The 64,611-nt window shown below is 39.9% G+C and overlaps 2 protein-coding genes across 12 annotated transcripts; both read left to right on the forward strand.

The window, feature by feature from the left end:
* Positions 1-36,103: 36,103 nt before the first annotated feature.
* On the forward strand, positions 36,104-40,198 carry LOC109171562 (enoyl-CoA delta isomerase 1, peroxisomal-like). Of its 11 annotated transcripts, XM_019320611.1 has the most exons (3): positions 36,104-36,908; positions 39,204-39,210; positions 40,017-40,198. In XM_019320611.1, the coding sequence occupies exon 1, from the start codon at positions 36,177-36,179 to the stop codon at positions 36,906-36,908; it is 732 nt and encodes a 243-aa protein (XP_019176156.1). In that variant the 5' UTR covers positions 36,104-36,176; the 3' UTR covers positions 39,204-39,210; positions 40,017-40,198. The 11 variants fall into 11 exon arrangements, with proteins under 11 accessions (XP_019176156.1, XP_019176151.1, XP_019176154.1 ...); XM_019320606.1 differs by lacking the exon at positions 39,204-39,210 and having other exon boundaries at positions 36,104-36,918; positions 40,016-40,198; XM_019320609.1 differs by lacking the exon at positions 39,204-39,210 and having other exon boundaries at positions 36,104-36,918; positions 40,020-40,198.
* A 2,269-nt stretch (positions 40,199-42,467) lies between these two features.
* On the forward strand, positions 42,468-43,262 carry LOC109171561 (enoyl-CoA delta isomerase 1, peroxisomal-like). Its single transcript, XM_019320604.1, has one exon. The coding sequence runs from the start codon at positions 42,497-42,499 to the stop codon at positions 43,199-43,201; it is 705 nt and encodes a 234-aa protein (XP_019176149.1). The 5' UTR covers positions 42,468-42,496; the 3' UTR covers positions 43,202-43,262.
* The last annotated feature ends 21,349 nt before the right edge of the window (positions 43,263-64,611 follow it).

Raw genomic sequence — 64,611 nt, forward strand, 5'->3', positions numbered from 1 at the left:
GGGGGAAGCGAGGCGAAGCTTGGGTGGGATGCGGCGCCGCTCGGGTAGGAGCAGCGGTAGTCGGCCGCTGGGTGCTCTCTGGGCGGTGGGCGAGGTCGGCTGGGACGCGGCGCGCGGATTGTTGTGGCGCTTAACGGTGGCGTCGGCGGCGACGGTGTGTTGCGTCGTCGGTTCTGCTGGGGGGGCGGCGAGGTGTGTGAGGTGGTGGGAAGCGGAAGAGGGGGAGAAGAAGGGAGCGAGAGAGAAGAAGGGTTCTTAGGTTGGGTTTTGGGGTTTTGTGGGTTTTAGGGACTTGGAGAGATTTAACAAGGGGTTATCCCTTAAGGTTTTAAGAAACACTCATGGCTTAGTGGTTGGGACTTGGGCTTGTAAATGTGAAGTCTAGAGTTCAATTCTTAATGGTAACATTAGGCATTTCTTGGTGGTGTGGTCTTCTTTGTTTTTTTCCTTATTTTGTCCTTTAGTGGGGGAAGGGTTGGGTTGATGATACAACTTGTGCTTTATCTTCGTAGTGGAAATTGAAGTTTGACCGAAGATCCTTATTCATAATACTTTCGAAGTAGCTAAGCTAGATAGACATAATGTTTTCGAAGTATTTAAGCTAAATAGGTGGTCCATACGATACAAGGGTGGTTACAAGGGGTGTGATGGTTTATCCTAGACAGAATTCGTTTTCTGGGTTTTCCTCGGTGGGATCCGTATGGTCCTCGTCTTCCGGATTGGGTTTTCCCCTTCTAGGTCTTCTTCGTTTCCGAGTTTGGCTTGCGTGTGACTCATAACGAATACTTTTCCGGGAGCGCGTAACCCCCTTGGTGACTGGTGCCCCCGTGTTGACCACGGTGGCGGGGCGTGGTCTTTGGGTCGAGTGCACTGGAAGCCTTGTGCCCCTCCTCTCCGCAGTTGAAGCATCGCCAGGGGTTACCCGCGCAATCCTTGCCTCTGTGGCTTTTGTTACACCTCGGGCAAGGGAAGCTTCTTGGATTAGCTTCATTGTTTCCCAGGGGTGGCCTTGGGTTGGTCGGGTTGTTCGGCCTCGTGCCGGTGTCGTTCCTCGTTCTTTTCACTGGCGGTGCCCCACTTCCGGTGTTTCTTCTTCGTATTTGTTCCTGAACCCGCGTTGGAGTAGTTGGATTCGATAGAGGTTCGCGGCACTGGAATAAGCCTCGTTGAGGGTCCGGGGTCTGCTTACCACTAGCGCTTTCCGAGCTTCAAAGTTGAGGCCTGACACGAACCTCTCTATCTTGGTTACCGAGGTGGGACTAGCTTTGGTGCGAAGCGCGCCAGTTCGAGGAATCGTCTATGGTATTCTATGACGGTGGTCGTTCCTTGTTTTAGATGAAGGAACTCTTCGTACATGGATGCTTTTACGTGGGTTGGATAGAACCTCTCTCGTAGTCGTGTCTTGAGGTTCTCCCAATTGAACCCCGGTTCTTGTTGATAGGTGGGTCCCTCGTGGATCCACCAGAGATCAGCCTCGTGCCCGAAGTAGAACGAGGCTATCTCTACGCGGCGTTCCTCTGGGCATTCCACTACTCCAAAAATCTTATCAAGCGTCCGGATCCATTCTTCTAGGACCGCGGATCCTCTTCTCCGAAAACTTGGGTGGTCGGTGATTTGAGACTTGTCGGGCGACGTCCGAGTTTGCGTTTGATGGAGGCGGTGGGGCCTATTTTGCGAAGGGCTGCGTCACTTAGTGCCTGTGCGACTTGTGTTAGTTGCTGCAGGGTTTGGGTCAAGGGTGCTGTTGTGGCGGGCTCTGGAGTTCTTGATTGCCTTCTGTTCGGTGCCATGCTATCGTCTTTCTGGTCAGTGTTTATAAGAACGTTAAATTAGAGTCTGACGCACTTCTTATGAAGTGATAAGTGGGGAAGGGTTTTTTAATGAGGAAGGGTAAAGTGTAGGGAAGTTATGTGTAGGTTTCACAATCTCAACGCGCGTCCTAAGATTCCTGAGTCCTATGTTCCTAGGTACTTAGAGTTCAAGCCTAACGTCCTAAAGTCCGGTCTTAAGAGTCTTTTCCTATGGTCAAACTTAGGCTCTGATACCAACTGTAACACCCCAGATTTTCAAGACATTTTAAGCTTATATAATAAAGGTAATATCTCATTACATCCCAAAGTATATCATAAGTGTACAGGGTGCTATGCCACACCTGGGCTAGAGAACCCAGGTGCACAGGCTGTCTAACTAATATCCATTGAAACACAATGCATAATATGGCACGCAGGCCGAAAGGGAAACTACTCTACTTCTATGCTCCAGTTCTAGCGCGCTCCAGTGCTCTAGTCCTCTGTGCCTGAAAGCCAAATATATCTGTTCAGCGAGAGATGCTGGTAACCCACTCCAACGCGTTGAAATACAATACATATAGAGATATATATAGATATACGAAAACCATTTTGAGCATGAAGATATATCCTACGAACACTAGCTTTAAAACCGGGAATGACTCGACAGATAAGGCTAGACACAAGCACAGTTATAACGAGCATATGCAGTTCACAACAGATAAGGCAGATAAGGCAAAGCATAAACAATGATCATAACCCATCATGGACAATCCCTGATATAAATCCCATAGTCACATCCCCAAGACACTCGTAATCACAACTCGTCCATGTCACAACACGTAACACACTTTGTTGGCGCCACAGGACCAATCGCATGCCCATACATGAGGGTCAGCGCATATAGCTCTGACACGGCCCGCAGCACCCTGCCCCGTATCGCAACACGGAGGGGTCGATCGCAACCGACGATGAACCGCAGCTCATCATAGTGTTTGATCGCAACCAAACAGTGGACCGCAGCCCAAGAGAATGTCATCTGACCGCAGCCAGGAAAGAGGACGAACCGCAGCTCGTATAGAAACGTTTGATCGCAACCAAACGGTGGACCGCAGCCCAAGAGTATCAATCTGACCGCAGCCAGCTTCTGAACCGCAGCTCAGGATAACCAATCCGATCGCAACCGAATTGGGGTAACACACACATAACACATAGCAAGCACAGGCAACCCACATTACACATTAGGAAGGGGGAGAAAACGTATAACAAAACCTATGCGTGATCCATCACTTACTAAGAATAGTCCTAAGGGTTCATACTTCTTCCAGCTAGGCCAACGGGATACCAATTCAACTAGCATGCAATATAATAGACTCATAAACCTACGAACGGTACCCGAAACATCAAACTAGACATAGGTACGATAAACGGAGTCCGTTGGGACACCACGGGAACGGGGAACATCAAACGGGGAAGCCGGGTCCCGAAGGGGGATGATTTTCCAGCGGGTAGCCGGTGGGTGGGGCTACCCGCCGGCTCCCGCCGGTTTCACTGTTCCGGCCGTGGCTAGGTGGCGGGTCCCCTACCCCCCACTGGCTCTTATCACACAATTACACCCCGGAACCATTGTGGAACCCGAAACCATGCTTAGACACTTTACAACGCAAGTAATAACAACACGTAGACAATTAACGGATCAAATACGAGAAACGAACGGCACATAACCTATCATGCTTTTCTAATATAATCAACACCCAAACATGCGATTTCCCCACCGATAATCCAAGAATAAGATCATGCGATACAACTAGGGTTCTAATCACTTTTATATCAACAAGTATACGGTTCGTCTTCTAATTGCAAGATTCGGTAAGAATAACACATGAACATCAAGAGCATCACACAATTATCAAGAACAACACATAATCATCAAGAATTCGTAATCATCAAGAATCTCCCAATATCAGATTATCAAGATTCCTCATGGAATCATTATATCAATCATTAATAATAATCATCACCAATCATTAATACACAATAATATGGGGAAACCCTAAGGGGGAATCATAGCTATGAAAATAGGTTTTGTTGAGACATGGGTTACCTCTTAGCCTTAATTAATTCCTTGGCTATGAAGGATCTTTCTTTAAGCTTCCTTGCTTTCTTGATTTCTCCTAAGGGGATTCTTGGAGCTTTTTGGGGTGGTGGGGCGTTATTTTTGTGGGAAGTTCTAGGTGCCTCCTAAGTCCCCTATTTATATATTTAGGAGTCCTAATTAGGAACTAATATTATAGGCTCGCTAATTCTATTCCTTTTGGAACTAAGGATTGGGTTTAGGGGTTGGGTTTATATATGAGGGCCCATGGACTATGGTGGGCCTTTTCCCTAATTAATCATTATGATTTATCCTTTCTCTTGGGCTATTGATTAATTAATTAAATGGTTTTAGGGGCCGTAACACGGGGTGTTACACTCTCCCCCCTTACAAGGGGCTTCGTCCCCGAAGCCAGTGTTATAGTCCATCCTTTCACCCCTAGACACCTCGTAGCTCGGCCTCCTGATTAGGGTTGCGGCCTTACGTTTGTCTTGGCTTGGGGTAGGCTGAACTTTTGATGGTGTTGTGATAGAGAATTTTTCGGTTGTACCTCGGTTTCCTGCGCTGGAACTGGATGCACCGCGAGTGCCAAGGCGGCCTCGATCGCTGCTACCCTTTGATCGAGTGCGCGTGTGGTGCGAATCAAGGATGAGAACCCTTCTTCCATGATTTGATTCTGCGGTCGAGCTGAGCGAGTATGCGTTCGTTGACCGAACCCTCATTTTGTCCCCTCGGTTCCTTCCTGGCTGAGGGTGCACTGACGGGTTAGGCCCGTCTTCCTCCTCTTGTCCCTCATTTCCCTCCGTACCTCCGCAATCTTGCATGGCTCGCTTGAGCTTTTTGTTGGAGATGTCCAATCGATCAACCAACTCCCTACATTCCTCCTCGGGTTTTTGGCAAATTTCTTCGAGGGTGTGATAGTGTCCTCCCTCGGTGTAGTAGATGTCGTTGCGGCGGAGGTTTTGGGCATTGAAAACCATGCCGTTGGCGGTTTTGACCTCGGTGTGGCTTAGGTCCACCCCTTTTTCTCCATGATCCAACTTAGGATCATCCCGTAGGGTAGGCTAAGCGGTTGTTTGTTTTGCAGAACTCTATGTGCTTTAGTATGAGTGCCGGCAGGTTGAACTTGATTTTATGTTTTAGGAGATACGCAAAGGTGCACTCCAGTCTCCCACATCCTTGCTCTTGTTATTGGTGGGCAAGAGGCTATCGGTTACAATCATAACCAATATCTTTTGCTCTGCCGATAGCCACTTTCGGTTTGGTCGAGTGGCCGAGGTGAACCCGTCCTCTTTCCCGAGTAAGTACCCAAGATAGTCCTTGTATCCCGTGGTTTGGGTATCAATCCACCCCTTTCGGTCATAGTCAGACACACCCGTGGTGGTCAATTTCAAGAGCTTGGCCAACCGACCCTCGGAAAGCACAATTTCCTTGCCACGGACCTTGGTGGTAATTTCTACTTTGTCACCTCCTTGTAGCCACCAAACACCTTGTAGCCACCAAACGAGGTGACAAAGTAGAAATTACCACCAAGGTCCGTCGCAAGGAAATTGTGCTTTCCGAGGGCCGAGAAGTCGTCTCCGGCAGCGGGCAATCGGCGGGCGCAGCTGCCCGCCGGCGACCGCTGCCCGGAACAGTAAAACCGGCGGGCAGCCGGCGGGTGGCCCCACCCACCGGCTACCCGCTGGAAAATCATCCCCCTTCGGGACCCCGGCTTCCCCGTTTGATGTTCCCCGTTCCCCGTGGTGACCCAACGGACTCCGTTTATCGTGCCTATGTCTAGTTTGATATTTCGGGTACCGTTCGTAGGTTTATGAGTCTATTATATTGCATGCTAGTTGAATTGGTATCCCGTTGGCCTAGGTGGAAGAAGTATGAACCCTTAGGACTATTCCTAGTAAGTGATGGATCACGCATAGGTTTTGTTATACGTTTCCTCCCCCTTCCTAATGTGTAATGTGGGTTGCCTATGCTTGCTATGTGTTATGTGTGTGTTACCCCAATTCGGTTGCGATCGGATTGGTTATCCTGAGCTGTGGTTCAGAAGCTGGCTGCGGTCAGATTGATACTCTTGGGCTGCGGTCCACCGTTTGGTTGCGATCAAACGTTTCTATACGAGCTGCGGTTCGTCCTTTTTCCTGGCTGCGGTCAGATGACATTCTCTTGGGCTGCGGTCCACTGTTTGGTTGCGATCAAACACTATGATGAGCTGCGGTTCATCGGTCGGTTGCGATCGACCCCTCCGTGTTGCGATACGGGGCAGGGTGCTGCGGGGCCGTGTCAGAGCTATATGCGCTGACCCTCATGTATGGGCATGCGATTGGTCCTGTGGCGCCAACAAAGTGTGTTATGTGTTGTGACAGGGACGAGTTGTGATTACGAGTATCTTGGGGGATGCGACTATGGGATTTATGTTGGGGATTATCCATGTTGGGTTATGATCATTGTTTATGCCTTGCCTTATCTGCCTTATCTGTTGTGAACTGCATATGCTCGTTATAACTGTTTCTTGTGTCTGGCCTTATCTGTCGAGTCATTCCCAGTTTTAAAGCTAGAGTTCGTAGGACATATCTTCATGCTCAAAATGGTTTTCATATACCTATATATATCCTATATGTATTGTATTTCAACGCATTGGAGTGGGTTACCAGCATCTCTCTCGCTGTACAGATATATTTGGCTTTCAGGCACAGAGGACTAGAGCACTGGAGCGCGCTAGAACTGGAGCGTAGAAGTAGAGTAGTTTCCCTTTCGGCCTGCGTGCCATATTATGCATTGTGTTTCAATGGATATTAGTTAGACAGCCTGTGCACCTGGGTTCTCTAGCCCAGGTGTGGCGTAGCACCCCGTACACTTATGATATACTTTGGGATGTAATGAGATTACCTTTATTATATAAGCTTAAAATGTCTTGAAAATCTGGGGTGTTACAATTTTAATCTATAGTTTTTCAAAAAACAATTATCTAAATATTTGTTATAGTTGGTATGGTATTAGGTAGTAAATACAATTGTACATACATATACTACATTGTAAATTTATAGTACTAAAAAAAAAAAGTAATAGATACAATAGAAGCATTTGCGCCATCTCAACTAAAAGCCTAAATTGTAGTTTGATTGCATATTTATGTTTATATACTACATGCTCAACATATACTACTTTTGGTTGGAATTTCTCTAAGTTTTGTTAATTCGCTTTTGGATAGGTTTGTCATTGTCTTCGTGTTCATTGCTTGTCCGCTCCTTTTTTGTTGATAGTGTCTTATGTACAATTGGGTTACTAGTGCTAGTTTGTCAAAAAAAAAAAAAAACAAAACAAAACAAAACAAATTGGTCTAATTAGCTTTTTTACATTAAAGAAATATGAAAAATATTACATGCACTCCCATTTCTTACTCCCAATTTGTACTTCCTCTCACAAATTCTTGATGTAGACACATTCCCTGGGACCCCATGATGAAAATAGTCAATCTTTGTTTGTCATGTCATGGAGTACAAGTGATGGAGTAGAATTTGGGAGTACATGTAGTAGAACTCAAGAAATATATGCATGGAATCTCTAAGTCGATTCCTATATACTAATATTTATAAAATTAATCCTGTCATTTTTTAGCCATCAATCATATATATATATATATATATATATATATATATATATATATATATATATATATATATATCGAGGATCAAGTGCGAAGGACCCTAGGTGAAAAATGAGCAAATTTCAGCCATTAAATTTATCCAAATGTACTGCTCTTTTAAAAAAATTACACTTCAAATTAACAAAAACTGTACACTTGAAAGCCACAAAAACATGCACTTAAAGGTACAGAAATGTACACTTGAAGGCCAAAATTTTGCATTCGAAGACACAAAGATGTGCAATTGAAGCAATTTATGGTACCAAAAAGGTAAGTTATTTTATCTAAGTGTTATTAAAGCAATTGTCCATACAAACCGTTTGTAAAACTCACAAATTCCATTAAAAAGTTAGTTATAGATTATTGAAAAGAAGACAAAACATATAATAAACACTTGTTCATAATTACGCATTTGAAGACACAAAAATATGCACTTGATGACATAAATGTGCACTTGAAGAGCAAAAATTCTGTACTCGAAGGCATAAATATTTTCAATTGAAGCAATTAATGGTATCGAAAAGAAAAGTTATTCAACATAAGTGTTTTTGAAGCAATTGCTCATACAAATTATTTGTAAATCTTACAAATTTCATTAGAAATTTAGTTATAAATTATTAAAAAAAATATCAAACATATAATAAAAATTAGCTCATAAATATGCACATGAATGCACAAAAATGTGCACTTAAAGGTCAAATTTTTGCACTTAAAGTTATAAAGATTTGCACTCAAAGAAAAAGTTAAGTACCGAGACAAAACATATGCACTCGAAGAAGGAAAAATATGCACTCAAGGAAGGAAAATGTGCACTTGAAGAAGGAAAAATATGCACTAGAAGAAAAAAACATCTAAACTTACCTACTCAAAATTACAACAATGCTACCGCATGTTTTTTTAATTCTTCTTCATTTTGGGTTATTCTTCTTCGGAATCAAAACCACGTTGGACTCGTTCGAACCTGTCGGCATTCTACAGTTGTGGATACAATCTCGTACAAACCTGCACAAATCCCATCCAACAATGGTCCAGAAGTGTTGGTAAAACGACGAAGACATACCATCTGGGCCCGGAGCCATGGAAAGTAAAGCTTCTTTGACTTCTTCATCCGCTATAGGCCTCATTAATTGCTCGTTCATAACTTCAGTTACCCGACTCAGAACCCTGTCCATCTTCTCGTCATCACAAGGTGACGACGTGAATATGTCGTCATAATAGCGTAGGATGTCCGCATGCATGTCTTCCCTTCGATGAAATCTCCTGTTGGGTTCCGAATGCGTACGAGGTTGTTCCGCTTGCGACGACTGGACGCCATTTTATGGAAGAATTTGGTATTGCGGTCGCCCTCACGAAGCCATAGTTGTTTAGACCTTTGACGCCAATACACCTCTTCTTGAACCAGGAGTCTGCGTAATTCATCTTCCGCACCCCAGTACGCAACTACATCTCTATCTAGCCTGCTTCCTCTCAAATTCTCGAGTCTGACTTTCAACCCTTGTATCCTCTTTCCGAACTTGCGGAAATATTCTCCACCCACCGCCACAGATCTTTGCCACAACGTTCTATTCGTTGTTGGAAAGCAAGTTCTCGTGAGAAGCCCCACGAATGTTCCACCACCTTCCCGCATTCCCCGTCTTGTAACCAAGCGGCTTCGAACCTGAACTTTCTGATACTCCTGCGTTCTAGCCTATCCTCCAAAGACAGTAGAATGGCACTATGGTCAAAATTAATTGTTAACAGATTCCGCACCACAGCTTCTAAATGCACATCGCACCAGGTATATGATGCTACCGCCCGGTCGAGACGTTCCTCAACCAATGCTCCGTACCCCGCCCCTTAACCCATGTGAATTCATAGCCTGACATGCCCAAGTCCGACAAATCACAATCCTACAATGCTTCATTGAAACCCCTCACCAATCTGTCGAGGTGTGGGTTTGATCCTTTCTTCTCAGCGTGACTAGCTAGGTCATTAAAGTCTCCGATCACAAGCCAAGGTAGATTGGATCGAGTACTCAATTCCCTTAAGAGATCCCAAGATTGGGGGCTCTTCGACTGATCCGGATGTCCGTAGAAGCCAGTAAGACGCCACAAAGGTGCCCCTGGTAATGACACCTCCACATCTATATGGTTCCCAGAATAACTTAAGAGTGTTGCCATCTCTTTGTCGCGCCATAACAGTGCCAAACCGCCTCCCATCCCTACTCTATCAACACACAACAATCCATCAAATCCCATCCGCACTCTAACACGCTCCAACTGTTCTGCACAAGATTTAGTTTCCATCAAAAAAACCAAACTGGGTTGTTTTTTGGACACGAGGTCCAACAATTCACGAACTGTCTTGTGGCCACCCAATCCCGACAGTTCCAGCTCAAAACACTCATTGTGTAGGGCGAGTCTGAGCTAGCAGACCCGTCGGAGATGAGCTTTTTGGGTTCTCAGACATAACCACATCATGCTCTTCCATGTTTCCTTCCCTACGTCTTTTCAAATCGCCTTGTAAGCCACTGCTTTCTTCGATCTCTATCACGTCTCGTGGCTTCTCCCTCGAGCTGGATTTTGCGTGACTATCAGAACCTGTGGGAGTTCGGCCAAGAGCCATTTCGCCCCGACCGGACGAGCCTGTCGTCGAGCCCCTGCCCGCATCGACCCCGTAGGGGTATTCTTCTGGAGTAACGCCCTCCTCATACACTTTTTTACAGAACTTTTCTGAGTGCCCAGCACCCCGCAACAGAAGCAAAAAGTGCCTAACCTTTCATATTTGAAACTTATCCACTGGACCGTGCCCTTCCGACACATCTTCATACGTCGCTTCAAGGGGGTCTGCACCTCCAGTCGCACTCTGATACGGAAGAAGCTGCGCCAGGATCCCCCAAAATTGTGGGGGTCAGCTTGTAACACCCCAGATTTTTAAGACTTTCTAAAGCTGATAATAAAGGTAGAATCTTATTAAATCCCAGAATATAATACAGTGTTCGGGGTGCTATGCCACACCTAGGCTAGAGAACCCAGATGCGCAGGCTAACTAACTAATATCCTCAAAAGCATAAATGTATAAACATGGCATGCAGGCCGAAAGGGAAACTATCTATTTCTACACTCTGAGTTCTAGCGCGCTCCAGTGACTTAATCTTCTGTGCCTGAAAGCCAAATATATCTATTCAGCGAGAGATGCTGGTAACCCACTCCAACGCGTTGAAATACAGTACATATAGAGCTATATATAGATATACGAAAACCATTTTGAGCATGAAGATATATCCTACGAACTCTAGCTTTAAAAACGGGAATGACTCGACAGATAAGGCTAGACACAATCAACAGTTATAACAAGTATATGTAGTTCACAACAGATAAGGCAGATAAGGCAAGGCATAAACAATAATCATAACTCAACATAAACAATCCCCAACATAAACCCCATAGTCGCATCCCCCAAGACACTCATAATCACCACTCATCCACGTCACACACATAGCACACTTTGTTGGCGCCACAAGACCAATCGCATGCCCATACATGAGGGTCAGCGCATATAGCTCTGACACGGCCCGCAGCACCCTGCCCGTATCGCAACACGGAGGGGTCGATCGCAACCGACCGATGAACCGCAGCTCATCATAGTGTTTGATCGCAACCAAACAGTGGACTGCAGCCCAAGAGAATGTCAACTGACCGCAGCCAGGAAAAGGATAAACCGCAACTCAGATAGAAACGTTTGATCGCAACCAAACGGTGGACCGCAGCCCAAGAGTATCAATCTGAACGCAGCCAGCTTCTGAACCGCAGCTCAGGATAACCAATCCGATCGCAACCAAATTGGGGTAACACACACACATAACACATAGCAAGCACATGCAACCCACATTGCACATCGGGAAGGGGGAGAAAACGTATAACAAAACCTATGCGTGATCCATCACATACTAAGAATAGTCCTAAGGGGTTCATGCTTCTTCCACCTAGGTCAACGGATACCAATTCAACTAGCATGCCAATATAATAGACTCATAAACCTACGAACGGTACCCGAAATATCAAACTAGACATAGGCACGATTAGACGGAGTCCGTTGGGACACCACGGGGGACGGGGAAAACATCAAACGGGAAGCCGAGATCCCGAGGGGGATAATTTCCAGCGGGTAGCCGGTGGTGGGGGGCCACCCGCCGGCTGCCCGCCGGAATGTACTGTTCCGGGCAGCGGGTCGCCGGCGGGCAGCTTCCCGCCCGCCAGCTACCCGCTGCCGGGCGGTGTTTCACGGCCGTGGGTAGGTGGCAGGGTCCCCTACCCCCCACTGACTCTTTTCATACACTTTTGCGCCCCGGGAACCATTGTGGAACCCGAAACCATGCTTAGACACTTACAACGCAATTAACGACAACACGTAGACAATTAACGGATCAAATACGAGAAACGAACGACACATAACTATCATGCTTTTCTAGATATAATCCCAAACATGCGATTTCCCCACCCACAATCCAAGAATCATAACATACGATTACAACCTAGGGTTCTAATCACTTTTATGTCAACAAGAATACAATTCGCCTTCTAATTGCAAGATTCGGTAAGGATAACACATAAGCATCAAGAACATCACACAATTATCAAGAACAACACATAATCATCAAGAATTCCTTATAATCATCAAGAACACCATAATTATCAAGAATCTCCCAATATCAAGATTATCAAGATCCCTCATGGGATCATCACGTCAAGCATCAATAATAATCAATAGATCTCGCCATTCACAATAATATGGGGGAAACCCTAAGGGGGAATCATAACTATGAAAATAGGTTTTGTTGAGACATGGGTTACCTCTTAGCCTTAATTAATTCCTTGGCTATGAAGGATCTCTCTTTAAGCTTTCTTGCTTTCTTGATTTCTCCTAGGGGAATTCTTGGAACTCTTTGGATGGTGAGAGATTATTGTGGTGGGAATTCTAGGTGCCTCCTAAGTTCCCTATTTATATATTTAAGACTCCTAATTAGGGCCTGAATGGTATGAGTTTACTAATTCTATTCCTTATAGGACTAGGGACTTGTTTTAGGGATAAGGGTCCATGGTCCACATTGGACCATATTAATTAAAGCGGATCCTAATCATAATCTGGATAGTAAAAGGCCTACTTCCTTTATTCCTAATAGATAACTAGGTCTAGGATTCCTAATTAGGATCTGAATAGTAAAAGGTTTACTTTCTTTATTCCTAATAGGCTTAAGCCTCTAATTTAGGCAAGGGTCCACGGTTCATGGTGGACCCTATTAATTAATTAAAGGGAAACCTAACATAATTAAATCATATTTAATTATTATTAGCGGGATTAATTAAATAATTAATCCAGGATTGAAGGCCGTAACACGGGGTGTTACACTCTCCCCCCTTACGAGAAGCTTCATCCCCGAAGCTTAGAAATCATTGTAGGGTTAACGAGTCAAGAGTAGAACGGTGGTCCTATAGAGAAGGTATTCTTCGGGGTAACTGTATAATTGTATGTCTATGTGTGTTGGGTTTTTGGGAACGATTAGGTTTACAAGACTAAGAGAGTGGGTTTCAACTTGAGGACAAATTGAATTCAATAATTAGGATCGAGGTTTTCGAGGTCGCAACTTAGGTTGTGTGGTTGTCTCCTTGTGCGGCGTCGTTAAAACATGGAATCAAGAATGGGGTTTGAAGGGTAGAAAGGGTTTTGAAATAAGGACGGGGCCGATTTTCCGAGGAAGGGAAAGGAATTCGGCTAGGATGGGTTAAGGGTTCTTGATCTCAAGTGAATAATCTGGTTTGATGTTTTGATCACGATGCGTCGACGAGCCGTTGATCCTCCTTCCTCGGTGTTGGCGCTTGCTTGACTTTAAGATCCTTGTTAGACCTTGCTTCCCAGGCTAAGATTTCATCCATCTCTTCTATCTTGAGGGAGTTTCCTGTGGTGATTTAACACTTACCTCTTTAATGCGTCCAAGGTCTTGGCCAAGTTGGGTCGACCAAGCCAATCTTTTAGGGCGCACTTCCCAAATTCTTCCCAAAGTCTCTTGGGAGTCGCTAGACTTTGGGTTGAATTTCTCTCCTTATTGAATTTCATCTCCTCGTTAGTGGATGAAATTCTTAGTAAGACTTCATGTCTTTCCCGAGGTTCGGCTTGTGATGCCCTTTTTGTGTAACTTTTAATGATGAAGGTGTCCTTGCATGCTCTTTTCCTTCTTGAAGCGCAGTAGGTTACCTAATCTCGTTGTGGGATGACTCGGTGTCTTTACGAGTCATCTCATTTCCTTGTGGGTCCTTAATGACTCTTGAGGTCTTGGCACAAATGTGCTCTTTACCTTTTTGCTTAGCACCATGGACTACGTAGTTCTTGGTTCCTATACAACTTGTAAGGAGTCCTCTGATTTGCTTGAACGATATCCATGGTTTGGAGGACTCCCGGTCCATCCTTAGCATTTTGACTTTTAAGGTCTTCGTGGGTTCTTGGCACGAGTTCCCAACTCGCCTCCTTGGTTTGCGCAATCCTTTACGCCAAACATCCCTAGTCGGTTGTATCGTAGAATCCAACTTCAATTACTCGTGCAATGCAATTGATTGGGATTTTCCGATGGTGCCTCGTGCGTAGGACACTATGTTTGGGTGGCCCATGGTTCCTTACCCAAGACTCATTTTCATCAATCGAGGCACACAAGTGCGCCAAAAATCAATAAAATGAGGGGTTAAGAAATCAGCACATTGTACCAGTGGGCGCGAGGTGGGCGGTTGTCCGCCTGCCAAGCTCCTGCCAAGGACCCGTCAAGGACCCGTTGGGGACCCGCGGGAAAATGACTAGGAAGAGTCAATTCCCTCGGGAAAGGCCCTCAAAAAGGCACCGATTCTTGTCCTGACAAGTCCCATGCCCTTGTGCACTAAAAGGGGCTTGAATACATAGGATGACCCATCGTACAACGTTTATTGATCCTTAAGCACGAGTTCTAGATGAGTCAAGACTCTTGTATGTTCGTTCCGCTTAGTAGGTCGGGTCCGGTTTCCAATCAGCAACCTCGTCATCTTCACCGGGTAGTTTGGTTATAAACCAACTTCGTCTTTTCCTTGCTTGATTAAGGGTAAGCCCTCTTCGTTCTTCTTGGAGTTCGGCTTGTCGCCCGCTCTTTGTTCAATCCTTTGGTGACCGAGTGCTCGGTGATGCATTTCCCTTCCTTGGGATGCATTTGATTGACTGCCCTTGACGTCGCATGGTGTATTGGCGACTTTGCGTGTCTCACGTACTTCTCACGGTGCCTTAAAACCATCAAGGTCCTTGTTCCAAGGTAAGATCCTTATTGCTGGGAGGTTCTAGTTGTATGATACTTTCCATGTGTTCGTTGCCTCTTCTTGTTATATCGAGCTTCTTTCGGTGATTCGTGCCAACGATTAGGAAAGGGTGTCGTTGACGTACTACCTTACTTCCTTGCATTCTAATTGGCGTTCCCAGTCTCCGGGCTGGGATAGTTGCGCCCATTCGTGACTAGTTCCGAAAGGGTTCGCTCATGCTGGAGGGAGCGGCTTCCCACTTCTGTTACTTCTTCTTTCGGGTTTGTTCCTGGATTCCGCGTTTGGAGTAGTTGGATTCGGTAGAGATTAGCGGCACTGGAGTAAGCCTCATTGAGAGTCCGAGGTCTGCTTACCACTAGTGCTTTTCGGGCTTCAAAGTTGAGGCCCGATACGAATCTCTCTACTCCGGTTACCACGGTGGGACTAGTTCTAGTGTGAAGCGTGCTAGTTCAAGGAATCGTTTGTTGGTATTCCATGACGGTAGTTGTCCCTTGTCTTAGATGGAGAAAGTCTTCGTACATGGATGCTTTTACGTGTGTTGGATAAAACCGCTCTCGAAGTCGCGCCTTGAGGTGTTCCCAGTTGAACCCTGGTTCTTGTTGGTAAGTGGGACCCTCGTGGATTTACCAGAGATCGGCCTTGAGTCCGAAGTAGAACGAGGCTACCTCTACGGGGCGTTCCTCTGGGCGTCCTACTAACTCGAGGATTTTGTCGAGGGTTCGGATCCATTCTCCTAGGATTACGGGATCCTCTTCTCCTGAGGATGTGGGTGGTCGATGGTTAGAGACTTGTCGGGCGAAGTCTGCGTTTGTGTTCGACGGAGGTGGTGGGGGATTTCTTGTACATGGTTGCCCTTGCGGGTGCGCGGTGGAATCGTCCTTGTAGTCGTGCCCCTAGGCACTCCTAGTTGGACCCCCGGTTGTTACCCATAAGTGGGTCCTTTTTGGATTTATCAAGGATCAGCCTCGTGTCTTCGAACGAGGCTATCTCTACGTGGTGCTCCCCTGGGCATTCCATTAACCCAAGGATTTTGTTGAAGGTTCGGATTCGTTCTGCGAGGAGTGTGGGGTCCTTGACTGTCTTCTTGTTGGCGCCGTGCTGCTGGTCTTTAGGGCCAATATTTATTGTAGTGATGGGTCAGTGTGCTGCACCCTTACCTTGGTGTGGTAAGCGTAGGGGGGTTCTTTAAGTCATGGAGGGATAAAGTGAGGGGAGGTTATGTGTAGGATTCACAATCTCACCGCGCGTCCTAAGATTCATGAGTCCTATGTTCCTAGATACCTAGAGTTCAAGCCTAATGTCCTAAAGTCCGGTCTTAAGAGTCTTATCCTAGGGTCAAACTTAGGCTCTGATACCAACTGTAACACCCCAGATTTTCAGGATATTTAAAACTTATAAATTAAGGGTGAAATCTCATTAAGTCCCAAACAGAGTACGAGTGTACGGGGTGCTATGCCACACCTGAGCTAGAGAACTCAGGTGCACAGGCTAACTAACTAGTGTCACAAATATATAAACATGGCACGCAGGCCGAAAGGGAAACTAACTATTTCTATAATCCAAGCTCTAGCGCACTCCAGTGACTTAATCTTCTGTGCCTGAAAGCCAAATATATCTGTTCAGTGAGAGATGCTGGTAACCCACTCAAACGTGTTGAAATACATTACATATAGAGATATATATATATATATATATATATATATATATATATATATATATATATATAGATATACGAAAAGTCATTTCGAAGCATGAAGATATATCCTACGAGACTCTAGCTTTTAAAACCGGGAATGACTCGACAGATAAGGCTAGACACAAGCAATAATTATAACCAGCGTATATGATCCACAACAGGCAAGACAGATAAAGATAAGCACAATTAATAGTCACAACCCAACATAAACACTCCCCAGCATAAACCCATAGTCTCATCCCCCAATATACTCATAAACACAACTCCTCCATATCTCATCACATAGCATACTTTGTTGGCGCCACAGGACCAATCGCATGCCCATACATGAGGGTCAGTGCATATAGCTCTGACACGGCCCCGCACCTGCCCCGTCTCACATTACGGAGGAGCCGATCGCAACCGACTGATGGACCTTTGTCCTACATAATATTTATATACCTGACCGGTCTTTACCAGCCTGGTTAACAGTTGGGATGGTTCTCAGCCCATTCAACTGCCCGTATAGTGGACCTTTGTCCTATATAATATTTATATACCTGACCGGTCTCTACCAGCCTGGTTAACAGCCGGTATGGTTCTCAGCCCATCCGACTGCCCGTATAGTAGAACTTAGTCCTATATAATATTTATATACCTGACCGGTCTCTACCAGCCTGGTTAACAGCCGGTATGGTTCTCAGCCCACCCGACTGCCCGTATAGCCCGATTGATCTTAACCAACTCGGGGTTACATGCACACATAACACATAGCAAGTACATGCAACCCACATTAACACATTGGGAAGGGGGAGAAAATGTATAACAAAACCTATGCGTGATCCATCACATACTAAGAATAGTCCTAAGGGGTTCATGCTTCTTCCACCTAGGTCAACGGGATACCAATTCAACTAGCATGCAATATATTAGACTCATAAACCTACGAACGGTACCCGAAATATCAAACTAGACATAGGCACGATTAACGGAGTCCGTTGGGACACCACGGGGGACGGGGAAACATCAAACGGGGAAGCCGAGATCCCGAGGGGATAATTTCCAGCGGGTAGCCGGTGGGTGGGGGGCCACCCGCCGGCTGCCCGCCGGAAAGTACTGTTCCGGGCAGCGGGTCGCCGGCGGGCAGCTGCCCGCCCGCCGGCTACCCGCTGCCGGGCGGTGTTTCACGGCCGTGGGTAGGTGGCGGGTCCCCTACCCCCCCACCTACCCACCACTGACTCTTTTCATCACTTTTGCGCCCCGGGAACCATTGTGGAACCCGAAACCATGCTTAGACACCTTACAACGCAATTAACGACAACACGTAGACAATTAACGGATCAAATACGAGAAACGAACGGCACATAACCTATCATGCTTTTCTAGACATAATCAACACCCAAACATGCGATTTCCCCACCCCACAATCCAAGAATCATAACATACGATACAACCTAGGGTTCTAATCACTTTTATGTCAACAAGAATACGATTCGCCTTCTAATTGCAAGATTCGGTAAGGATAACACATAAGCATCAAGAACATCACACAATTATCAAGAACAACACATAATCATCAAGAATTCCATATAATCATCAAGAACACCATAATTATCAAGAATCTCCCAATATCAAGATTATCAAGATCCCTCATGGGATCATCACGTCAAGCATCAATAATAACCAACAGATCTCGCCATTCACAATAATATGGGGGAAACCCTAAGGGGGAATCATAACTATGAAAATAGGTTTTGTTGAGACATGGGTTACCTCTTAGCCTTAATTAATTCCTTGGCTATGAAGGATCTTTCTTTAAGCTTTCTTGCTTTCTTGATTTCTCCTAGGGGAATTCTTGGAACTCTTTGGATGGTGAGAGATTATTGTGGTGGGAATTCTAGGTGCCTCCTAAGTTCCCTATTTATATATTTAAGACTCCTAATTAGGGCCTGAATGGTATGGGTTTACTAATTCTATTCCTTATAGGACTAGGGACTTGTTTTAGGGATAAGGGTCCATGGTCCACATTGGACCATTTTAATTAAAGCGGATCCTAATCATAATCTGGATAGTAAAAGGCCTACTTCCTTTATTCCTAATAGATAACTAGGTCTAGGATTCCTAATTAGGATCTGAATAGTAAAAAAGGTTTACTTTCTTTATTCCTAATAGGCTTAAGCCTCTAATTTAGGCAAGGGTCCACGGTTCATGGTGGACCCTATTAATTAATTAAAGGGAAACCTAACATAATTAAATCATATTTAATTATTATTAGCGGGATTAATTATTTAATTAATCCAGGATTGAAGGCCGTAACACGGGGTGTTACAGTTTCTTTGCTTGTATTGTCCTTTTTCTTTGCTTCATGCTCTCAATTTTATTACCTACCTCGTGATACACCTTACTCTCAAAGGCTTGTGAAGTTTTCCAAGGTACGTTTTCTTGAACTTTGAGGTTGAATCCATATCAACTGGAGTTCCGGACTAGAATTTTCCTTTTTGGAAAAAGGCTTGTGAGAGTGTATGCCACCTTGAGCGATACACGAGTGGAGTGTGTGTTTGTAAGAGTGTGTAGTGCACCCCCAGAGCCATATAATCCACCTCTTACCTGCGAGCTGAGAATAGTGAGGGAGCGAGCCAACTTTTTGGTTTCACTATCGTGACTACTCACATATCTTCTTGTTTTTTTAGATTTTTTTTCCTATATAGATGGCTGAACAAGTTCTAAACCTACCCCAGACATTAGAACAAAAGATAGACAGGTTACTCAAACAAATGAATAATTTGGAGCAATGCTCACAGCAAGTGCAACCACCACACAATGATGAGCGACAACTGCCACCAGCAGGAAGAGTGGATCCTAGATGTCAAAGGATCCAGCAGCGTAATGCGGAGTTAGGAAACATTAAACATGAAATTCCTAACTTCACCGGTGAGAAAGGACCTACTGAATACATAGAATGGGAGAATGCTGTTGAAACTCTTTTTTATTTGAAGCAATATTCTAATCTTACAAAAATTAGGCTAGTTGCTACATCTTTTAAAGGGTATGCATTATCTTGGTGGCAAAAAAGACATAGAGAGAGAGTTGCTAATTTTATCCCTATGAATCTTGGGTTCAAGTGAGGGAAGATATGCGCCTAACCTTTCGTCCTAAAATTTTTTTGTATGATCATGAAAGAAAATTGCAGGCAACGGTGCAAGGAACAATGTCAGTTGATGAGTACCACCAAGCTATAAATATTTTGCTTAAACATAGAGACATACTTGAAGAAGAGACAAAAATTGTTGCTCGTTTCGTACATTGATTGAACTTAGAAATTCGATGTGGAATGAGTTTTCAGAGATATGACACCCTTTATGATGCCTTGTATGCTGCACGTGAATCTGAGGCAAAAATCAAAGAGATGAAAATGTACAAGTCCAAAAATGATGCATCAAGATGGAACAACACTCGTTCCACCTCTCAAAAGCGTGATGAACATCCTCCTCTAAGAGATGATTCACGAGACAAAGGTAAGGAAAAGGTAAGTGAGGCAGCGAGGCCTCAACATGATAGAGAATTGATTTGTTATAGATGTAATGACAGCGGCCACATAGCTCGTGATTGTCCTAACAAGATGGTAGTTAAGATAACAACACAATCTGAAAATTTTACTTCTTGTCTTGAATATAAATCTGAGGATAAGGTATGTGACCATTTTGAAACCCCCAGTGAACATGTTGAGGGAGAACCATGCATACCTTTAGATTTTGATTATGAATATGTTGATAATGAGTTTAGTCAAATTCTTGTTGTTAAGGAGGTTTTGAATGTTCACCCTATAAAAGAAGATGAGTCTCAAACTGAAAATATATTTTGTGCTAAAGAATCAATTAGAGGGAATGCTTGTACTGTGGTAATAGATTCTAGAAGTTGCAATGTGGCTAGTGCAGCTATGGTTAAATTTCTTCAGGTACCTTTGTTTGATCACTTGATTCCTTATCATTTTCAATGGTTAACTGATGCAGAGAAGTTAGAATAATCAAACAGGTTCTTATTCCTTTATCTATTTATAGTTACTCTGATGAAATCTTGTGTGATAATATCCCAATGCAGGCTGCTCATATCTTGTTAGGTAGACGCAAGCTCTCAAACCACCCTCGAAGAAAGAAGAAAGCAAAGAGAGAAAAGTGGAACTTCCATGTTTGGAATTGAAATCACAACTCCAATCCTCTAACTCAGTTTGTAGCCAAACAAAAGGACCACAATCAGTGATACAGTGGAAAGGACCAGCCCATGGTGTCAAAGTGCAACCTCTCTTGGTAACTAAAAATGACAGTAAGCAAGAGAAAAGAAGGGGAGTCACTTTCTACTCACTTTTATTTCAAAAGGATGCATTAAAATTCTCTAGATTTCTTTGCCATATTTCTATTAATGCCTTACTTGCTAGATGTGTTAGAAATTTGTTTGCCTCCATACATCCGAGATTCCTTAATTTTGATTTTACTAAAACTTTATTTGATAGAGAATAAGGAATCACTGGGAAGTTATAAGGCACATTTGAAAAGTTCTTATGTGAAATACTACTTGCTCAAGGGGTTTTGGTTCAAAGTCAAAGGGATTGGCACTTTTTGTTGTGTTTTGGGTACTGATTTAATTGTTGATTCACATAAGGGGCAATTTGGTTTTCCAAAGAGTGATGATGTTTTGCATGAATATTTTCATTGGCCAAAGAAAAAAAAGATGTAGAATCTTATGTTCATAATTGTGCTACTTACCACCACAATACATCTAAATCATTACTTGATAATTCCATGGATTTTGTGTTTGGTTTAGCCTTAAGCTCTAGGAGGAAAGTTGTTGTGCTTGTTGACAATTCAAACAAGATGGCTAAATTTAATATGTCTCATTTTGTTGAACTATTACCATTCATAATGTTTAAATTCCATGCTGTGTCATTAGACTTAATTCCCTTACTTGTTGATTGTAGGATGATGATTGGAGCTGCTCGTGTCAAGCATCCCATGAAAAAGTTCCATGAACGTGATAAAACACAAAGTGAGCTTGCTAATTTGTCTTTCATTGAAGATTTGGATTCGAGGTCGAATCTTTTTCAAGAAGGGGAGAATAATAGGTACCAGCTCACACGGAATCCAATAAGGGAACATAGTAGGCTCATCAGAAAGCCCATAACTACATCTTCAAAGCAGCATTGGTGGAAGAATCAAGGAAGTCCAATAATAATTCCATTCGATAGAGGAAAGTATTATAGTGGCCCGGTTCAAGTGATGTCACGGATCGAAGACAATGTTTAGAAGATTCGAGGTCGAATCATTTTTCAAGAAGGGGAGGATGATGCGGCCTAACATAATGAAGATCCATCAAGAGCACCAATTGGGCCAATCACGTGGCCCAAGTCCAATCAATTAAGGCAACTCTTAATTGGTGATGTTCAAAGATTGTGGAAATCCAAGTCAAGCCCATTTGCAAAAGATGAAGAAGAACTCAAGGCCTTTTTATAATTGTTTAAGTGCTGATTTTGGAGATTAAATTAGGCCCAAATCACATTTTTATTTTTGGTCATCATTATTTTAAATTGTTTGGCGTTAATTAGAAAACACTAGTTTGTATTTAGAAAGGATTCCTTAAATCCCTTTCTAAATAGGACTATATCTACTTGCTTTCTAGATTAGGTTTAGGACTCTTTTTGTATTTAGAAAAGGATTCCTTAAATCCCTTTCTAAATAGGACTATATTTACTTGCTTTCTAGATTAGGTTTAGGACTCTTTTTCCCATTGTATTTAGGATTACAATGCTGCCCTATACCTATAAATAGGGTACATCCATATCAGTTTTAAGGAAGCTTTAATTCAATAAAATTCATAAGTTTTTCTTTACTCTTGTGTAAGAAACGTTATGGCTAATTGTGGACTCAATTAGTGGCTAGTCGTGGACTCGACTAGTAAATTGATTCGTGGACTCGAATCAATCTTAATTTCTTCAACCTTAGATTTAGGTTCGTAGACTCGTTTTTGAATCGAAGAAAACTAAATCCGACTCTAGTTGATTAAAGATTGCAACATCGAGGTACTTGAAGCTACAATGGGATTCTTCCAAGTCTTTGAGGATTCAAGACAAAGGGTTTCTCGTGAGGTTTAAGGTATTTCGATCCATCTTTATCTTTATATTAAGAGTAATCTTGGGGCAATACTCCATCTTATTTGAATCTTGGACTAGGTTCATATCAGTGTGGAAGATTTGGGGTCATTTGGACTTGAACTTGGGCTTGAAAGTGAATTTTCGTGAATGCTGATTTTTGGGCCCTGATGTACCCCGCGGGTACTACCACGGGTGGAGCACTACCCGTGGCCCCACCCGCGAGGAACATATGTGGGGATTGCGGGGATTTGTTCCCCGTGATCCTTTCTTCTTGGAATTTGATGTTTTGACCTCCCGTTGATGAATTATTGAGCTTTTGTGAGTCTTCTTGATGTTTCGTATGTCTAGAATGATGTGATAGGAATCCATGTTAGGATTTGGCGTCTTGAATCGTGCTAAGGGTCCAACCTTGTGATTCGTTGGGCTAATATGAGTCTCGAAGGTTCGATGGAACCATTTTGGTTACCCGTTTGATATGCGTGCTAGTTTTGGTGTCATTAATGCTAGTATGTATTGTTTGTCCCTTTTCTATCGAGGATTGGCAACTCGTGTTGCCAACCATGTCGATATTAGATTGAGGTCCATTGTTTTTCGTTGAGTATCGTTTCATGTCCTTCATTGAAACCCCTTGCTTGGATCCCTTGATGTGATCTTGTGTGTATGATTATTCCTTGATTAAGCTATTGTTGAGTTTATCCTTTGTTGTACACACTTTGTGTGGAACCTAGGTGTTGTTGTATCTCTAGATTCCGTGTGTATTGACTCTTCTTGAGATGATGGATTGATGTGATGAGATGATTGAGATGGTAAAGTGGACAGTGTGGGGACTTATGTGTGATTGCATCCGGTAGTGGGTTTTTTTTTTTTTTTTTTTTTTTTTTTTTTGTGATTGCATCCGGATTACCATTTGGATACTTTACTTGTGGGCAACATGGGAAACTTATTCAAGTTGCCAGAGATGGTAACTAACCCGTTGAGCTTGGAATCTCAATAGGGGGTGTATACACTTAAAGTTGCTAGCTCTGCTTCCATTGGGCTGCGGTCCTTGTCATTGCGATGACACTATAGCATGTGATCCAGGTCGTTGCGATGACTACGTGATACATGATTGATGATTTGGAGTCCTCCACACTAATCCACTATGAATCGAGCCGTGGTGCTGACTCCACGGTATATGACTTGGTGTGATGGTTTCCTATGTGGACTTGGAACTCGTTATGGTGTGAATCTGGCTTTCCATTGCTTAAGAGCATGTCTATTGTGAATCCTTCGTTGTGTGTCGCATACTACATTTGTTGTTGAGCTTGTTGTTTGTGGTTCTATTGTCTTGTTGAGTATGTTGGTCTTTGACCTTTGTTGTGAGGGATTGATGAGTCTATTGATGTTTCCTCTCCCGACTTTAAAATGATATATATTGTATTCCCAGTTTCAAACACTTTTGATTATATCTATGTATATTATGATACTTAACGCGTGTTGATGGGTTACTAGCATTATTCGCTGACCAGGTGTTATCCCCATGTTTTACGGGTTTTGAGTAGATGCCGAGCGTGCTAGATGTGGACGCTAGATAGACTAGCTCCCATGTTTAGACGTTTATCTTTTGTTGGCCTGTGTGCCTAGATTAGTGGCCTGTGTGCCTAGACTAGTGGCCTGTGTCCCTAGACTAGTGGCCTGTGTGCCTAGACTTATACTGCTTAATGCTTTTTGATAGTCTTTAGCCTGTGGACCCATGGTTTAAGGGTGTGGCATAACATCTCTCCGATTTTAATTAATCCTCCGATGTTGTTTGTCTTGATGAGTAGTTGTTTACCTTTGAAATTAAGTTTTAAATTTGTTGAAAATCGGGGGTGTTACACGCTTCCTCGAGTTGGCCCACTTTGCACGGATGTTGGTTCCCACCGAGTTGGCTAAGGTGGAGAAGTTTGTTGTGGGGCTCAAATACGAAGCCCGGAAAGCTTTGACGGTGAGCAAGCCTAGGATGCTGAATGAGGCCTATCTTAGCACAACAGACCTGTACCGAGTGCAACAGCTTCAAAGGGGATCCATTGAGTTTGCCAAGATGAGAAGTGAAGGAAGTGGATCTCACAGTTTCTAGAGGCCAAGGCAAGATTTTAGAGCGAGACCCGCACCTCCTCAGTCTCAAGGATCGACTCGAGCCGAAAGTGGGGGAAAAGGGAAACCTTTTGGATGTAGGAGATGTGATAAGGAGCACATCGGGAAGGATTGCCAAGGTAACTTGCTCCATTGTTTCAAGTGCGGAAGAAGAGGTCATAAGGCTTTTGAGTGCCATCTCCAGTCTGACCAGGGAGCGTTGCCATCTAGCACCAGACCCAGTGGACCCTTAGGAGGGAGTTCCAGTCGTGGCTCGGGTGGGACAAAGCCTTCGGGCAGAGTGTTTGTCATGAGCAGATCTCAGGCTGAGGCCGAGGGCTTAGTGGATGAGGAGAATACAGGTATCCTTCTTGAGCCTACCTTTTTACCTTGATAGTGTACCCTTTTGTATGATTCCTATACCTTTTGTGTGGTTATCCTTGTTACCTTCCTTGAGTGAGTTATCCTTGGTGGTGTGATTGTTCCTTTTGAGTGGTTAACCGTTACCTTAAAGCTTAGAAGGGCTAATTTTTAGGAACCCCTTTAGTAATTAAGCTTTAAAAGTTGGGAAAAGTTTAATTTGTAACTAGCAAGTTTTGAACCTAAGTCTCCAAATTTCCAAACCAACCCTGAACCATTTAAACCAATTGTGTTTCTAGAACTTTATCCCACTTAAATTCCTTTTAACCTTTTACTCTTAATCTACCCAAAATCCCCAAATTAAAGGGGTTCCCCAATTTTTCCCAAAACCCTTATTTTCTCCTTCCCCTCTACCCGTGAGTAGCAGCCAAACCCCCCACCACCACCCGACGTCGTCCCTCTGCTTGTCGATCGCCACCACCCATCGCCGCCGATCACCGCCCGTCACTGTCCGAAGTCGCCGCCGCCTCACCGCTGCACCATCGGAAAACCGCAGCCGAGAAGAGAGAAAAAAACAAAAGAGGGAAGAAGGATTTAGAAAGAAGTTTGGGTCTACTTTGTCTTGGACATTTTGCATCATGCCTAGAAGGTCTAAGACCGCGAGAAGAGTGGAATGGGTGGATTCCCATTACTCGGTTTTGGAAGGTAAAGCTTTTGACCCCGACTCTTTTTCTAGTTCTATGTTGGAATTGTTGAACTACTAAGGATTGTTGGATGGGTATCTCGCGATTAGGACCGAGAACTACCCGAGTTTGGTGAAGGAATTTTATCGTCACATGAGTGTGACAAAGGACGGGGGAAAGTTGGAAATCACCTCTAAGGTGGGAGGTATGCAAATTTCCTTGACCGAGAAACGGTTGGCTCAACTCTTGAGTTTGACGACCACTGGAGTCTCACAGTACATTGGTGACTCTTGGATCGAGACAAACAATATGAGTTATCAGAATTATTTGAGCTTTTTGTTGGGAAGGACAAGTGGTTTTACTCATGCCACGAGGCCAGAAAAGAAATGGCTTTCTGCTGAGCAAAAGATTCTGGTAATGCTTGTTTCAGATTGCTTGTTGCCTAATAACAATAAAAGTAGCTTGTTGGGTAAATTGGAATGCACCTTTGCCTTTTGTTTGAAGTACAAAGTGAAGTTCAACCTGCCCTCCTTGATGTTGCAAGACATGGACTACTATAGGGACCATAATCGTAAAAGTCTTCCCTACGGTATGGTTTTGAGTTGGATTTTCTTGAAGAAAGGGGTGAATGTTGAGGGTTGTGTGCCCAAGCCTGTGGCAAAATGGTTTTAAATGCCACTAACCTCCGGAGCTGCAATCTATTCCAGTTGGGTAATGGTGACTACATCACTCTAGAAGAAGTCGCCAAGAAACCCCCTGCGAGAGGAGTTCTTTGGTTGAGCAGCTTGAGATCCCCGTTGGGAAGCTGAATCAGGTGGTGCAGAGTTTGGGAGGGGATGCTGGGGATGAAGAAGAAGAAGAGGGAGAAGAAGAAAAAGTAGAGGAAGCTGAGGAAAGCGACCCCAAGAGCGAGGATAGCTTAAGAAGGAAAGAAGTGAGGACGAAGAAAGAGCATGAAGCCATGACCCATGAGGGAACGTGTGGTGGTCCTCCTTTGATAGCAGAATCGGATGATTGAAGAAGGTTTCTCCTTCATGAAAGCTCAGTTGGTTACCGTTAATCAGAGGCTGGATGTGTTGGAAGCTAGTTCTAGCCGGGGTAGAGCCGAGGAAGCTTCTGACGAGGATGCCGAGGATTCGGAGGATGATTCTTCCTAGGCCGGAGTTTGGGGTAAGCTCGTTTCTCCTCTTGTTTGTTTTGGTTGCCGGTTTGTTGGTTGTTGCTTGTTTAGTTGGGTGTTTTGTGGTGCTCTCTTATTTGCCTAGGTTGTTAGCTTGTTGATTAAGTAGTTTGTTTAGTTGCTTTGCCTCGTTCGAGTTTAGGTTGCTTGCAATTTAAGATTAGTGTTGTGACACCCCGTAAATCTAAACACTAATCGAGGATTAATTGAAGAATTAATCCAAATTTCCTTGCTAATCCATTTCTAAAAATCCTGAAATTTGATAGTCGAGGGACTAGATTTTGACTAGTCACTTAAGTCAAAAGGTTGTACCTTGTGCTTCTTGAGTTGTGCCCTTGTTTCCTTGTCTTTCCAACATTAGTAAGGGTAAATATGTCTTTTCACCTATGAATTGTGATTCAAGCTAACCTAGCAAGACTCTCTCATTTCATTCATCCTTTCAACCTAAAACACAAACACTCTAGCCTCTCTCTAAAATAATTTAGCTTCTTCTCCAAGCAAGAAATTGGACTTCCAAACCATGCAAGATTTTCTACCAAGATTCCTACTTTCTCCTTCTTGAGCATAGGAAAGGGTAAGATCCTTAGCTTTTTGGTGTTTTTAACCTTCTTTTAGGTGTCTTTATCGAAAGTTAGGATTTTTATTGTGTTTTGGTTTGTGTAAGAAGTTGGTGTGGAAGAGGAGCTCTAGGAAAGGTTATTAAGGGTGAAAAGAAGAAGTTATTAGGCTACAAAGGTAACCCATGCTATACAAAACTTATTTTCTTACTTATATGATGATTTTTGGCTTCTACTTGTGATTCTTGTGTTGATTTGTGAGATTTGATGTATGATCTTGTGGTGATGCATGTTTAGAGCTACTTCGTAGTGTTCTTGAATGCCATTGCTTGGCTATTTCTTGGGTTCAAGTCATATTATTGTTGTGTGTGAAATTTTGGGTGTTTTGGACTTGAACTTGGCCTTGATGTTGATTTTTCCCGAAGGGAAATTTTGGTGTACAGGAGTGTACCCGCGGGCCCCTACCCGCCGCCCCATCCGCGGGGAACTGGTGCCTTGTGGGTGTGTACCCGCGGGCGGAACCGCGGGTGGAGGTCCACCCGTGGCCCCACCCGCGGGGTACATCGTTGGTGTTGTGCGGGGATTTGTTCCCCGTTATTCTTTCTTCTCGGTATTGATGTTTTGACCTCCCGTTGTTGATTTATTGGGCTATTTGTGAGTCTTCTTGATGTTTCATATGTCTAGAACGGTGTGTTTGGAATCCATGATAGGATTTGGTGTCTTGAAATCGTGCTAAGGGTCCAATCTTGTGATTCGTTGGGCTAATGTGAGTCTTGAATGTTCTTTGGAACTAATTTTTGTTTACCCGTTTAACAAGCATGCTAGTTTGATGTTGATATGCTAGTATGTGTGGTTTGTTCCTTCGTGTTGAGATTGGCAACTTGTGTTGACAGTCATTTGGTGTTGGATTGTAACCCTATGATTGTTGAGTATGGTCTCATATCTTTATTGTGATCTCTTGATTGATTCCTATGATGTGATCGTATGCAAATCGTTGTACCCTTTATTGATACTCGATTGAGGCTATTGTTGAGCCTTAGTCTTCTGGGTAATGATGATGACCTTGTGTGACTATGATTGAGATTGGTGGTTTGTTACTTGAGCTTTGCTCACGAGTTTGACGGTTTTGTGATTGTGAAATTAATGGTACCCTCGTGTACTGAGAGTTTGGCGGTAATGTGGGTGGTGTAGGTGGGGGGACGACGGTCCCCGGAGGCAAAAGGTTGGACTCAGAAGTACAGGGTGTCACTAGGAGGTAACAGTTGGAATTGTGATAAGGCCAGGGGTAGCCATAAGGTTGTTACAGCGCATAAGGTTGGAACTATGAAACTTGTGACATGTAGTTGTCACCGTGTGAATGTGATTTCCTTGCTTATGAGCATATCTTGATGTATTCTACCTTGTGATCAGTAGGATGCATCCCGAGTTGTGTTGTCTTTCATGTTTGTGGAGCCTTGAAGAGATCTGTCCCAATCTGTACACTCCAATCTGTAATCCGTGCTTTCCCACCAATTTTTGGTTGGTTGTAGAACGCTCAAAATCTGTTTATCGACGACCGTTAGCATTCTTCTCCTCTCTCGCTCTATAATCCTGCTATCAAGATCTTTGTCCGAAACTCTAAAATCCAACCTTTAATCTCAGATTGTTTACCCATTTTTTGCTCTAGAAGGCTCTAAATATGTTTATCGCAGTGTTAGATAAGTAATTTACTTATCTCAACATCACTCCCCGACATTCTACACTAAATTCGCGAATTTCATTCTAAAAAATTGAACCCTAGATGGTTTCTCATTTTTTATTATTCGGCTATGTTGATTTCGCGATGTTAGTTCCGAAACCTAGAAGAAAACCCTAATAGATAAGTATATTTGCTTTTTTTTTTATTTATTTCTTTCTGTTTATGCTATTTTTTGGTCATTTCATTACATATTTTGTGATGCATGTTAGTTTAACTTTAGATCAGTGTTGGAAATGAACTAACAGAATGCAGTCGTACAGTTTGTTAAGTTTCTTATGCCTGCTTTGATTTATTAGTTTTCAACTCTTATACTTTGATGTATTTGATTTGTTTTAGTCATCTTTAGCATTTGATTCCAATTTTTGCAATCAAAGTTAATTCCTTTTTGAACAGATAGTGGCAATTTGGCTTAACATTTTATTTAACTCTAAACTTTACTGCAATTGCATAATCTTCTCATTTCAACATTAATGATGAGACGATTATTATTATTAAAAAATTTTGATCTCAAACGCATAATCCATCCGTGTACTACGACTCTATTCTCACTTCTGTAGTAGTAGTACAGTACAGTAAAGGAGGGATGACCAGATCGAACTAAAAAAAATGATATATCCACTAAAATCATGGTAACAACCAAAATATAATCAATTAGATAATTATACACCAAAATTTTAAAATAAGTACTACAAATACACATCAGGAACACTGACTAACTTGGAGAGAAATAAATCCTAAATAAATTTAAAACATGTAATCGTACATTAGTAAAATCAATCTCAAAGAAAGATGATAAAATTTGAATAAATATGCTGATGGCATTGTCATTTACTTACAGTTTGTTTCTCCTGCAAGAAGCAAGTCAAAAGTAATTGAAGATTTGAAGCTCTTGAATCCGGTATGGTAACTGATCCCTTAAACTTCATCATGACTGTTTGTCGTGCATTATCACCTTCTGACTTCTTAAACTGAAAGCCTTTTTGTAATTCAGACTTATAAATGCAATTCTATTTACCTCATTACAGGTATAGCTTATAAAAGTGAATATTAGCTGGATTAATATGTTTATCATTACAGGTATATCTTAAACCATTCAGTGGGGCAAAAACATTTAAAACTCAGCATATGTGTACTCAACAGTAGCACACTCTAAGAAGAAATCTAATTTCCAGGTATATCTCCATTACATATAAACTAAGCTAGGCATTAGGTACAGATCTTATATATGTTCTCTGGTTGCAATTTGTAACTTAGTTATATTAGTATGTTTTCTTTTATTTTTGTGATCAAACATGCAAATTAGTTGGATATGTTTTCTCAAAAAAGTAATATTTATATTGGAATTAAATACACTCAAATTTAAAAAAAAAAAAAAAAATAAAAAATAAAAAAAAATAAAAACCATGAATACAGGAATTTAGAAGGTTCTGGTATATGCAATGTCTTCTTTTAATAGAACTAAGCCTAAATAGATTATACAATAGATAATAGAGAATTTGAGTAAAAATCATAACCACAGTAGGTCCAAACTTTGAGTGAACTAATGGCAAGAAGCTTGAATAGTCTATAGACCTGCTTCTTGTAGAATGTTTTACACCACATAGTTCTGTGCTTCTACTATACACAGTAAAAGAAAAAAAAAACAAACAAACAAATTTTCAAGTTATTTAATGCAGAGTTGATATTTGTAAGTGGTAATAAATTGCTGTTAATTTATTTTTTTCACTGATTGCTTACCTCAACTTTCTATGTCTGTAAATCCTTAGGAATGTCTTCCAATGCTTCACAGTCCTTTTCATCAAATTCAGACATCTGTTGCATAGCCATCCCCCGTAATCCTCCAAACTTGAATGTAGGACAATCATTTCCCTATAAAAAAAAAAGAAAAAAAAAAGTACTTAGTAAAAGTAGAAATATTGAAACCATAAAAGAAACAAAAGAACACAGTAAAAAAAAATTACCTTGAGATACTTGGCCTTTAATTCAAAAATGCTAAAATACCAAGGTCTTTTAGGAATGTTTGCATGAACATAGGTGCCCTATAAAGAAAGAAAAAATTATTTTCAAAAAACAGTTAATTATTTGTAGGTACAGTATAATAAAATTACCTCCATGTCGTGAAGACACATTCTTTTACTCTTTATCAAATCTGTGTTTTGGCGTTCAGGTGCACTATATGTTTTTATATGTACTTGAACAGAGGTCTTTTCCTAAGAAGTAGAGGGAGCCATTTTAAGGGTTGATTGCAAGGAAAGTCTGGAAACACGCAGGGGTTAAATGAAGATGTGTGGATTGTTAGTATGTTGAATTTATAGAACACATTTGAAGGCTGAAGAGTTCGAAATGTAGGTGGATTGAAGATTGTAGAGTTCCAAAAAAAACTATGCCATTACTGAAGAGCAATAATGGCTGTGCACCGAAAACTGAAACGCCAAAGTAGAAAAGGTGCTGATAGTTTTGAATTGATTTGAATCGATCTTAATTTATTTCTTTAATTTCTTTAATTTTCGTTTTATCATAAGACCAGACCCATGTGTATTCAAAAAATGTATGTATATGAATAATTAATGTGTTGAACCTCTACAATGCTAATTATTCGGAACAACTTCCCACAAGTTGGAAAAACCAAAAAGGTTGCTAATTATAGCTTTAGTATTCCATTCAAATACAAACACATTTATTTCTTAGATTCTAGTAGCAAATAAATTTGAATAATTCAACTGCAATATTCACATTGACAAAACGACATAGTTTTGACTGGAAGGGAAATTGAAGCCATGTGATTGGTTGAAATCTTATAGCTTTAATATATCTACTATACTAATAAGAGCTCAAGAGAGTTAGGCCTATAATGGGTAGAAAAAATGGCAGTCAAATTTTTAAATCAAATGAATAGCTCAGATTGATCAGATTTTAATTTTTCTTTGAGATTTTCTAATTTATCCTGAATAAATATGATTATCCATTAAATTTTCCATTAAATGTTATCTTTTCCGTAAATTTCTGTTAGTTCACCATTAACGTACTCATTAATTTCAATAAGAAATGTCTTAGGTTCTGATGGATTATACACTAGGTCTGGGCCACATGGACGGCCCAAGAAAGCAACTGGATCAAGGAAGCCCAAGAAGGATACTCAGTACGGAACAACTCAAGAGTTCGCTAAGGATTGAGCTTATTAATCCAATATAATTAGAATTGGACTCATTATTTCTTATATAATAGAATTTGATTTTATTATTCCCAATGTAACTAAGACTCCCAATATGAGGCAGTCTAGAATTCTTATTCCTTACAGGGCTCTAGGCCCAAAATGTGTATAAATAGACCCATCACATAGAGGAGAAGGGCAGAACTTTCAGTATTCATTAGCAATACTCTTCAATACAATATTCCTATATTTTTGCCATATATTTTTCCTATATTTTCCTATTTTCTCGTTATTCTAAACGGTAGTGTTGGCCTGCCGTTGACTGCCCAAAAAGTCATAAAACCAACATTGGCGCCGTCTGTGGGGATCGATACGAAAAGTTTTCATTCGTTCCTCAAACCCCTGAAAGCATGGTAACCACACGACAAAATAAGGGAACTGGCCGACCGGTCACTGGACCCGTCAGAAATTCGAGAGAAACCCTCAGTCGACCCCCCTCGCATGTACCATCCGGTCGGCAGATTCCCCTTGAGAGGGAGGCCGAACTGGGAGATCCCCGAGAAGAGGAGGAGGTCCACTAGAACGCACGCCCACCGGCCGTCGGCGTCCCACGGACCCAACTAGTGGAGCTCCCACCCGAGATAGTGGAGGCCGCTGCACGCTTCCTAGTGGCCCTACATCACGGCCAGAACACGAGGGCAGAATCCCCAGAACCATCACGGATAAATGACACCACCCAGGTAGTCAGCGAAAATCAACCACCTAAAAGAGTACAGAGATCGGCTCCACCCCAGGGACACCATCGCGCAGTCTCCGTTCTCGACCATATAGGGCCCCCAAATCAGCAGACAACCGTCCCACAGCCTGACCTGGGAGACACCGCGATAGAAAGCCCGCAGCAAAGAGCCAGACACAACCCCCAACGACGAGTTGAGGCCACCCAGGCCACTGGTCCTCGCACAGAAAGGACGAGGGTAAGAGATCGCGACAGGGAAAGAATTCTGCAAGACATGATGGAGGGCAGCGGAAAGACTCCAGAACTTAGCCTGGGGAACCGAGATCAAGAGATGGCGAAACTTGCCATGGAAGTAAGAGACCTCCAAAGGAAGGTTGAAGGTGGAAGAGACCGGCCAACCGCTCCATCTCTGTTATCTGCCAGTCCATTCACTATGAGGATCCAAGAATATCGTGCACCCAGAGACTTCAAATGCCCGACGATGCCTACTTACGATGGAATGGAGGACCCCAGCGATCACCTGGTAAGGTTCCAGGCAAAGATGATGGTAATAAGGGCAGAAGACCCCATGTACTGTCGTGCCTTCTTGTCAACCCTGGGAGGGGCAGCGCAGTGATGGTTCCTATCTCTAGCACCGCGGTCTATCGACCGCTTCGAAACCCTGGCCGAAAAATTCGTAACCTACTTTGCGAGAAGCATAAAAACAAAGAAGCACTTCATGGATTTGACCACCATTCAACAAGGAGAAACTCAGACACTAAAGGAATTCTTAAAAAGATGGTAGAAAGAGGTACAAAGAGTAGAAGACTTGAACGACCGAACGACTCTCACTTTGTTCGTGGAGGCCCTGAGATCAGGTGATCTGTTCACCAGCCTACGGAGGGAAACCCCAGAAACGTATACACAGGCCATCCAGCGGGCCAACAAATACGCAGAAATAGAAGAGGCTTTGCGACAAAAACGAAGGCGAGAGGCAAAACGCCACCGCGATGAGGCAACAACGCGTCCAACGGACTGATCGTCCAAATGGGAAGACAGACCCAACATCGACTGAGGGCTACCCCCCTCGACACAGAGCAGTCCCCGCCTTCGGACCCAAACCAGTGCATGAGGTTCGACCGGCCCTTCCAATGGAAAAAAAAAATTGAGAAGACACATTCAAGGTAGCTCAAGAAGCTCTATCAATTGTTGGAAAATAATCTCGTGCAGTTAGTTACTATGTACAATAGACTATTATAGTATCGTAATAAAGACATCACTTCAATTTAAAAGAGTATCATGCTTAGTTAGCTCCTCGAATGTCCTCAGAATTTTGGCAGTTAAGACTGTAGAGGTGGATTGGTCGCCCCAACTAGTCACCCAAACTGGTCACCCCGACCGATCATCTAGGCGGACTAGTCATCTAGGTTGGTCATCCCAACACTCAGTGGTCGACCTATCTTCCCACCACATGGTGGTTGATGGAACTTCACACCTCTTAGTTGTCAACTCGTCTTCTCACCCCTCGATGGACAGTTCACAACCAGATCTCGAAGCAGTAATCAAATTATGGTAAAACAAGCAAAGATGACCATTAGAAGGATGAACCTGACAATATCAGGTAAAGGAAAGTCTAATAGATGACAGGGTGTTAGGGGTAAGGGGTCTAGTGTAGGGCCTAGGGGTTATAGGAGAGAAGTCTAGTGAGTATAAAGTTTAGTGTAGAGTCTAGGAGTCATCAGTGTATAAAGCATGATCAACAAAAAGTGGTTAAAAGGAGTATGGGATATCATAAATCTAATAACGAGAGACGTTCTCAAATAATATTTGGCGGATGGGCATACCAGCTGAGAACGGGAGACGTTCTCAGACGTTCTCAGTATGGGATATCATAAGTCTAATGCTAAATGTTAAAGTCTAAGGGGGTGTATTCAATAATGACTTTTGTAGAGTTTTAAAGACTTTTAAAATGATAGATTTTAATAAACTTTGATTGACTTTCATAGAGTCGTTCAAAACTTTTTAAAACTTTATAAGACTCTATAAAAATCTATACAAAAACATTCATAGACTTTTATCAACTTTTTATTTTAAAAAGTCTACAAAAGTCATTGAAATATAATTCTAAATTGAATACATCATTACAAACTTTCAATGATGTTGATTATTATCATTTATAATTTTCTGACAAAACATTTATAATATATCATAAAATTTTCTTATTTTGTAGTTCTTTTCCCACATCAACATTCTCAACATTATTATTTTTATTCATTATTCCAAAAGGTTGAACCCCAACCCTAAGGGCCCCCCACACCCCGGCCTGACAGAGCATTTGAGAGGATGTAAATCATGGTGACTCAACTGAACATGAACCATAGAGGCTAGACCGGTGCTCACTGCGCCCCAAGAAGCACCCCTCACTTTAAGAGGTTGCGATCCCGAGTCATTATTCCAAAGTTTCACCTCTATGACCAGTTGAGCTACCCATGCGGGCCTATTATTTTTATTCATAGCAATAGAAGAGTAGAAGATCTCAATAACTGAGGTAATTGAGTCCAAATCTGATATTGTATTCTATAATAAAAAAATAGAACTCTAACCACAAATCCTAGTGTAAGAATCTCCTCAAACAATATTAGTATATATTTAATATTTTATGCTTTAATTTTTATTTGCTCTCCCTTATGTCCCGTATTTGATTTCAAGCATACCCATACAATTATTTTATTGATAATTATAATCAATATTGACTATATTATCTTTCCTTTGTAAATTTAAAATTACCAATTTAAATACGCAAATTCAACATTCAATTATCGACAATTCTAATATAATAATCTTACCTCGATATACTTTAAAACACTTATTTAGAAAAAATTTGGCATTATCCCACATTCCCACCCTTGATAGCCTATGGCTATTAGGTTGTCCTTATCCGGTTATCCCTATGATAATCTCTTATTTTCAAAAATTTCACATTATTAAATTTGTGATTCTTTTTACTATTTTTTCCTGTCTTCTCCGGCGAGTCGGCGAACGGAAAACGATGTGCACATTGGAGAAGCGAGGAAACATCTTCATCCTCACCCTAACAGGCGAAGGCGAGCACCGCTTACACCCGACACTCATCGATTCCATCACAGCCGCCGTCCGCCGCGCCCGCTCCGAAGCCACGGGCCCCTCTGCTCTGATCACTACGGCGCAAGGGAAGTTCTTCTCCAACGGCTACGATCTGGAATGGTCGAAGCAGGACATAGAGCGCCGCGGCAAGATTATGTCCTCTAAGCTCCGCCTCCTCGTTGAGGAGCTAATCAACCTCCCCATGCCCACCATCGCAGCCGTCACTGGCCACGCATCCGCCGCCGGCTTCGTGCTCGCACTCTGCCACGACTATATTCTCATGCGCCGGGACCGAGGGTTTCTCTACCTGAGCGAGCTCGATATTCGGCTCAGGCTTCCCGCCTGGTTTATTGCGCTCATGAAATGTAAAATTGGCTCGCCGGCGGCTCTCCGAGAAGTGGCTCTGACAGCGGCGAAGCTGACCGGAGACATGGCGCTGCAGAAAGGCATTGTCGATTCGGTGCACAATAACGCAGATGAGACTCTGAAAGCAGCTGAAAAATTGGGGGAAGAATTGGTGAGAAGAAATTGGGATGGAAATACGTATTCTGGTATAAGGACAACCATGTTTGCCCAAGTATTGGAGTCGCTCGAATCCGATGAGACCGTCGGAGACTTCGGCAAAAAGGACGCCAAGAAGACCGTCTCCCGACTGTGACTGTATGTGAGTTAGTTCTTCATTCTCAGTTCAAGTGATTTAATAATGTGATGAGCTTAGCAGTATAGTGATTATGGAATAAATTGTTGCATTTCTATCTCACATATTTCAAAAAGTGTGTACTGATTATGCATTTATATGTGGGAAAATTGCACTTTTTCCCCCTGAGTTATATACCTATAGCATTTTTTCTCCCTGAATTATTGAAGTGGCTGTTTTTCCCCCTAAAATGTTAAATGGACATATTTACCCTTAAACTAAATATTTAATTTATTTTTTTTCTCCAACAAATTATTACCATAATTTGGTTCAAACTAAACAAACACTATAGCAACCAAACCGAAATATTCCAATTACAATTTAGAATCGAAATTCGATATTTAGAGTTTATTAAAATCGTGAACCGGAACGGACGGTTCATGTTCCGAACTGAAAAAATAAAATACATTTATTGTTGAATTTAGACTATTTTAAAATAAAAAATAAAATTTTAAAATAAAGACGGTTCAAAATCGCGAATCAGATCTGGAACCGCCGGTTCACGGTTCAAGATTCAATTTTTTTGATACATAATTTTAATAAATTGACATTTAAATATTGGGTTCTAGATATGAATTATAACCGTAAACTATTAATTCGATTGCTTTAGTATCCGGTTCAATTCAAACCGAACCGTGGTCATCCCTACGTATACGCAATAATTTGTTGGAGTAATAAAATAAATAAAATGTTTACTTTAAGGGTATAAATGTCAATTTAATATATTAGGGGGAAAAAGCACCACTTTTAGCATAATTGAGGGGATTAATGTGCTTACCTAAATAATTGAGGGGGAAAAAGTGCTATAAGTATATAACTCAGGGGTAAAAAGTGTCATTTTCCCTTTATATGTGGATTTTGGTTTTCTTTCTATTGTCTATTGTGTGAAATTGTAAGGTATTCAACATGAAATTATCTATGGGTACAGGTCGGGATGAAGATTATTCTAGCTGGAGGTTCTGGAAGTAAAAGCTTTTACACATAGAAATCATGCTTAGGATGATGATGGTCAATGTTCTTGCAACGAAAAACTTACTACTTTCTGCACTTCCTTTGTATAAAATTGATATGAAGGTTCAAATAAGATGGAATATTGTTTCAATAATATTATCAAAAGTAAAGATAGAGATGGATCAAAATATCTTTGACCTCACGAAAAAACTCTTAGTTCCGAATCCGCAAAGACTTTGAAGAATCTCATGGTAGCTTCAAGTACCTTGATGATGCAATCTTTAATCAACTAGAGTCGGATCTAGTTTCTTCGATTCAAGAACGAGTCCACGAACTTAAATCTAAGGTTGAAGAAAGGAAGATTGATTCGAGTTCACGAATCAATTTGCTAGTCGAGTCCACGACTAGTCACTAATTGAGTCCACAATGGACTCAATTAGCCATAAGGTTTCTTACACAAGTGTAAAGAAAAACTTAAGAATTTTATTGAATTAAAGCCTCCAGAAAACTGATATGGATGTGCCCTATTTATAGGTATATGGCAGCATTGTAATCCTAAATACAATGGGAAAAAAAGTCATAAACCTAATCTAGAATGCAAGTAAATATAGTCGTATTTAGAAAGGGATTTAAGAAATCATTTCTAAATACAAACTAGTGTTTTCTTTTTAATTCCAAACAATTTAAAATAATGATGGCAAAAAATAATAAGGCTGATTCGGGTCTAATTTAATCTCCAAACTCAACACTTGAAACAATTATAAAAAGCTTTGAGTTCTTCTTCATATTTTGTAAATGAGTTTGACTTGAATTTCCACCATCTTTCTTCATATTTTGTAAATGGGTTTGACTTGAATTTCCACCATCTTTGAACATCACCAATGAAGAGTTGCCTCAATTGTTTGGACTTGGGCTTTGTGATTGGCTCAATTGGTACTCTTAATGGATCTTCATTATGTTGGGCCGCATCATCTTGATGTTGTTTTTGAGTGACGAGGGAAAGCCGCAGCCAATATTTGAGGGCCGTACTAGCCTTGTGACTCTAACCGTCAAAGGACCACAAGGAGGTAAACCAACCTATGTTGTCGATCGTGTATAACCTTGTGGTTACCGAGTCAACAACCTAACCAATTTTGCAGGGTTGCCCCTAAATTCTTGATATTTCAAACTTATCAAGCAAGGGATTACATCAAATTGATGATTGGCAATGGTTTTCTTCTATGTTTATCTGGATCTGCAGTTCATATATTACTAATATGCTATATAATTAAAGCACACACAAAAAATAAAGCACACAAAGGAAGCCTGTGAACAGATAAGCTATACCATAATATTCGATGAGGATACAAAATGGTAATGTTGTCTAAGTTAAGTAAAATATGTGAAGGGATGGCCTCTGCTAATATTATCAATTTGGAAAAAAAAACACAAATTCTTGAATCATCATACCTCATCAAAATTCTGCGAAAATTTTGCACAAGGTTGCTCTGTTCTTTTGTTAAATTTGTTGGTATTTTTTTGGGTATGACAATCACCCTTCTTGACGTGGTTAGTTATGATATACATGCTAAGATGAATGATTCAGAACATTTGTATATGCTTGGAAACTGTTGGCATCTTGTCAGTATCACACTATCACCTAATGACAGATGAAGTCACAAGATGGAAGTTGATATGATGTTTTATTTTACTTAAAAGTTATGCATCTTTGCGAGGCAACAGTTAAACAAAGAGAAAGTGCAAGATTATTCATTGTCATGCATACATTCCAATCTCAGCATTGGGATCAATGAAAATGATAGTATTGGCAGTAAGGGTAGAAAGAACAAGGGTGATTATATTGTAAATGACAAAGTTCTTGTCTGCTGTGAAGATTACATATTTTGATTGTCTGGTCATTGGTGTAAATTTTATTTCAAGCATGATGTGTTTTGGATTGTGTATTTGTTGTACTGAAATGAGTATACTATGGCTACTATTGTGAAAATATTAATGTTCTTTTGATCTTTTGATACCTTGACACCAGGATTCTTAGAATCTTAGTATATGTTGTTTTGGACTGATCTTTTCTGCTTTTACTTACTCTTACAGCCGGCCATTTTTTCTTCTGTTTTTTTGTAGATGTACTTGCTCAGTTGCTCCATGCTCTTGCTGTCTATAAAGGCTTACTACAACTTCTCAACTTACAGGCAGCCCTGCAGGCCAAAAGACACAAAGAGACTAAATCCCATACCAGCTTTCAGTTTTCTTCGCTCTTCTCCCAAATACTGCATACTGAACCATTGAGCTAAGCCCGTGCTGGCTAGTTTTCTTCGTTCTTCTCACAGAGATGTGCACACTGGAAAAGCGAGGTAACATCTTTGTCTTGACACTAACTGGCAATGATGAGCACCGGTTACACCCGGACCTCATCAACTCCATCAGGGCTGCTCTCCGCCAGGCCAGAGCAGAAGCCACAGGCCCGTCGGTTTTGATAACCACAGCACAAGGGAAGTTCTTCTGCAATGGCTACAACCTTAATTGGCTCTTACAGGACACTGCTCACCGCTCAAAGATCATGTGCTCCCTGGTCCAACGGCTTGTGGCTGACTTCTTCGCTCTGCCCATGCCCACCATCGCTGCCCTCACTGGCCATGCCTGTGGCGGTGGCTTTGGACTTGCACTCTGCCATGACTATATTCTAATGCGCCGTGACAGAGGGTTCCTTTGCATGAACGAGCTCGATATTGGGCGCAAGCTGCCAGCCTGGTTCTTCGCCCTCATGAAACACAAGATTGCATCCCCCTCAGCTCAGCTCGACATTGCCCTGAGAGCCACTATGCTGACAGGCGACATGGCGCTCCAGAAAGGCGTCGTTCACTCGGTCTACAACAGCGCAGAGGAGACCTTTAAAGCAGCTGAACAACTGGGGTTAGAACTGGTGAGCAGAAACTGGAATGGAAAGATATATGCCGAGATGAGGACAACCATGTTTGCCGAGGTATTGCACTTGCTCCAAAACGATGACACTGCCAAAGGCGAGACCGTTGAGATTGCTTCTCGAATATAACTGAGGGTAACTGGCAACCACTATCTAAAAGTGTTTACCATAATTGCCAGGTTCTGTTTCAAATATAGTGTTTTTTTTTTTTTTTTTTTTTTTTTTTGGTGAGGTTCAAATATAGTGTTTTACTATAGCGTTCATTTGACAATGTCAAATGGGGCTGCTAGTCGGTGCTAGCCGGCTTTGAATATAGACTATATATTATGAACATTATCACTTGTCAATGAATAATTGACAATATATTAATCTGTATATTAATCTGCTTATTAGGATAAGTGTTTGTGTTCCATTAGAATAAGTGGGTAACATATTATAATAATTGCATCTTATTATTGTATGATTTTATCAAGTACTTTCGAATTAAATAGAAGCAAGATTTTGAATTCAACTACTTTGAATGGTGCAATTTGTATGGAGAGAGTTAACCAGCTTTGACGTGCACTCTCACTTTTAATCATTTCATTTGTAAGAGAAAATGGTCAAATAAGTCCTTAAATTTTATTCAAAAAGTCAATTAGTTAGAAGTTACCAATTAAATTTACAAACATGTTATTTTAAACCAATGGAACCCACTAACTTGTTGGTGACCTGTAATTGCAGGCCAATTAAGATTTTAGCCAACTCCGGCAAACCTCCCACAAACATCCGACTAAATTCAAACGAAAGGTCAAATACCGTTGACCGTTGCCGGTCGCAAATACCGGTGACTATTGACCGTTGCCGGTGGCGTTCTGTCGGAGAAGGCGACCGGCGATCGTCACGCTGGTATTTGAACTGTACATACGATTTTAATTTGTTCGAACTCATTGCAGTTTTTTTATTTGAACTTGATAACCTAATTAGTTCATTGTACTTTTAAGTATTGTTCGATTACTTTTTATAAAATATGAGTTAATACCCAAAATCGTCCTCGACTATAGTGGTTTTTCTCAATTTCGTCCTAAACGACTTTGGTGACCTAATATCGTCCCAGACTTTTGTATTTCGCTCAATTTAGTCCCAGACTTTTGTATTTTTGCTCAATTTAGTCCCTCATTTGTTATTCTGTCCATTTGGTGTTAAATAAATAGACAATTCCGTAATTTTAATATTGGCATCTCTTTACTCATAGACATGTGAACTGCGAATTTTTTTTTTTTTTTACGAATTACTCCCAGAATTACTCCTAAAACTGCGAATATAAAATTTGATTTGCATGTCCGGGGGTAATTCTGGGTGTAATTCGTACAAGAAAGATGAATTTCGCACTTCACAAGTTGAAAGTAAAGAGAGATCAATATTGACATTACTGAATTGTCCCTTTATTTAACACCAATTTGACGGAATAACAAATGGAGGACTAAATTGAGCGAAACACAAAAGTCTGGGACGATATTAGGTCACCAAAGTCGTTTAGGACGAAATTGAGAAAAACCACTATAGTCGAGGATGATTTTGGGTATTAACTCTATAAAATATAATATACTGAGTATTTTATTTCTAGTATTCGGCTATATCAATGAGAATAGTCCAATATATAGTACAAAGCTTTATCGGTCAATACTAATAGAGAGAGATGGAGACGTGCAGTTTGGAGAAACGAGGCAACGTCTTTTTACTGACTCTCACCGGCGACGACGAGCACAGGCTAAATCCGACGCTGATCGACTCCATCAGAGCCGCCGTCCGCCGTGCACGAGCGGAGGCGGCTGCTGGGCCCTCCGTCTTGATCACAACCAGCCACGGGAAGTTCTTCTCCAACGGCTACGACCTCGCCTGGGCTTCCTCCGACACAGCCCGGCTGGAGTCGATGGACTCCAAGCTCCGATCCCTCGTCTCCGACCTCCTCAACCTGCCGATGCCGACGATCGCCGCCGTCAACGGCCACGCCTCCGCCGCCGGCTTCGTTATAGCGCTGAGCCACGACTACGTGCTCATGCGCAAGGACCGCGGCTTCCTCTACATGAGCGAGCTTGACAAAGGGATGGAGATTCCGGCGTGGTTCGTGGCGCTGCTGAAGAGCAAGGCGGCGTCTCCCCGTGCCTGGAGGGAGGTGGTCCTCAAAGCGGCGAAGCTGACGGCGAATATGGGCATGGAGGTCGGTGTTGTGGACTCGGCGCATGGTAGCCCGGAGGAGACGGTGAAGGCTGCGGTGGAGCTCGGGGAGAAGCTGGTGGCGCGTGGGTGGGACGGCCACGTTTATGCTCATTGTAGGAGGACTGTTTATTCTAATGTATCGGTTTCGCTTGGAAGCGATCTCGAGACTCGTTCTAGGTTGTGATCAATATAAAATATTGAAAAATGTTATCATATTCTAGTTCAAAATAAAGATTTTTTAGAGAAAATTTTCAGGTGTTATAAAAGTTACCAATAAATAATTAGAAAACTAATCAAATAAACCCTTGAATTATTATTTAAAAAGAAAAAGGTAATTACACTCTTAAATTACAAAGAAAAAAAATATTAACTCAACTCTAAAAAAATGTAATTAGAATATTGTAAATTATATATTATAATAAGTTATGTTAATATGACTATATATGATTATTGTCAATATTCTCTCACTTGTTAATTCTCCTATTTCACTACTTGAATGTCATAATTAATTAAGTATGATTCTTGTCAACATTATCTTGGTTGAGCCTATCGCATGCATGAGTCTATGTTGTGCGATTTGCCTTTTTCGTATGATTTGTTGACAATTATAAAAGGGTAAAGTTTATTTAGTATACACTTTTGAATAGTGATTATTTCCTTCGTCATAAAAAGTCATTAATATATTAAATGTTCATTTTTTATAGGTCACCAAGTTTTGAGCCATTTCGAAAAAGGTCACTAAATATTTTTACAAAACACGACTTTAAGTTTCTGGGTCAACCAGTCTAAAATATGGTATTAAACGAACTGTGATTGGCACCTAATTTGAGATATGTGCATTCCATCCCTGGTAGAAGACTTCCACAAGTTTTGAGCCATCTCTAAAAAGGTCACCAAATATTTTTACAAAACATGACTTTAAATTTTCTTGGGTTAACCGGTCTAAAATATGGTATCAAACGAACTCTGGTTGGCACCAAATTTGGGTTTCCAGACCTAGTAGAAGACTTCCAGAAGATTTGAGTCACTTCCAAAAAGGTCACCAACTATTTTTAAAAAACACGACTTTAAGTTTTCTAGGTCGACCAGTATAAAATATGGTATCAAACGAACTTCGATTGACACCAAATTTGAGTTATGGACATTTCGAACCTGGTAGAAGACTTTTACAAGTTTTGAACCAATTCTGAAAACGTCATCCAATATTTTTATAAAACACGTCTTCAAGTTTTCTGGGTCTTCTAGTCTTAAAATGTGGTATCAAAGGAACTCCAATTGTCACCAAATTTGAGCTATGGACATTCCAACTCTGATAGAAGACTTTCTCAAGTTTTGACCCATTTATGAAAAGGTCACCAAATATTTTTACAAAACACGACATTAAATTTTCTGGGTTGACTGGTCTAAAATATGGTATCAAACGAACTGCGATTGGCACCTAATTTGAGATATGTACATTCCATCCTTGGTAGAAGACTTTCACAAGTTTTGAGCCAATTCTAAAAAGGTTACCAAATATTTTTACAAAACACGACTTTAAATTTTCTGGGTTGACGGGTCTAGAATATGGTATCAAACGAACTCTTATTGGCACCAAATTTGAGATATGTACATTCCAACCCTGCTAGTAGACTTCCATATTTTTGAGCCATTTCTGAAAAGGTCACCAAATATTTTTAAAAAAGACGACTATAAGTTTTCTGGGTCGACAAGTCTAAAATATGGTATCAAACGAACTCCGATTGGCACGAAATTTGAGCTATAGACATTCCAACCCTAGTAGATGACTTTCACAAGTTTTGAGCCTTTTCTGAAAAGGTCACCAAATAGTTTTACAAAACATGACTTTAAGTTTTCTAGGTCGATCAGTCTAGAAAATGGTATCAAACGACCTCCGTTTGGCACCAAATTTGAGCTATGGACATTTCAACCCTAGTAAAAGACTTTCACAAGTTTTGAACCAATTGGGGTCACCCAATATTTTTACAAAACACGACTTTAAGTTTTCTGGTTCTTCTGGTCTAAAATATGGTATCAAACGAACTCCGATTGGCACCAAATTAGAGCAAAGGATATTTCAACCCCGGTAGAAGACTTCCACAAGTTTCGAGCCATTTTAGAAAAGGTCTCCCAATATTTTTATAATACACGACTTTAAGTGTTCTAGTAAAAAATATGGTATCAAACGAATTACGATTTGCACCAAATTTGAGATATGTACATTCCATCGCAGGTAGAAGACTTCCATTGAGCCATTTCTGAAAAGGTCACCAAATATTTTTACAAAACACGACCTTAAGAAGAAGAAGAAGAAGAAGAAGAAGAAGAAGAAGAAGAAGAAGAAGAAGAAGAAGAAGAAGGTTGGGGAAAGAATTAGGTTGGTAGGAGAATCTTGGAGGGAAAAGGAAGGGGAAAAGTATAAGGTTGGAAGGAGTTCTTGATAGATTCATATTTGGTTGTGGTATACTTGAACCCCTCTTACATTCTATTTGTCTCTATCTGTTGATATTGGTCTTGCATATCTTTCTGCCATACTTCCTTCTTTGGTTTCCTTTTTCTTCCAAATCTTATTTAGTTTCTTTGCTCATATTGTCCTTTTTCTTTGCTTCTTGCTCTCAATTATATTACCTATCTCGTGATACACCCTTACTCTCAAAGGCTTGTTAAGTTTTCCAAGGTATGTTTTCTTGAACTTTGAGGTTGAATCCATATCAACTTGAGTTCCGGACTAGAATTTTCCTTTTTGGAAAAAGGCTTGTGAGAGTATCTGCCACTTGGAGTGATACATGAGTGGAGTGTGTGTTTGTAAGAGTGTAGTGTACCCCCAGAGCCATATAATCCACCTCTTACCTGTGAGCTGAGAATGGAGAGGGAGCGAGCCAACTTTTTGGTTTCACTAACATGAGTACTCACATATCTTCTTGTTTTTAGATTTTGTTTCTCATCTACAGATGGCTGAAGAGGTTCCAAACACACGTAAGAGATTAGAGCAGAAAATAGATGCTCTAGCCTTTGCCATGGAAGGTTTAAGCACTGGAATGACTAATCTAGAGCAACACCCTAAGCGAGTGCAACTGCCACTCTATACTTGGGGAAACATTCTTGGAAAGAGATGCATTATCGTTATCAATTTGGATCGTTGTATGAATTTAGCTAGTGCAACCATGGTGGACTACCTTAAGTTACCTCTTATCAATCACCCCCAACCTTTCAATCTTATTGATTCAGGGCATGTGAGATTGACTAAACAAGTTTTTATTCCTTTTTGTATTGGCAAGTATTATGATGAGGTTCTATGTGATATTGTGCCAATGTGTACTGCACATGTTTCACTCGGAAGATCATGGCAACATGATAGACATTTTTATTATAATGCACTCAACAACACATGCAATGTCACCTATAATAGATTTATACATGTGCTTAAGCCTCTACTTCCAAAACAAGTAGAAGAAATTCAACTGAGATCGAAGCAAGCTCTCAAGCCAGCCTTGAAGAAAGAAGAAATCAAAGAGAGCAAACTGGAACCTCCACGTTTAGAATTGTACTCACCACTCCAGTCCTCTAACTTAGATTGTAGCCAAACAAAGGAACTGCTATCAGTGGTACAGTGGAAAGACCCAGCCAGAGCTATCAAAGTGCAGCCTCGCTTGCTAACAAAAAAGGATAATAAGCAAGAGAAAAGAAAGGGAGTAACTATTTACTCACTCTTATTTCAAAAGCATGCATTAAAATTCTCTAGATTTGTTTGCCATGTTTCTATTAATGACCTACTTGCTAGATGTGTTAGAAATTTGTTTGCCTCCATACATCCAAGATTCCTTAATTTTGATTTTACTAAAACTTTATTTGATAGAGATAAGGAATCACTTGGAAGTTATAAGGCACATTTGAAAACTTCTTATGGAAAATACTACTTGCACAAGGGGTTTTGGTTCAAAGTCAATGGGATTGGCACTTTTTGCTTTGTGTTGGTGTTGGGCAATGATTTAATTGTTGATTCACATAAGGGACATTTTGATTTTCCAAAGAGTGATGATGTTTTGCATGGATATTTTCATTGGCCAAAGAAGAAAAAAGATGTAGAATCTTATGTTCAGAATTGTGCTACTTACCACCATAATACATCTAAATCATTACTTGATATTTCCAAGAATTTTCTGTTTGATTTTACCTTAAGCTCTAGAAAGAAAGATTTTGTACTTGTTAATAAGATGCCTAAATTTAATATGTCTCATTTTGTTGAATTATTACCATCCAGAATGTTTAAATTCCATGATTTGTTATTAGACTTAGTTGCCTTACTTGTTGATTGTAGGATGATGATTGGAGCGACTCGTGTCAAGCATCCCAAGAAAAAGTTCCATGAGCGTGATAAAACAGAAAGGGAGCTTGCTACTTTGTCTTTCATTAAAGATTTGGTTCAAGGACGAATCCTTTTCAAGAATGGGAGAATAATAGGAACTAGTACACATGGAATCCAGTAAGGGTAAATAGTGAGCTCATCACAAGGCCCATAACTACATCCTTAAAGCATCAATGGTGGAAGAAACAAGAAAGTCCAATAAAAATTCCATTCGATAGAGGAAAGTACTATAAGTGGCCCGTTTCAAGTGATGTCACAGATCGAAGACAATATTTAGAAGATTCGAGGTCGAATCATATTTCGAGAAGGGGAGGATGATGCGGCCCAACATAATGAAGATCCAAGGCCCAAATCAGCTTTATTATTTGTGGTCATCATTATTTTAAATTGTTTGGAATTAAAGAGAAAAACACTAGTTTGTATTTAGAAAGGATTCCTTAAATCTATTTCTAAATAAAACTATATTTACTTGCTTTCTAGATTAGGTTTATGACTCTTTTTGTATTTAGAAAAGAATTCCTTAAATCCCTTTCTAAATAGGACTCTATTTACTTGTTTTCTAGATAAGGTTTTAGACTCCTTTTCTCGTTGTATTTAGGATTATAATGCTGCCCTATACCTATAAATAGGGCACATCCATATCAGTTTCGACAAGGCTTTAATTCAATAAAATTCTTAATTTTTTCTTTACACTTGTGTAAGAAACCTTATAGCTAATTGTGGACTCAATTAGTGGCTAGTCGTGGACTCGACTAGCAAATTGATTCGTGGACTTGAATCAATCTTCCTTTCTTCAACCTTAGATTTAGGTTCGTGGACTCGTTCTTGAATCGAAGGAAACTAGATCCAACTCTAGTTGATTGAAGATTGCATCATCGAGGTACTTGAAGCTACAATGGGATTCTTCCAAGTCTTTGAGGATTCAAGACAAAGGGTTTCTCGTGAGGTTTAAGGTGTTTCGATCCATCCTTATCTTTACATTGAGAGCAATCTTGGGGCAATACTCTATCTTATTTGAATCTTCGACTAGATTCATATCAGTACGTTTTCTTGAACTTTGAGGTTGAATCCATATCAACTTTTTCCTTTTTGGAAAAAGGCTTGTGAGAGTATCTGCCACTTGGAGTGATACACGAGTGGAGTGTGTGTTTGTAAGAGTGTGTAGTGCACCCCCAGAGCCATATTATCCACCTCTTACATGTGAGCTGAGAATAGTGAGGGAACGAGCCAACTTTTTGGTTTCACTAACATGAATACTCACATATCTTCTTGTTTTTAGATTTTGTTTCTCATCTACAGATGGCTGAAGAAGTTCCAAACAAACGTAAGAGATTAGAGCAAAAAATAGATGCTCTAACCTTCGCCACGAAAGGGTTACTCACAAAAGTAAATAATCTGGAGCAACACCCTCAGCAAGTGCAATCGCTACACAATGATGAGCAATATTTGCCACCGGCAGGAAGAGTGGATCCTAGATGTCAAAGGATCCAACCGCGTAATGCGGAGTTAGGAAACATTAAACTTGAAATTCTTAACTTCACCGGTGAGAAAGGACCTACCGAATACATAGAATGGGAGAATGCTATTGAAACTCTTTTCTATTTAAAGCACTATTCTGATCTTACAAAAATTAGGCTAGTTGCTACATCTTTTAAGGGGTATGCATTATCTTGGTGGCGAAAAAGAAATAGAGAGAGAGAGTTGCTAATTTTACTCCCTATGAATCTTAGGTTCAAGTGAGGGAAGATATGCGTCTAAACTGTCGCCCTAAATCTTTTTTCTATGATATTGAAAGAAAATTGCAGGGAACCGTGCAAGGAACAATTTCAGTTGATAAGTACCACCAAACTATAAATATTTTGCTTGAACAGGGAAACATACATGAAGAAGAGACAAAAATTGTTGCTCGTTTTGTACATGGATTGAACTTAGAAATTCGATGTAGAATGAGTATTCAGAGATATGACTCCCTTTTTGATGCCTTGTATGTTGCACGTGAAATATTAGGCAAAAATAAAAGAGATGAAAATGCACAAGTCCAACAATGGTGCATCAAGATGGAACAACACATGTTCCACCCTTCAAAGGAGTGATGAACATCCTCCTCCAAGAGATGATTCACGAGACAAAGGTAAGGAAAAGGTAAGTGAGGCAGTGACGCCACAACATGATAGAGAAATGATTTGTTATAGATGTAATGGGAGAGGCCACATAGCTCGTGATTGCCCTAACAAGAGGGTAGTTAAGATAACAACACAATCTGAAAATTTTACTTCTTGTCTTGAATATAAATCTAAGGAAGAGGTTTGTGACCATTTTGAAACCCCCAATGAACATGTTGAGGGGGAACCATTTATACCTTTAAAATTTGATTCTAAATATGTTGATAGTGAGTCTAGTCATACTGTTGTTGTTAAGGCGGTTTTGAATGTTCACCCTTTAAAAGAAGATGAGTCTCAAAAAGAAAATATATTTTGTGCTAAAGGGTCAATTAGAGAGAATGCTTGTGCTATGGTAATAGATTCTAGAAGTTGCACAAATGTGGCTAGTGCATCTATGGTTAAATTTCTTCAGTTACCTTTGCTTGATCATCCAAATCCTTATTGTTTGCAATGGTTAACTGATGCAGGAGAAGCTAGAGTAACCAAACAGGCTCTTATTCCTTTATCTATTCACAGTTACTCTGATGAATTCTTGTGTGATAATATCTCAATGCAGGCTGCTCATATCTTGTTAGGTAGACCATGTCAATTTGACAGAAGAATAAGTTTTTATGGAATGAGGAACACTTATGTGTTTCACATGAATGGAGTTACATATGTCTTGCCTCGTTTGTCTCCTAAACAAGTAGAAGAAATTCAATTGTGGTTGATGCAAGCTCTCAAACCAGCCCCAAAGAAGGAAGAAATCAAAGAGAGAAAAGTGGAACCTCCATGTTTGGAATTGAAATCACCACTCCAATCCTCTAACTCAGTTTATAGCCAAACAAAGGGACCACAATCAATGATACATTGGAAAGGACCGGCCCAAGGTTTCAAAGTGCAGTCTCTCTTGGTAACTAAAAAGGATAGTAATCATGAGAAAAGAAATGGAGTAACAATTTACTCATTTTTATTTCAAAAGCATGCATTAGAATTCCCTAGATTTGTTTGCCATGTTTCTATTAATGACCTACTTGCTAGATGTGTTAGAAATTTGTTTGCCTCCATACATCCAAGATTCCATAATTTTGATTTTACTAAAACTTTATTTGATAGAGATAAGGAATCACTAGGAAGTTATAAGGCACATTTGAAAACTTCTTATGTGAAATACTACTTGGTCAAGGGGTTTTCGTTCAAAGTCAATGGGATTGGCACTTTTTGCTTTGAATTGAGCAATGGTTTAATTGTTGATTCACATAAGGGACAATTTGGTTTTCCAAAGAGTGATGATGTTTTGCATGGATATTTTCATTGGCCAAAGAAGAAAAAAATGTAGAATCCTATGTTTATAATTGTGCTACTTACCACCACAATGCATCTAAATCATTACTTGATATTTCCATGGATTTTGTGTTTGGTTTAGCCTTAAGCTCAAGGAGGAAAGTTGTTGTGCTTGTTGTCAATTCAAACAAGATGACTAAGTTTAATATGTCTCATTTTATTGAACTATTACCATTCAGAATGTTTAAATTCCATGCTGTGTCGTTAGACTTAATTCCCTTACTTGTTGATTGTAGGATGATGATTGGAGCTACTCGTGTCAAGCATCCCATGAAAAAGTTCCATGAGCGTGATAAAACACAAAGCGAGCTTGATAATTTGTCTTTCATTGAAGATTTGGATTCGAGGACGAATTCTTTTCAAGAATGGAAGAATAATAGGAACCAGTACACATGGACTCCAATAAGGGTCTATAGTGGGCTCATCACAAGGTCCATAACTACATCCATAAAGAATCATTGATGAAAGAAACAAGAAGGGCCAATAATAATTCCATTCGATAGACGAAAGTATTATAGTGGCCCATTTCAAGTGATATCATGGATCGAAGAGAATGTTTACAAGATTCGAGGTCGAATCATTTTCAAGAAGGGGAGGATGATGCGACCCAACATAATCAAGATCCATCAAGAGTACCAATTGGGGCAATTACAAGGCCCAAGTCCAAACAATTAAGACAACTCTTCATTAGTGATATTCAAAGATGGTAGAAATCCAAGTCAAGCCTATTTGCAAAAGATGAAGAAGAATTCAAGGACTTTTATAATTTTTTAAGTGTTGATTTTGGAGATTAAATTAGGCCCAAATAAGTCTTATTATTTTTAGTCATCATTATTTTTAATTGTTTGCCATTAAAGAGAAAACACTAGTTTGTATTTAAAAAGGATTCCTAAAATCCATTTCTAAATAGGACTATATTTACTAGCTTTCTAGATTAGTTTTAGGACTCTTTTTCCCATTGTATTTAGGATTATAATGCTGCCCTATACCTATAAATATGGCACATCCATATCATTTTTAAGGGGCTTTAATTCAATAAAATTCTTAAGTTTTTCTTTACACTTGTGTAAGAATCCTTATGGTTAATTGTGGACTCAATTAGTGGCTAGTTGTGGACTCGACTAGCAAATTGATTTGTGGACTCAAATCAATCTTACTTTCTTCAACCTTAGATTTAGGTTCGTGGACTCGTTCTTGAATCGAAGGAAACTAGATCCGACTCTAGTTGATTGAAGATTGCAACATCGAGGTAATTGAAGCTACATGAGATTTTTCCAAGTCTTTGAGAGGATTCGAGACAAAGGGTTTCTCGTAAGGTTTAAGGTATTTTGATCCATCTCTATCTTTGCATTGAGAGTAATCTTGGGACAATACTCCATCTTATTTGAATCTTGGACTAGGTTCATATCAACAAGAATATGGTATCAAATCAACTCCGATTGGCACCAAAATTGAGATATGTCCTTTCCAACCCTTGTAGAAGACTTCCACAAGTTTTGAGCCATTTCTGAAAAGGTCAACAAATATTTTTAAAAAACACGACTTTAAGTTTTCTAGGTCGACAAGTCTAAAATATGGTATCAAACGAACTCCGAATGGAACCAAATTTGAGCTATAGACATTTCTACCCTGGTAGAAGACTTCGACAAGCTTTGAGCCATTTCTGAAAAGGTCACCAAATATTTTTACAAAACACGACTTTAAGTTTTCTGGGTCGATCAGTCTAGAATATGGTATCAAACGACCTCTGTTTGGCACCAAATTTGAGTTATGGACATTTCAACCCTAGTAAAAGACTTCCATTAGTTTTGAATCTATTCCGAAAAGGTCACCCAATATTTATACAAAACACGACTTTAAGTTTTCTGGTTCTTCTGGTGTAAAATATGGTATCAAACGAACTCCGATTGACACCAAATTTGAGCAAAGGACATTTCAACCCCGGTAGAAGACTTCCACAAGTTTCGAGCCATTTCTGAAAAGGTCACCCTATATTTTTACAATACAAAACTTTAAGTTTTCTGGTCTAAAATATGGTATCAAATGAACTACGATTTGCTCCAAATTTGAGATATGTACATTCCATCGCTGGTAGAAGACTTCCACAAGTTTTGAGCCATTTCTGAAAAGGTCACCAAATATTTTTACAAAACACGACCTTAAATTTTATGGGTTGACCGGTCAAAAATATGGTATCAAACGAACTCCGGTTGACACCAAATTCGAGATATGTACATTCTAACCCTAGTAGAAGACTTCCACAAGTTTTGAGTCATATCTGAAAAAGTCACCAAATATTTTTAAAAAACACGACTTTAAGTTTTCTAGGTCGACCAGTCTAAAATATGGTATCATACAAACTTCGATTTCACCAAATTTGAGCTATGGACATTACAACCCTGGTAGAAGGCTTCCACAAGTTTTGAGCCATTTCTGAAAAGGTCACCGTATATTTTTACAAAACACGGCTTTAAGTGTTCTGGGTCAACCAGTCTAAAATATTGTATCAAACTTATGTGACCCTGGTTGGCCCGATCTTCTCTTATCAAACACAGCAGCAACAAGAACTAAGGTTTGGGGTGGAGGAGATGATATTTGGCTAACATAGCGGCTGGTTATTGGGCTAGGTGAAATCTTATTAAAAGGTTTAATTTAGGCTGGGTATAAGGGTTTGCTTTTGTGGTTTTTGATAAGTCCTCGGCCACACCGGGTTATAAGGTGATACGTAGGATTTGGGAAGACGCCACAAGTGAGGTTTCACACTTTATAAGGCAGGATCACCATGACTTGATCATGGTTGAACTCTCTCGAGTTCTACAAAACACTCAATTTCCTATCTCAAAAATTCTCAACTCTATATTTTATTTGGCATGCAATGGCCTTAAATAGCTATTGACAAACATATTACAACCACATAAATCATAAATGAGATAATTATTAAAAATATAATAAACTAATCCTAACCAACAAACTAGGATAAACTTAAATAATAATATAATTCTAACAAACTAAATCTAAAATAATTTAAAGATAATCATCCTAATTAATTAATTAATTAATTGATATGCCGAATTCTAAAATATTTTCAACAATTCGCGAGGCCACAATACAAACGAACTGCAATTTGCATCAAATATGAGATATGTACATTCCATCCTGGTAGAAGACTTCAACAAGTTTAGAGCCATTTCTGAAAAGGTCACCAAATATTTTTACAAAACACTTTAAAATTTCTAGGCCGACCAGTCTAATATATAGTTTCAAACGAACTTCGATTGGGGACAAATTTGAGCTATAGATATTTCGACCCTGGTAGAAGACTTCCACAATTCTAAGCCAATTCTGAAAAGGTCATCCAATATTTTTACAAAACACGTCTTTTAGTTTTCAGGGTCTTCTCGTCTAAAATGTGGTATCAAAAGAACTCTGATTGTCACCAAATTTGAGATGTGGACATTCCAACCATGGTAGAAGAGTTCCACAAGTTTTGATCCATTTCTGAAAAGGTCACCAAATATTTTTACAAAACACGACGTTAAGTTTTCTGGGTCGATCAGTCTAGAATATGGTATCAAACAAACTCATTTTAGCACCAAATTTGAGCTATGGACATTTCAACCCTCGTATAAGACTTCCACAAGTTTTTAGCCTATTCGGAAAAGATCACCACATACTTTTACAAAACACGACTTTAAGTTTTGTGGTACTTTTGGTCTAAAATATGGTATCAAAAGAACTCCGATTGGCACCAAATTTGAGCAATGGACATTTCAACCCTGGTAAAAGACTTCCACAAGTTGCGAGCCATTTCTAGAAAGGTCACCCAATATTTTTACAATACACGACTTTAGGTTTTGAGATATGTACATTTTAACCCTAGTAGAAGACTTCCACAAGTTTTGAGCCATTTCTGAAAAGGTCACCAAATTTTTTTAAAAAACACGACTTTAAGTTTTCTGGGTCGACAAGTCTAAAATATGGTATAAACCAACTTCGATTAGCATCAAATTTGAGTTATAAACATTCCAACCCAGGTAGAACACTTTCACAAATTTTAAGCCATTTCTGAAAGGGTCACCAAATATTTTTACAAAACACGACTTTAAGTTTTCTGGGTTGATCAGTCTAGAATCGCAGGTATAAGACTTCCATAAGTTCTGAGTCATTTTTAAAAAGGTCACCAATTATTTTTACAAAACACGACTTTAAGTTTTCTGGTTCTTCTGGTCTAAAATATGGTTTCAAATGATCTCCGATTGACGCCAAATTTGAGAAATGGACAGTTCAACCCTGGTAGAAGACTTCCACAAGTTTCGAGCCATTTCTGAAAAGGTCACCCAAAATTTTATAATACACGACTTTAAGTTTTTGGGTATCCTGTTCTTAAATATTGTATCAAACGAACTGCAATTAGCACCAAAATTGAGCTATGAAAATTTCAAACCTGGTAGAAGACTTCAACAAGTTCTGAGCCAATTCTGAAAAGGTCACCCAATATTTAATAAAACACGTCTTTCTGTTTTCTAGGTCTTCTAGTCTAAAATATGGTATCGAAGGAACTCCGATTTTCACCAAATTTGAGCTATAGACATTCCAACCCTTGTAGAAGACTTTCACAAGTTTTAAGCCAATTCTGAAAAGGTCATACAATATTTTTACAAAACTCGTCTTTAAGTTTTCTAAGTCTTCTGGTCTAAAATGTGGTATCAATGGAACTCCGATTCTCACCAAATTTGAGCTATGGACATTCCAACCCTGGTAGAACACTTCCACAAGTTTTAAGCTATTTTCTGAAAAGGTCACGATATATTTTAACAAAAAACGACTCTAAATTTTCTGGATTGAACGGTCTAGAATATGGTATCAAATGAACTCCGATTGGCACCAAATTTGAGATATGTACATTCCAACCCTGGGAAAAAACTTCCACAAGTTTTGAGCCATTTCTGAAAAGATCATCAAATATTTTTACAAAACACGACATTAAATTTTCTTGGTTGATCGGTTTAGAATATGGTATCAAACGAACTCCAATTGGCACCATTTTGAGATATGTACATTCCAACCTAGTAGAAGACTTTCACGAGTTTTGAGCCATTTCTGAAAAGGTCCCCAAATATTTTTAAAAAACACGACTTTAAGTTTCCGGGTCAACAGGTCTAAAATATGGTATCAAACGAACTCCGATTGGCACCAAATATGAGCTATAGACATTTCAACCCTGGTAGAAAACTTCCACAAATTTTGAGCCATTTATGAAATGGTCACCAAATATTTTTACAAATCACGACTTTAAATTTTCTGGGTTGACAGGTCTAGAATATGGTATCAAACGAAATCCGATTGGCACCAAATTTGAGATATGTACATTCCAACCCTATTAGAAGGCTTCCACAATTTTCGAGCCATTTCTGAAAAGTTCACCAAATATTTATAAAAAAAAAAAAAAAACGACTATAAGTTTTCTAGGTCGACCAGTCTAAAATATGGTATCAAACGAACTTCGATTGGCACCAAATTCGAGATATGGACATTTCAGCTCTGGTAGAAGACTTCCACAAGTTTTGTGTCAATTATGAAACGGTCACCCAATATTTTTACAAAACTCGTCTTTAAGTTTTCTAGGTCTTTTGGTCTAAAATGTGGTATCAAAGGAACTCCGATTCTCACCAAATTTGAGCTATGGACATTCCAACCCTGGTTGAACACTTCCTCAAGTTTTAAGCTATTTTCTGAAAAGGTCACCAAATAATTTAACAAATCACGACTTTCAATATTCTGGGTTGACCGGTCTAGAATATTGTATAAAATGAACTCCAATTGACACCAAATTAGATATATGTACATTCCAACCCTGGTAGAAGACTTTCACAAGTTTTGAGCCATTTCTGAAAAGATCAACAAATAATTTTACAAAAGACGACTTTAAATTTCCTTGGTTGATTGGTTTAGAATATGGTATCAAATGAACTCCGATTGGCACCAAATTTGAGATATGTACATTCCAACCCTGGTAGAAGACTTTCACAAGTTTTGAGCCATTTCTGAAAAGGTCTCCAAATATTTTTAAAAAACACGACTTTAATTTTTCTGGGTCGACCAGTCTAAAATATGGTATCAAACGAACTCCGATTGGCACCAAATTTGAGCTATAGACATTTCAACCCTGGTAGAAGACTTTCACAAGTTTTGAGCCATTTATGAAATGGTCACCAAATATTTTTACAAAACACAACTTTAAATTTTCTAGGTTGACAGGTCTAGAATATGGTATCAAACGAAATCCGATTGGCACAAAATTTGAGATATGTACATTCCAACCCTAGTAGAAGACTTCCACAAGTTTCGAGCCATTTTTGAAAAGTTCACCAAATATTTATCAAAAACACGATTTTAAGTTTTCTAGGTCGACCAGTCTAAAATATGGTATTAAACGAACTTCGATTGGCACCAAATTTGAGATATGGACATTTCAACCATGGTAGAAGACTTCCACAAGTTTTGAGGCCAATTCTGAAAAGTAATGCCAATATTTTTACAAAACTCGTCTTTAAGTTTTCTAGGTCTTCTGGTCTAAAATGTTAGGTATAAAAGGAACTCCGATTCTCACCAAATTTGAGCTATGGACATTCCAACCCTGGTAGAACACTTCCACAAGTTTTAAGCTATTTTCTGAAAAGGTCATCAAATATTTGAACAAATCACGACTTTAAATTTTCTGGGTTGACCGGTCTAGAATAGGGAATCAAATGAACTCCGATTGGCACCAAATTAGAGATATGCACATTCCAAACATGGGAGAAGACTTCCACAAGTTTTGAGCCATTTCTGAAAAGATCAATAAATATTTTTACAAAACACGACTTTAAGTTTTCTTGGCTGATCGGTTTAGAATATGGTATCAAATGAACTCCGATTGGCACCAAATTTGAGATATGTACATTCCAACCCTGGTAGAAGACTTTCACAATTTTTGAGCCATTTCTGAAATGGACCCCAAATATTTTTAATAAACACGACTTTAAGTTTTCTGGGTCGACATGTCTAAAATATGGTATCAAACCAAAAAAATAAATAAATAAATAAAAGAAAGAAAAAAAAAACGAACTTCGATAGGCACCAAATTTGAGATATAGACATTTCAACCCTGGTAGAAGACTTCCACAAGATTTTAGCCATTTATGAAACGGTCACCAAATATTTTTACAAAACACGACTTTAAATTTTTGGGGTTGACCGGTCTAGAATATGGTATCAAACACACTTCGATTGGCACCAAATTTGAGAATGTACATTCCATCCCTGGTAGAAGACTTCCACAAGTTTTGAGCCATTTCTGAAAAGATCACCAAATTTTTTTACAAATCACGACTTTAAATTTTCTGGGTTGACAGGTCTAAAATATGGTATCAAACAGAATCCGATTGGCACCAAATTTAAGATATGTTCATTCCAAACCTAGTAGTAGACTTCTACAATTTTTGAGCCATTTCTGAAAAGGTCACAAAATATTTATAAAAAACACGACTTTAAGTTTTCTAGGTCAACAAGTCCAAAGTATGGTATCAAACGAACTTCGATTGGCACCAAATTTGAGCTAAGGATATTTCAACTCTGGTCTTCTAGTCTAGAATGTGGTATCAAAAGAATTCCGATTCTCACCAAATTTGAGCTATGGACATTCCAACCCTGGTTGAACACTTCCTCAAGTTTTAAGCTATTTTCTGAAAAGGTCACCAAATAATTTAACAAATCACGACTTTAAATTTTCTGGGTTGTGATATGAACCTAGTCCAAGATTCAAATAAGATGAGTATTGTCCCAAGAATTGCTCTCAATGTAAAGATAGAGATGGATCGAAATACCTTAAACCTCACGAGAACCCCTTTGTCTCGAATCCTCAAAGACTTGGAAGAATCATTGTAGCTTCAAGTACCTCGATGATGCAATCTTCAATCAACAAGAGTCGGATCTAGTTTCCTTCGATTCAAGAACGAGTCCACGAACCTAAATCTAAGGTTGAAGAAAGTAAGATTGATTCGAGTCCACGAATCAATTTGCTAGTCGAGTCCACGACTAGCCACTAATTGAGTTCACAATTAGCCATAAGGTTTCTTACACAAGTGTAAAGAAAAACTTAAGAATTTTATTGAATTAAAGCCTCCCCAAAACTGATATGGATGTGCCCTATTTATAGGTATAGGGCAGCATTGTAATCTAAATACAATGGGAAAAAGAGTCCTAAACCTAATCTAGAAAACAAGTAAATAGAGTTTTATTCTAGTCCAAGATTCAAATAAGATGAGTATTGTCCCAAGAATTGCTCTCAATGTAAAGATAGAGATGGATCGAAATACCTTAAACCTCACGAGAACCCCTTTGTCTCGAATCCTCAAAGACTTGGAAGAATCCCATTGTAGCTTCAAGTACCTCGATGATGCAATCTTCAATCAACTAGAGTCGGATCTAGTTTCCTTCGATTCAAGAACGAGTCCACTAACCTAAATCTAAGGTTGAAGAAAGTAAGATTGATTCGAGTCCACGAATCAATTTGCTAGTCGAGTCCACGACTAGCCACTAATTGAGTCCACAATTAGCCATAAGGTTTCTTACACAAGTGTAAAGAAAAACTTAAGAATTTTATTGAATTAAAGCCTCCCCAAAACTGATATGGATGTGCCCTATTTATAGGTATAGGGCAGCATTGTAATCTAAATACAATGGGAAAAAGAGTCCTAAACCTAATCTAGAAAACAAGTAAATAGAGTTTTATTTAGAAAAGGATTTAAGGAATCCTTTCTAAATACAACTAGTGTTTTCTCTTTTATGCCAAACAATTTAAATTAATGATGACCAGAAATAATAGGGCTGATTTGGGCATAATTTAATCACCAAAATCAGCACTTAAACAATTATTAAAAAGCCTTGAGTTATTCTTCATATTTTGCAAATGGGCTTGACTTGGATTTCCACCATCTTTGAACATCACCAATGAAGAGTTGCCTTAATTGTTTGGACTTGGGCCTTGTGATTAGCCCAATTAGTACTCTTAATGGATCTTCATATGTTGGGCCGCATCATCCTCCCCTTCTTGAAAATGATTCGACCTCGAATCTTGTAAGCATTGTCTTCGATCCATGATATCACTTGAAATTGGCCACTGTAATATTTTCCTCTATCGAATGGACTTATTATTGGTCTTTGTTGTTTCTTCCACCAATGATGTTTTAAGGTCGTCGTTATGGGCCTTGTGATGAGCCCACTATTTACCCTTTCTGGATTCCATGTGTACTGGTTCTTATTATTCTCCCATTCTTGAAAAGGATTCGTCCTCGAATCCAAATCTTCAGTGAAAGACAAAGTAGCAAGCTCACTTTCTGTTTTATCACGCTCATGGAACTTTTTCTTGGGATGCTTGACATGAGTCGCTCCAATCATTATCCTACAATCAACAAGTAAGGCAATTAAGTCTAATGACACATCAGGGAATTTAAATATTCTGGATGGTAATAATTCAACAAAATGAGACATATTAAATTTATGCATCTTGTTTGAATTGTCCATAAGCACAAAATCTTTCCTCCTAAGTAGCACAATTCTGAACATAAGATTCTACATCTTTTTTCTTCTTTGGCCAATGAAAATATTCATGCAAAACATCATTACTCTTTAGAAAATCAAAATGTCCCTTATGTGAATCAACAATTAAATCATTGTCCAAAACAAAGCAAAAAGTGTCAATCCCATTGACTTTGAACCAAAACCCCTTGTGCAAGTGGAATTTGCCATAAGAAGTTTTCAAATGTGCCTTATAACTTCCAAGTGATTCCTTATCTCTATCAAATAAAGTTTTAGTAAAATCAAAATTAAGGAATCTTGGATGTATGGAGGCAAACAAATTTCTAATACATCTAGCAAGTAGGTCATTAATAGAAACATGGCAAACAAATCTAGAGAATTTTAATGGATGCTTTTGAAATAAAAGTGAGTAAATAGTTACTCCCCTTCTTTTCTCTTGCTTAATATCCTTTGTAGTTACCAAGAGAGGTTGCACTTTGACACCTTGGGCTGATCCTTTCCACTGTATCACTGATTGTGGTCCCTTTGTTTGGCTACAAACTGAGTTAGAGGATTGGAGTGGTGATTGCAATTCCAAACATGGAGGTTCCACTTTTCTCTCTTTGATTTCTTCCTTCTTTGATGCTGGTTTGAGAGCTTGCATGAATGTCAATTGAATTTCTTCTACATGTTTAGGATACAAACGAGGCAAGACATATGTAACTCCATTCATGTGAAACACATAAGTGTTCCTCATTCCATCATAACTTATTTTTCTGTCAAATTGCCATGGTCTACCTAACAAGATATGAGCAGCCTGCATTGGGATATTATCACACAAGATTTCATCAGAGTAACTATTAATAGATAAAGGAATAAGAGCCTGTTTGATTACTCTAGCTTCTCCTGCATCAGTTAACCATTGCAAACAATAAGGATTTGGATGATTAAGCAAAGGTAACTGAAGAAATTTAACCATAGTTGCACTAGCCACATTTGTGCAACTTCTAGAATCTATTACCATAGCACACACATTCTCTCTAATTGACCCTTTAGCACAAAATATATTTCTCTTTGAGAGTGATCTTCTTTTAAAGGGTGAACATTCAAAACCTCCTTAACAACAACAGTATGACTAGACTCACTATCAACATATTTAGAATCAGAATCTAAAGGTATGAATAGTTCTCTCTCAACATGTTCATTGGGGTTTCAAAATGGTCACAAACCTCATCCTCAGATTTATATTCAAGACAAGAAGTAAAATTTTCAGATTCTGTTGTTATCTTAACTACCCTCTTGTTAGGGCAATCACGAGCTATGTGGCCTCTCCCATTACATCTATAACAAATCAATTCTCTATCACGTTGAGACTTCACTGCCTCACTTACCTTTTCTTTACCTTTGTCTCGTGAATCATCTCTTGGACGAGGACGTTCATCACGTCTTTGAGAGGTAGAACAAGTGTTGTTCCATTTTGATGCACCATTGTTGGCCTTGTACATTTTCATCTCTTTGATTTTTGCCTCAGATTCACGTGCAGCATACAAGGCATCATAAAGGGTGTCATATCTCTGAATACTCATTCAACATCGAATTTCTAAGTTCAATCCATGTACGAAACGAGCAATAGATTTTGCCTCTTCTTCATGTACGTTTCCCTGTTCAAGCAAAATATTTATAGTTTGGTGGTACTCATCAACTGACATTGTTCCTTGCACGATTCCCTGCAATTTTCTTTCAAGATCATAGAAAAAAGATTTAGGACGAAAGGTTAGGCGCATATCTTCCCTCACTTGAACCCAAGATTCATAGGGAATAAAATTAGCAACTCTCTCTCTATTTCTTTTTCGCCACCAAGACAAAGCATACCCCTTAAAAGATGTAGCAACTAGCCTAATTTTTGTAAGATCAGAATAGTGCTTTAAATAAAAAAGAGTTTCAACAGCATTCTCCCATTCTATGTATTCGGTAGGTCCTTTCTCACCAGTGAAGTTAGAAATTTCATGTTTAATGTTTCCTAACTCCGCATTACGCTGCTGGATCCTTTGCCATCTAGGATCCACTCTTCTTGGCTGGTGGCAGGTATCGCTCATCATTGTGTAGTGGTTGCACTTGCTGTGAGTGTTGCCTCCAAATTATTCATTCTTTTGAGTAACCTGTCTATCTTTTGTTCTAATGTCTGGGCAGGTTTGGAACTTGTTCAGCCATCTTATAGGAAAAAAAAAATCTCAAAACAAGAAGATGTGTGAGTAATCACGTTAGTGAAACCAAAAAGTTGGCTCGCTCCCTCTCTATTCTCAGGCTCACGGGTAAGAGGTGGATTATATGGCCCTGGGGTACACTACACCTCTTACAAACACACCACTCCACTCTTGTATCACTCCAAGTGGCAGATACTCTCACAAGCCTTTTTCCAAAAAGGAAAATTCTTGTCCGGAACTCAAGTTGATATGGATTCAACCTCAAAGTTCAAGAAAACGTACCTTGGAAAACTTCACAAGCCTTTGAGAGTAAGGTGTATCGCGAGATAGGTAATAAAATTGAGAGCAAGAAGCAAAGAAAAAAGGACAATACGAGCAAAGAAACTAAATAAGATTTGAAAGAAAAATGAAACTAAAGAAGGAAGTATGGCAGAAAGATATTCAAGACCAAATATCAAAAGATAGAGACAAATAGATTCACGTGTACCACAACCAATTAGGAATCATTAAAGAAACTCCTTCCAACCTTATACTTTTCCCCTTCCTTGTCCTCCAAAATTCTCCTACCAGCCAAATTCTTTCCCCAACCTTATTCTTCTTCTTTATTGCTTTCTATTTTTTGCTTTTTTTTTTTCAACTTTCTTGATTTTTTTTTGATAAGTAACCCCCAAATAACTATTGTAAATATCAACAAAAATTTCGGACCAAGAGGATCCACACAACACCTTCAAAACAGAATCAAGAATTTCAAGAATCACCCAGAAAAACAGAAACGCTGCCCTTACTTCGAAGATGAATATCTCAATGACCGTAAGGAATTAGCACGTGTATAATATATCAAAAGAACTCCCCAGAAGAGATCTACAACATATCCAAATATCAGATAAAACTAACCAGTGGATCTCGAGATATAAGTCATTCTTTGAAACTGGTCACAGAACGCGGAAATCTGGACAGGGTTAATTGAGACGTAATTGCGCGTAAATGCACTTTGGATATAGGTAAGGGTGAGATGAGGTTATTTTCCTAACAGAATTTGTGGTAATATGGGTGCTTAGGAGGTGTGAGGTCTCGTTGATATTGGACCGGGAAAAAGGAAAACTCTTTCGGGATTGTTTTTCAAGAAACTGGCGAGAACATGTATCAAGATTCAAGAACACAATCAAGAATGCCAAAGGAAATTTTTTTAGGGTTTTTTATGAATAAGACATGAAAAAAAGTAGTATGTAAGATAAAAATGAGATAAACCTAGGCTCTGATACAAATTGATATGAACCTAGTCCAAGATTCAAATAAGATGAGTATTGTCCCAAGAATTGCTCTCAATGTAAAGATAGAGATGGATCGAAATACCTTAAACCTCACGAGAACCCCTTTGTCTCGAATTCTCAAAGACTTGGAAGAATTCCATTGTAGCTTCAAGTACCTCGATGATGCAATCTTCAATCAACTAGAGTCGGATCTAGTTTCCTTCGATTCAAGAACGAGTCACGAACCTAAATCTAAGGTTGAAGAAAGTAAGATTGATTCGAGTCACGAATCAATTTGCTAGTCGAGTCCACGACTAGCCACTAATTGAGTCCACAATTAGCCATAAGGTTTCTTACACAAGTGTAAAGAAAAACTTAAGAATTTTATTGAATTAAAGCCTCCCCAAAACTGATATGGATGTGCCCTATTTATAGGTATAGGGCAGCATTGTAATCTAAATACAATGGGAAAAAGAGTCCTAAACCTAATCTAGAAAACAAGTAAATAGAGTTTTATTTAGAAAAGGATTTAAGGAATCCTTTCTAAATACAACTAGTATTTTCTCTTTTATGCCAAACAATTTAAATTAATGATGACCAGAAATAATAGGGCTGATTTGGGCATAATTTAATCACCAAAATCAGCACTTAAACAATTATTAAAAAGCCTTGAGTTATTCTTCATATTTTGCAAATGGGCTTGACTTGGATTTCCACCATCTTTGAACATC

Source organism: Ipomoea nil, unplaced genomic scaffold (genome assembly GCF_001879475.1).
Source record: "Ipomoea nil cultivar Tokyo-kokei standard unplaced genomic scaffold, Asagao_1.1 scaffold0321, whole genome shotgun sequence".
NCBI lineage: Eukaryota > Viridiplantae > Streptophyta > Magnoliopsida > Solanales > Convolvulaceae > Ipomoea > Ipomoea nil.

Excerpts from the sequence above, each read along its gene's own strand:
- LOC109171561 (XM_019320604.1), top strand. The coding sequence starts at position 42,497 with ATGGAGACGTGCAGTTTGGAGAAACGAGGCAACGTCTTTTTACTGACT.
- LOC109171562 (XM_019320606.1), top strand. The coding sequence starts at position 36,177 with ATGTGCACATTGGAGAAGCGAGGAAACATCTTCATCCTCACCCTAACA.